The sequence below is a fragment of the Melozone crissalis genome, unplaced genomic scaffold (assembly GCF_028551555.1).
Source record: "Melozone crissalis strain CALT ecotype California unplaced genomic scaffold, PUWL_Pcris_2 ptg000009l_1, whole genome shotgun sequence".
In the NCBI taxonomy this organism is placed as follows: Eukaryota; Metazoa; Chordata; class Aves; order Passeriformes; family Passerellidae; genus Melozone; species Melozone crissalis.
In genome coordinates, this window is record NW_026535787.1 from 19949035 (window position 1) to 20010000 (window position 60966).

The window sequence follows — 60966 nt, forward strand, 5'->3', positions numbered from 1 at the left end:
CCATTTTATTACTATTAAAGTTTTAAAATTTTAAAACCAAGTGATTAGCGTTTTTCACAGTAGCTATTTTGGCAAGTCTATCACTTCATTAGTTTAAAACAAAAAAATCCCAAATACAGCTGTTTCCATACGCCCAAGCTGCTTAGATTGTACCATTTTATTTTAAATATTGTAAAGCCAATTCTGAAAGACCCTCAAAGGTTTTAAATACAAAAGCGTCAGACTAAAAACAGTGATTTTCTGAAGTCTGGATGTGAGAAAGCTGACAGTGACACATGTATGTGTCAAAGACGAATAAATACAAAAACGTAAAATTCAAAACACCAGCAATCTCATACTTTTTTTTTTTTTTATTAAGGATGTAAAAGATTCAAATGTCAGATATATAATGTCGGAATTGTTTTTAATGTCAAGTGATTCATGTTGCATATTCTTTCTATATTCCATTGATCAACCAGAACCTGGGATAATAACTGTAGATGATGGAGTAGTACATTTCATGTGCAACTGGACATGGATTTGAAGTGAATTTTGAAGAAAAACTCTTTCATATTGAAGTCTTAATAACTGTTTAGTTCAACTTGCACCAATCCTTCCACAAATTATTTTGCTTAATTCTGACGTTTCTAACAGTAATTAATATTAGTGTAATTCCTGCAGGGCATTGTCACTCAAGGAGAACTTAGTCCTATGATATAATATAGTAATTTGATAAAACTTGTTACAGACTTGAGAACCAGATAGAACCAGAAAGAGCTATAGTTTTCCCTTTGCACACATTTCATGCCATTCCATTACAGTTCATAGAATTTGTCTTGTTATTTACAAAGTAAGGTTGTGCTTTGAGCCTGCTTTCCTAAAAAATTGAAGAATATGTGATCATGCCACCTGCAGATGCCTTCCCTGCAGTCCTGGCTACCACCTTCAGAGACAATTGCAAGCCAGTTTGACAGGAGGTAGAAATTTCAGAAAGACTCCATTGCTAGAAGCTTTCACCGAGGTATTTGGAAGGGCAAAGATACCTAAATTAGTCAGGGAAAGGCTGTCTGTTTTGCAGAAGTACAAGTGACCCTATATCTCTTACCTTTTGTTTCATACAGCCCTGGCAAAGAGCCCAGTAAAAACATTTTTTTTGCAAAGGGAGGACATAAAATCAAAGGACACAAATCTCTGGGAGCGCTTACAAAATTATTTGAGTTTTCTTACTCTTTGAACTTCTAATTTTGCTTTACAAGGACAACAAAATTTAATTCCAACATTTTTATAAAAGGTTAATTTAAAAGAACAGTGGCTGAGCCCTGGAAAAGACATCAAAATACCACATTATTTTAATTAACAAATGTGATAAAATCAAGAGTAGTAGAGAGCATATTAAGGAGGATACACATCTTGGGAATATTAAGCTAGCTGAAGTGTTTACCAGAGAACTTAATCCAGTTTTGAGTACTGATTAGAGCAAATGTTAGGTTAATACAAAGCAGGCTTTGTTCTTAATTAATCTGGATAGAACACAGTCCTACCTAAAAGTTTGTGCCCACACTTTAGATAGTAGGTTAAAGAACGCATTATAAAAAGAAAAAAATTATTAACTTTGTGTCTTTTAGAAAAGTTGCAGTTTACATAATTTCCATTATTTTATCGATTAGTCTGAACAGGAGAGATCGTGCTGTTTTCAGTTCGGATAGTGGTAATTTTCTTCATAGTACCTGGTATGAGACTGTGTTTTGGATTTGTGACCAAAACTATATTGATAACACAAAGATGTTTTCATTACTGCTGAGAAGCACTTGCACAGTGACAAGTCCTTTTCTGCCTCTCACCCCATCCCAGCACTGAGTGGGCTGGGGGTGCCAAGGAGCTGCGTGGGGACACAGCCAGGACAACCCATCCCCAAATGGCCACAGGGATGTCCCACACTGTGTGGAGTCATGTTCTGCATGTAAAGCTGGGTGAGAAGAAGGAAGGGAGAGGATGTTCAAAGTGACAGCATTTGTCTTCTCAAGTCACCCTTATGCTTGATGGATCCGTGCTTTCCATGGAGATGTTTGAACATCTTCCTGCCTGTGGGAAATGCAGAATGAATTCCTTGCTTTGCTTTGCCTGCTCGCATTTTCTTTCCATTTTAAACTGTCTTTATCTCAGCCCACAAGTTATCTCACTTCTGCTCTTCCAATTCTCTTTCTCATCCCACTAGAGCGGAGTGAGTGAGCAGCTAGCCAGGCAGGTTTTGACCACAACATGTTCATAGAGATCTAGATCATAGAGACTTTTACTGCATCAAGTATCTTTTCTATTATATGCAGGCAAAAGTTGTTGGGGTTCTTTCAGTTTTTTTTTCCTGTGGCTGCCACAGTCATTAGCAAGGGAAAGAATAAAGAAAATAAAATGAGATATAGAAAGATTGAAAATTGTTACTCCTGGAGAAGGCTGTTCAGTATTGCCCGGGCAGGCTTTGACAACATCAGCCTCTCTGAATATAGCAAATATAATCTTCCTTGAAATTATGAGACAGAGACCACCTCCATGACTGGATCCTTCAGACGCTGTTTCTCCTGCCGTTCTGTATGACTTTGAGTACGTTGGAAAGGTCAAAACTTTTCGTAATTAATTCCATTAGGTCCTCGTCTTTTTCCACACCATTGATAAACTCTTCTAAAGTCAGTTCCCCTAAAAGAAAGTCAGATAGTCTTTAGAAGCTTAGAAATGCAGCAATCTCTCTAGTGAACAAAAGACCATTCACACCCGATTGAATCCCTTATGAAAGTTGCTGATAGGCAAATGCAGGTAGAGTATTTGCTAATGATTTCTCACTTTGCATCAGTCAGATCCTCACTCACTTGCTTTTCTGTTAAAACAGGTCAAACATAGCTTTCACTGAAGTCTGAAATAATTGTAAGTGCATATAAATGTGTGTAAAGGAGCTCTAAGGAAGCCTGTATCAGGGCTGAATGTGGATGTATTGGCCACTTCTCACTGAGCTAACTGGAGTTTCTATTAGAGCTGATTTTAAAAGAGATTAGTGTGTGATTTGCTAAGGATTAGTGGTCATAGTCCCCGTGTTGACTACTAGGATTATTTAGAACCATTATCAGATGTAGGGAAAAAAATCAGCAAAGTGGTGTGATATATAAATTCTTTCAAGGAACTGAAATGGCCATTTAGAGTGTGATTTTTCTGGGGTCATGCCAAAATCAGCTAATAACTTCGAAGTTTCAAGACAACAATAAAATCTCTTTTATTGAAGAGTAGGGATATTGTTTAATATTCCTCCTCTTTTCCTGCTCTTTTCCCTGTCAACAACAGTTCTAGGCATGTGTCTATTTGCATAGTACACCGACATGTCCATTGTTCTCTGTCTAGGGGTTATTCCAGTGATACTGTTTTACCTTAAGAGGAGAAATAAATCTTGGTTTAACAAGAAGAGCCAGATTGTTTCCTCTGAGAATATGGTTTAAAGTTTGTTAAATTCACAACAATGAATGATTTCTCTGTAAAATTAGAAATGACAACGGCCAGGCGAAGAGGAAAATAGCTGGATGAGTTAAGGCCCCAGGGAGCAGCAGTTTCAGTCATGTGTATGTCTGGTGAATGCTTAGTGTGCTGACTTTTGGCTGTTTTCAGGTTTAAGAAGTCCCTGTAGGTTTGGGGGGTTTTTTTGTTTGTTTTTTTTGTTGTTGTTTGTTCATTTGTTTGGTTTGGTTTTTTGTTTGTTTTGTTTTGTTTTGTTTTTGTGGTTTTGGGTTTTGCTTGCTTGTTTGTTTGGTTTTTTGGTTTTTTATGTCTTGTTTTTTGTCCATGGCAGCCTTGGAAACATCATCTGACATGAGAAAGGAAAACTATCAGCATTTAAAAAATGTGAAAAACACTTTTGAGCAATAGTCAGTAAAGTTTGCTTTCTGTTTAGTCACATATGTCCTTGCTACACTGGTGAAAGGCTCATATAAAGAGGAAAGTCCTCATTTGACAGAAGTCCTGGTTGTTAGGCTTCAATGAAAGTATTAAGACCCTCTCTAAGAGCTGGCATGCAGAGCCCTGAGGAAGTTTGTTCTTCTTTTTTCAACAACAGCCTATATAATCATTCCACAAGCAGACTCAGAACAAGCCATCTCTGTGCACTTGCATGCATCATCCTGCTTTGTCACTAATCCACTCGCTTCCTCTGAACTCTCCTCCTATCCCAGATGCTCCTCTTAGTTCCCCTCTACTTCAGTCTGTATTGCCTTTGACTCAGGTCTTTGGGTGCATGGGGTTCCTGGACTCATCACATGGACATGCTGCCCCATTTTCCTGCTTATTCAGGTCAGTTGGTCTTGGATTCCCTCCTCCTGATCCCAGGCTGTGCATTTTGATGTGCCAATAGCAGGCTTACAGACCACACTGCCGTTGCCAGATGAGGTTACACTGGCAGGCCCAGACTCACTTCTGCTGTGATGGGCCTCAGATTTCTGTAAGATAATGAAAATAAATTGCAAAACCAACAGGAGATGTGTTTTAAGAGTTGTTCCTTACAATCCATGGGATTATTTATTGTATATTAATGTAAGGAAGGACTTTGCAATTTATTTGTCTTTTTGCACTTTTTTTAAAATAAGCTACAGGAGGTAGCATAGTTGAAGCTAAATTTGGTAGAACTTGGCCTATTCCTCAGGTGGAGCTAGTCCTGTTGCTTTCCAGCAATTTAAAAACTAAGAAACTATGGAAAACTGTTTGAAATGGAACCACTATGAAGATAAGCCTCAGTATGTTATGTTTTGGATTTTCCTTGCTAAAATGTATGACACTAATGATGGTCTAGCTCAGATACAACTATTACTTGCCAGTAAACTTATGGTCAAAACAGTGAATAATCATAGAATTTGGGTTAGATTTTGACTGTGTTATTTTCACTCCTTTCATAATTTGTCTTCACCAAAGAGTGGGCCAAGGAGGTGGGTCAAAAAAATCCTCCACTAAGGCATCCTCCACATGCATCACAAGACCACTGTTTATACTCTGATTATATATTTCAAACAACTCTTTAAAAATGAGTAACTTCAATACACTAAATAAGTCCATAAAAATGCCTCTCTCTGCCAAACTGCCCAAAATTCCTGTCTGTGACCTGACTTTGCTCTTTTTAGCTTCCCTAATGTTCCAAATTTACCAATGATTACAGCAATTGCTGTAAAACATAGTTGCCAGTGGAAGGATTATCTTCATGATTAGAAGTATGAGGGAGGACATTCATCCGTAATAAATTTTCAATTAGAAACAACTCTGAAGAAGTGAAATGAAATCATAGTTTCCAAATGCAAGACCAATTGGCTTAATTTAGTATCTTGAGGAAAAACCAGGAACATGTATCTTAGCATGCATTGACAGTCAGCCTTCAAGGAACATCCAATCTGCTCACCAGTCTTTAGAACATGCAAAACCATTCATCCTATTTGGCTTTTTTTAAAGAATTTAAAACAGATTATGCCAACACAAATATATTACTCCCCCACTGCCAACTGAAACAAACAGGGCCAGGAGACTTCTTCCCCTTTTTAATGCATTTATTACAAGAGATCAGCTCAGGATTGAGCAGCTCGGCAGGGCTGCAGTCTCCCGTCTTCTCCCAGAGCGACTCAGAGGAGAAGGATATGCGCAGCCTTGCCTACCAGGGGCAGAGCTGGGGGTCAGACCCCCGTAGGAGCCTTTAAGGCCTGCTGATCCCTTGCAATAGTTGCTCCTCCTAACCAGTCGGCCTGGTCTCACCGCCGGGGTCGTCTCCCGTGGTCAGGGCGAGAGGGTCCGAAGGTGTTCCGCATCTCTGAAGGCTCAGCACTCGGCTCCTCACGTCCAGACATCACTCCAGTCTCTCAACTCTTATTTGGCTCGTTGTTTTAGGGGTTTCTCCGTGGGTTTGGAGTCGGGGGGTCTCACAAAGCATTCTGGTCCTTGGAGTCACTTTGCATAACCCCCCTCACCTTCTCAGGTGTCTTCTCACTGTTCGGGAAGGTTCCCACCCTTCACTGTGTCAGAGGAGGGCCATTACCTCGCCCCAGCCAGGGCTTTTACTAATACAAAAACAACCATTAACGACAACGACCCGTGATTACCATAACACAGGCAGCAGCCCAGCAGTAGTGGTAACTTTTTTCTCACAGAAAAAAATCAACTGAATTTTTGTTCATAACACCAATCACATTTCAATTTTGCTATGCAACCTGAGAACTGGCATTTTGGATGAACAGTGCAGGAGCTGTTTTTACTGCATGTAATTACTGCATGTAATTCCTTTGTCAGTTGACTTCACTGTGAAACTGAAGTAAAATAAGGGCAAAGAAGAGCAGATTCTGGCTTTCAGTTATCTAAACCAGTCATCCTTCAGCTGCATGTTCAAATCCCTTCTTGCAGAAGAGTCCCTGCCAATGCCAACAAAACCTAGATTCTTACCGTCATTGTTCACATCTATCTTCTGAAATATCATGTTTGTGAACTCTTCAGCACTCATGTTGGTGTAGCCATTAATAGCCTGGATTGCCTGAGGGCAGAAACACAGAAAGTTCTTTCAGAGTTTTTCCCATCAAGTTGTGAAACAATACACTGTCAGAAGCACTACTTGAAGTGCAACTCTTTAGTTCACAAACCCTTTTAAAAATCACTAAATAAATAGTTACTTCAAGTAAATCGTCAGTAATAAGGACTGGAAATTTAATTAACATAACACAGCCTAGAGATTACACACTGATTTGCATATTTCTGAGGGTCTGAAGAACCCTGGGGCACCTCTGCTCTGTAATTCACTTTCAATTCTACATCAGCATTTTTATCTGGCCCTAGAGAGTTCCATGCCTTCAGAGAGTGCCCTTTGCTCTGTGTGATTTAAATGCAGTATTGTTTTTCCCATGTGAAAGCACATGCAGAGAAAGCCTAAGTAATTTTTCTATTAAGACGTGTTTAATTTAGTAATCACAAATAAAGTCAGACCGGCCATCCTGAAGTTGGCAGTTAACTTGTCCTCCAGAGAAATTAAGAAAACCAAAAGAAACCCCTCTACTTTTTTTACTTTTGTTTGTTTGTTTGGTGGTTTTTTTTTGTTTTGGTTTGGTTTGGCTTTTTTGGGGTTTTTTTGTGGTAAAAGGACTCAATATTTGGAGTAAAGGTATAAATGTATGTTTTTGCAAAATTGTGTCCCGTTGACTGGGAAAATATGTGCATATATATAAACATGCATATACATTATATAATGGGCACACTATAGAATTTTTTTTCTGCACTTGAATTATCTTGAGGTGAACTGTGTTGTGTAAGATAAGTCACTGTATGTGCCACTTGCTTCTTTTGGTGTCTCTTTCCAAATATATTAGACCTCATATTTTAAAACAATCTATTAATCTATTCACTGATCTAGAATTCTTGACCAAATAAAATCATTAAAATGCCCCCTCCAAATGCCCCAACTTCCTGTTTGTTTCAAAAAGCAGCAATAATTTTACAAAAATAGTTACATAAACTTGTTTCTATTACTAATTCATACTTTAGGTACTTTTGGTGTTTTGTATGTCTGACCCACAGTCTTAAGTAGAAAGTTATATCCCTTCCACAGTTGAATTTATTGCAGTGCCAAGAGTAAAGCAGTGGTTCCTGAAGTGTTTTTTGTCACTGACTACCACAGAAGCCCCTTATATAGTAAATACTGGGCATTGAAGGGATGCATGGTTATCTGGAAGCAGTTTGGTAGTGGTATGTTGGTCCATAGTTTGCACAGCTGTAGAGAGAGATTTCATTTTAATAGCACTTCTGTATTTCTAAATTAATGTCTCAGATATTACACATCTTTTTGGACAAGCCCTTGTTTACTGATGCTTATTATAAGCTGGTCACCCCTTAATGGCTGTGAGCCTGTTTGTTCTTTTTTTCTTTTTGGGCCCACCATTTTTAATCTAGTCTAGGTCAATGATTTAAGCAGGTTTGAGTTAAAGTTCTTATACTGCAAAAGAGATGGAAACACACAAAAGTATAAACTGGTTTTAAAATCAGGTAAGTTAAAAAAAATATTCTTTACTTTGGAAGGATTTTAATTTTAATTCTCACTTTGGATAAAGCCCCAGACAAAACACCGTTGACACACTGGCTGTGGGTGAAAATTATTGGAGAATATTTGTGAAAGAAAGATTTCTTTAGTCTCAAAGGAGAAATCTGGAAGATTCAGCCTCTACTTCTATCTTTAGAAAGCTGCTCTTTAGGTGATCAGCTTTATTTGTTTGACCTGGTAGCTCCATCTGGCTCCAGCTCCTTTCAGTTTTGGCAGCAGCTATTTAAAGTCTCTTACAGTGACTGGCTTGGCACCAGCGGTAATGCAGAATCCAGGAAAAGTACATTCCTTGTTTGTTATGGCATTAAAACTCTATTTAGGTTCGATGCTCCCTGCAGCAAAACTTTGATCTGTAGTGAGTCCTGTACATTTAGGGCACAGTATTGAGTCATATATATTTTAAGGAGCCTTAACATACCTTTTGGATGACAGCAGCTAATGAAGAGGATAATGTTATTTCATTAGAGCAAGTTGAAAACTATGAAGATAATTTTAAAGAAAGAATTGTACTTCTTTGGTTTTATGGGTTTGAAGTGGACCCATTTTCTGGAAAATTTTGCAAGTATTTTTATCCAAATATTACTGCGCGATTTAATAGTAAAATTATATTTCCATGATTTAGTTTTGAAATAGAGGTAATGGTGTTTGTAGTAAACAAATCTAAAAGCCTTTCAAAAAATTAAAATATTGTAATATTTTATTGACATCTTTTTTTTTCTTTTCTTGCTGCAAGATCAGTTTGAGAAGCCAGTTTTCCACAACAGACTGGCATATGTACTTGTAACCATCTGTTTTCTTCATTATGCTGCTACTGTCTTGCCCTGCCTTATAGTACAGTTTATCACAGTAATGTCTCTACTGTTTCTACAACATTTCACTTTCAGTAAAGTACTTTATCTGTAGAACTATGGTTTAAAGTAAAAAGCTACTTAGATGTGTTCAATAAGGAGGAAACTAATGTCAGGAGTGTCACTAGAAGCCACTGTTAATTCTGGTTTTACAACCGTAAAACATTAGATAAAGTACTGACAATCCATTTATAGCACATGATGAACCACTGTTTCAGGGCAATGCACTGTATCAAATGCTCTTGCTATTGGTCATAACTTACTTACCCTGAATATGCTTAATAGCTCTTTTTTGTCAATGCATCCGTTTCCATCAGCATCATATAGCTTGAAATACCATTTCAATTTTTGGTCAATTTTCCCTCGTATAACCAAATTTATTGCAGCTATGAACTCCAAGAAGTCTATAAATCCGTCCTAAGAGAGAGAGGGAGAGGAAAAAACCACATCTATTTAATAACACTGGTTTTCTGTTCTTTCTGGCAATTGTACAGGAACAGGTCATCAAAGTCCCTACAATACACATTGATTTATGAAGCATCTTAATATAGAAATTTTCTGTGGTATCAAAAAGGATAAAAGGTGCTCAACTGGAAGAGCTATAGGAAGAGGTATTTTAGGAAGGACAGTTTTGTTCTCCCCTGAAATCCGGGTGCTGTGGAGGTGAGGGGCAAATCTGTTCTGAGCAATTGTTATTGACAGTTTGAGCAATTGTTACTGACAGTTTTTAAAAGGAAAAGAAACAGTTTTGTGACAGTCTGACATGTGGAAAAGAGGAGTTTAGGATATCTGGTTTGGTACTAATGAGATATCTGGAGTGGAGTTGTTTACATCTATACTGCAGAACTATGGATGATTTCCAGTGCTGTTCCAGGTGCTATGCATCTCAGGGATCACGTAATCAGTGTTTTAAAATTGTAACCAATATTCTGGCATGAACCCTAAGTACTGTGGTTTATCCAAAGAAAAATCAAGTCACTCTGATAAACATTTTACAAAGCCTTCAAGGCATAAACCAAACTCTAAATATTGAGGATTGGGGATATTCATAGGGAGACAGCATTTCAGATTGACTTCAGAATCATTTTCTTACTGCTTTGCTCAAGCTTCTGATAGAAGCCTGTCAAGGACAGGCCTCCATAGTCAGGTTCTTCTGTTTCTGTAGACATGTGGTTAGGATGGAAGAAGCAGTCGCTGAATTTGGATCCTACTTGCTCCAACTGTTTCTCATGTGCATACAAAAAGAATTAACAACTGGTAAATTTAGGGTTGTGATCAAAATCCAATTGGTCAGAATCCAATTGCTCAGAAAACCTTGGAAAGACTTGTCAGTTTCAGATGGCCTTTGACTGAAAAGAGAAGGTTTGGATGAGTATTCAGTAGGTTTAGCATGTTACTTAGTTTTATTGCCATATATCAACAGACATCTTGCCAGTTGAGGTTTACAGGCATTAATCAGGCAGGCATTAATCAGTCCCTCAGTATTGTACTACAGGAAAAGAAGATTGGTAAGGATGCACTGCAACTCATTGCCAAAATCAGAATCCTAAAGTAATTTAGGTTGGAGAAGACCCTCAAGGTCACTAGGTCCAACAGTTAATGCACAGCTACCAAGTACATCACTAAACTGTGTCCCTAAGTGCCACACCTTACATGTCTTTTGAAGACCTCCTATCAGTATATTTTTGTGACAAGGAACTGAACATGTGAGCATGCAAAGAATGACAACAAACAGGAATTTATAAGGGCTAGAATATACTAAAATTGAGAGCTCTTCTGATCAACCTTCCATTGAAAACAAACCAAAATGCCTAAACCATTGAGAGGAATGGCAGATTTGTCTTTACAAACAAGCTGTGGGTCTGCTGGTAAGTAAAACTAGCACTGGGAGATAAAAGAAACAGTGGGAAGGATTCCACTGATTGAAGAATGGAAAAAGATATTTTCTTTTACAAACAAACTTTAGGGTTGCTGATAAATTAAACTGGACATTGAAAGATGAAAGAAACAATGAGGAAGAAAAACCCCTAAATTCCATAAGAATTAAAAAATTAAAAGGGAGTGTTATACATTAGAGAGAAATCTTCGGTATCAGGTGTTTTGGGAAATCTGAGCCTCTCAAGTACCTCAGCCAATGGGAAAGAGAAAAGGGAAATGTGGCTGGATATTAGGGTAAAAAGTGAGGCTGCATCCTTCAAAAATTCGAGAGACCCCAGGGGAATGCCCCATGGCCTCTCCCTTTATTTGAATAAAGAAAAAAGGATTCCTCTGTCTCCTTTTTGGACACAAATCTCTGATGTTTGTGGATTAATTTTCCTAACAGCATCCCCACACATCTACACAATTGATTGTGGAAGTGAATGTAGGTTCTCAAAGATTTGGTATATTTTTTGAAATAGGAGCCCATCCTCTTTTTTTTTTTTCTTTTTTTCATTCTCCTCTTAGATTCCTCACATTTGTGCCCTCATGATACTGATCAGGGTCAGAGCTCCTGGGAGACCCTTGCAGTGTTTGTTTCGATTTCTGTGCAAGGCTGATCAGCAAAGTGGCACCTAAGAGATAAATTCAATGTATTCAAACACAATGGATTCAGCCTTCATGCAGAAATGGTGTGTGCATAAGCCATGCAGACTGACCATTGCTTCACAGACCCTCTGCAGGATCTCTAGCAGTTGCTTGTTTTACTGTAATTCCAATCACAAGCAAATGCAGCAAAGACACCATTCAACCACTGTTTAAGATTAAATAAAATTTGACAGTAACTGCATATAATTTTCAAACAAAATTAGGCCCAGTGTTAAAAGCAGATGCTTAACCAAGAATGTCACATCACGCACTACAAACTTAATCTTCTTTTTGGCACACTGGCTTTAATTTCTATTTTGCAAGTATTATTTCAAGAAGGATCTCATAAAGTATTTTACTGGAGGTCACAATGTATTTTGCTGATTGCATTTCCATCATCTGATTTGATATAAGAATTTGGTTAAATGCATTTTACATTGCTGCTTTTTTATTGCATTTCTTACTGCTTATTGCAACTACAGATTAATTTAAGGATTGCTGGATATCCATGAGCAGATCAATTTTCTTCTTACTCCCTTACATTTCACTTGGGATTTTGGAAAATATAATTTTGTTTGCTTTCTTTCTGCATCTTGGTGTCACTGTTGTTGCTCTGACAAAACATCAGGAATCTGGACAGTGTATTAACTATTCTAATGTGTTTGGGGATGTAATTCTGATCTGGTAGATTATATGGCCTGTCCCAAATAGGAAGGGACTGGAGGCCAGGATGAAAAAACTCCCACCTCTGAAAAACACGTGGAAGAAACTGTAGTTGTCAGGAAAGCCCTTGCCACTTTCTGCAGTCATGGGAACACTACTGGTGACATGGTAGCGAGCAGCCCTTTTCTATTTCTCAGGAATAAAAATACTGAGAAGACTTAGACATGTTTGTCTACTTGATGTGGAACCAAAAGCATTTCATAAAAGCATTGATGAGAAATGTAATGTTTTCCTTTCTACACCAAAAAACATACATTGTAGGTAAAAAAAAAGACATTTATGGGATAAAGAAGGCTACAGTGATCTTGTTGCACATATACAGATCTTTCTGAGATAAAGAGAAATATTGCACTTTTTACAGTAGCATCTCAAAATACTGCATTAAGCAGTGGAAAACATCATAACAGTAAGCTAAGAAGATCATCCTGTGGTTCTGTGAGTACAACAAATAATGCAATAAATGCGTTATGATGTTATTAAAAGAATACTGCTGCACTGATTTACCCATCTGCTGTTCTATAATCAATCTCAATACAAGTATCTAGGCAGGTCCTTATGTGTCTCTGGGCTCTGTAAAATACCTCTCTGCAGCATGCACAGCAATGTATCTCTTGACTGTTAGGAAGTCGTTAATTTACAAACAAACAGCTACTGTAAGAATAATAAAATAAATTTTTAAATAATGCCCAACATCATAATAAGCAGAGCTGACTACCAGTGGTGGAAGTTACAAATTATTTACTTTTGGTGTTTAACTCTGTAATTGTCAAATATTTGTAATATTTTTATTAAATTGAATTAATGCTGGTGAAACCTGCTTATTCATCAGGTTAGGATACAAGACAAATTTGGGTGTGTGAAGGTTTCTTTTCCATGTCTGCATGGTGCTGGCTCTGCCTTCCTTGCCTGCAGCACATTGCCAGGGGCACCTGTAGGGATGGTGCAGTCCTGCACCCTCCCCTGCCCAAATGAACAAATGGACAGGAAGGGGCACATGGAGTCATTTTACCCTTTTTACCCATTTTTTACCCATTTTACCCTTCTGCGTGTGGTATAAAATAGAGGAACAGAACTCTCCTCATGTGGTTCTGAGGAGTGGGCTGGAGACATACTAAAAGAATGGGTTCAGAACTTTGCCTCAAAGTTCTCCAGTATTTCTATACATATTAGGTTTAATAAATATGTAGACCTATTTTTAGTCTTTTAACAGTTTGACTGGCTGAACTAGAAGTTTAAGGACACTTTCGGGTCATGCATGTGTTTGTGCTCTTTGATACCGTGCTTTTGTAACTTGTTTTGCTTTTGCTGATGAGTGATTTTTTAAGCCTCTTGCAACAGATTGATTCGCACAACAAAGAGAGAAAGAGGCTCCAAAAAAGCAAGTAGAATGTATGAAATTGGTCCTCAGGGCACTATCATTTGTGAGTGCCTAAGGCCCAGAGCCCATTTCAGTTTTTCATTAGCTACTGGATCTCCTGAGGAAAAAGGAATTTAATTTCGTCCTTTTATGAGAGATTTTTGCTTCAGGCTGTCAGTTGAACCTTTACTGGAGGCTGCTCACCATTATTTGGTGAGGACACAGATGTGTGTCCCCGGGGCCAAAGCTGGGCGGGGCGAGACTGCCACATTATACAAGGGCCATTAATACTCCAGCCCTGGAGCTGTAGGAGGGCATTATTGGCTTCCAGAACAGCACTGCTAATCTTCACAGATCCCTAAAAAACTCTTAGGACTTCAAACTGTAGTAGAGATTAAAAATAATTGACTTGTCAGCTGTGAATACACAGCTGACCTGAAGCAGCACGGTTATCCAAGGCTGGGCCAGAGTGATCTGAACGTGGTGTTTTGGCTGCCTGGCTCTTCCCTGAGAGCGATTTGCTAGCATTGACAGGGATCCCCTACAGGGATAGTCAGCCACCTCATACCTCATGCTGTGGCCAGGCTTGTGGAAAGGGACAATTTCTGTCCCTGAAAACCCTATGGTGAGTGAGCTTATCATTTTACTTGAACCACCGTGGGCTCCACCAAGAGTTTATACACAATAAGCAGTGACTTGTTTCCAAAATTGGTTCCTCAAAAATCTCTAAACTCAATCTGACAGCAGGAGAATAGCTCAAATTGTTTATCAGGATTAATAAGTGTGCAAATATAAATGGTGCAGGTATTTCAAACCTAGGGCTTAGGTCATTAAGCCACCTTCTTTCCCAACCGCCTGTCTTTCAGAATAGTCCTTAAACCTCTTAAGGGAGAGGGAGGAGGCATGGGTCAAACAGCTCAGAATAACTGTGAAATTTATAGCTAATCCTATGTGCATCTTTCTTTCTTTCTGGGTCCAATTACAAATGTAGCACTGCTTTCTCTGACCTCAGAAACCTAAAGGAGGATTCATTTCACTCCATTTCTTCTTTCCCCCTTTCATGGAATCACAGAATTACAGAATCGTGTTGGTTGGAAAAGACCACAAAGATCATTGAGTCCAACCATCCTCAGTTTGTTTTTGCTTCTGAGTACTTTCATCTGTTCTTCAGAGGTTGCAGCTGCAATTATTGAAGAAATAAAGAGCTACTTGTAACTCTGTTACTTTGATACTTCCCTAGGATCTGATATTGCAGTTTGGGCTTGGCCAGACTCACAAGTTTTGTAAGTAAACAGAGGTGGCATTTGTCATGGGGCGGGGGAGACCTCAGCAAGCAAACACTATTAAATAAGGATGAACAACAAAGCAGGGAATTAGGAGCTGCAGATTGTTAAGCGGTTTTGTAATCAGTGCATTCTCATGATTATGTAAAGGGATGAGGCTGTATTGACCAGGCTGTTACACAAGGTTCTGCTTTGCCCAGATGAAGAGGACCTCCAAGGTTTGGGGACTTAAAAATTACCAGGACATTTGCATTGGAGGAGTTGGAAATACAGAGCCAGCTATATGTCCTGGTTCTCAGAATTGCAGGCTACCCTGGTAAAGCCTGGTGAAATCCAAAATGTTAAGATGACAAACAATTGCATTTCTTTAAAATTAACAACTACCCCCTAACTCCTTGCCATCATAGACAATTTTCTTTTAAGATTACTGGAGAAGACAAGGAAGTCACCAGGCTGGGGCCTCTGCCCAGGAAGGCTATACTGTAAAGACCTAGCCCTCTGCCATTCTCTCCTGGATGCTGGGGTTTGGCTCTCTGCACTCCTAATTTTGAGCCTTTGCCTGTGCTTTTAGGAACATCTTTTCCAAATTAAAGCAGTAGGCAAGACAGGAAAAAACTGAAAAATGCAGCTGTGACATCTTAATACATTTTCCAGGAAATTCCTTGCTGATAATCCTAGCAGATCTTTCTTGTTTGACAAATTCAAAAACGTAGCAGGACAAACCTCCAGAAAAAGTTGTCTTGGTTTGAAAGAAAGATGTCTCCCAAGGAAAGTGGGAGGAAATATGACGCCCCTCCCTCTTAATTACTATAACTTTGAAATTAAGGAGCTTTCAGGAAGAGGTGTGGGAAAAGGAATAACAGTTCTTTACTAGTGTGTATAACAGGGCAAACAACGACAAACAGAGCCAGAGTCCCAGGTGCAGCCATCTCTCGGCCCCAGGCACTTTCCCCTTCGGTGTAGTGATGCCCACAGCCGGCAGGGGCGCTGTTGGCTCCCAGCTGGGCAGGGCAGGTGCAATGATTCCCCCACAGCTGCAGGGGGCGCTGTGGCGCCAGCACAGTCACATCTTCCTCACGTGGTCTAAAATTAGACCATAACTCAAAACTCATAATGTTAAATCCTACAGTCAAGAATTCAACTGTACTTGCATTAAGCAAGTGATGATTTTATGATAATTAAGGCTTTTAGTTGGTAATGACAAATTATTACAGCAGAAGTTTGTATTATCACAGCAGTGCTGGCTTCAGATCCTCTGTACCTTCGACTCCAAAATCCCAGTGGGCTGAATCTCCCCAGGCACCTTCTGCCAAAGGCCCCAGGGCAAGCCACTGTTCCCAGCTGCAGAGTAGAGCACGTTCTTCACCTCTGGTCTCATCTTGACTGGGCCAAGGGCTACCGCATGAGCAATCTCCTGCTTGATCTGTGCAAAGGCCTGTTGCTGCTTGGGGCCCCAGTGGAAAGTGTTCTTCTTGCGGGTGACCAGGTAGAGAGGGCTCACGATCTGACTGTACTCAGGAATGTGCATTCTTCAAATGGCTATGGTGCCTAGGCAAGCTTGCATTTCCTTTTTGGTGGTCGGCAGAGACATTGGGGTGATCTTATTGATGATATCGGTGAGAATCTGATGCCATCCAGTTTGCCACTTCACTCCCAGAAACTGGATCTCTTGAGCAGGTCACTTAACTTTACTCTTTTTGGTGGCAAAGCTGGCTTCTAGCAGAATCTGGATGATCCTTTCTCCTTTCTCAAATACTTCCACTGCCGTGTTCCTCCACACAATGATGTCATTGATGTATTGCAGATGTACCAGAGCCTAAGCCTTTTCCAGTGTGCTCTGGATCAGTCCATGGCAGAAGGTAGGACTGTGTTTCTACCCCTAGGGCAGTCGGTTCCAGGTGTACTGCACTCCCCTCCAGATGAAAGCCAACTGAGGCCTGCATTCTGTTGTCAGAGGAATGGAGAAAAACGTGTCAGCAATGTCTATAGTGGCATACCACTTCGCTGCCTTGGACTCCAGCTTGTACTGGAGTTCCAGCATGCACAGCAGCACTCAGCGGTGGAGGCACTTCATTAAAGCCACGATAGTCCACAGTCAATCTCCATTCTCTGTCAGACTTGTGCACAGGCCAAGTGGGGCTGTTGAAGGGTGAGTGGGTTTTGCTGACCAACCCTTGGCTCTCCAGCTCATGGATCATTTTGTGGATGGGGAATCACAGCATCTCAATTCATCTGGTACTGACAGCAGTGCACTGTCAAGGTAGCAGTTGGTACTAGTTCTTCCTCCACTTTCAGAAGTCCAACTGTAGAAGGATTCTCTGATAGTCCAGGCAAGGTGTTCAACTGCCTAATGTTCTCTGCCTCTACAGCAGCTCTGCCAAAAGCCCATCTGAGTCCCTTTGGGTCTCTGTAATAGTCATTCTGGAGGAAGTCTATGCCCAGAATACACGGGGCCTCTGGGCCAGTCACAATAGGATGTTTCTTCCACTCTTTCCTAGTCAGGTTCACCTTGGCTTCCAACAGGATCAATTGCTGTGATCCCCCCGTCACCCCGGCAATGGAAACAGGTTCTGCCCCCACATGTCCCGATGGTATCAGGGTACACTGCACACCAGTATCAACTAAGGCATTGTATTTTTGTGGTTCTGATGTGCCAGACCATCAGATCCACACCATCCAGAAGATCCAGTTTTCCCATGCTGCTCCCTGGATAGAGGCAGGGCCCCTCTAACCCTGGTTATTATTTTCTTCCTGGGCATACATGATAGAGGTACTTTCAAGGGGATCCAACAGATCATCCTCCCTTCCCTTATACCTGGAAGCTTGGTCATGGGAGACTGAGGCTGCCTTCACTTTGGTAGAACTCTGTCAGTAAGTGTTTTTCCTCTTTGAATTCACGCACCCCTGCTGCCAGGACAGAAGGGGGTTTCCCATCCCACCTTCCCATGTCTTCCCCATGGTCACACAGGAAGAACCTCAGCTCATGGGGAGTACTCCCTCTCCCTAGCTGGGGCACATCAGGCTCTGATACTGGGGACTGTGACTCACACTGGTACCACACTGTTCTTCCTCACCTCCCTAATGTCTTTAAGGCCCTAAATCAAAGCAGAGACATGAGCCTGCATTGGGCCATTGACCATACTCTCTAACACCTGAGCCTGTTGGCAGTGGAACCCACTGCCTCTTGGTTGTCCATGGCATTAACTGTTGCAATGAAGATGCTGTGTTGAGATGGCCCTAGCTCTTCCGGGGCCCACAACATTTGCCCTGTGCACCTGACCTTGTCAGGATCATTACCATGCTGTCCATCCCTTCCATGCATCCTCCACCTTGGCCATTTCTCTCGTCTCTCTGTTAACAGCAGACCTTTCATTAGGGGTAGAAATGAGCCAAGACACAGACTCTCATTTAACAGTGTGAAAAGGGTCCTCGTTTATTTTTCTTTAGTGCTTAGCCATCCTGACTCTGACTACAGCATGTTCCTGCTGTTGGCTTTTCTGGCTGACTGCTGGCTATATCCTGCTGGAAAATGACTGCAAGTATTTCCTTGCTACCTCTGACTACAGGCTTTTACCTAGCTCAGTTATGACCACAGGCTCCAGCTCTATGAGACCCAGACTAAACTCATAACAAATCTTTTGCAGTAGCAACTCTCTTCCTTATTTCATTCTTCATTGTGTCTCTCTGGATCATTACTTCTTCTTCAGAGCACCTCTACCTTCTCAAGGTCTTCTTCTTCTATACTTCCCCCTAATCAGAGAGGCCCAGCCCTTTTATCACACTTTATTAGTCACAGCTGTGACCCATTAAGGGCAAGACTGTTCTTCTTCTTTTGGTAATTAGTACAATTGTGAGTTATCAGGGGCAAGGTCACTTGTAATTCCTTCTTCTACACCTACAAGGTACCAGTCGTTAGTCTGTCTCTTACCAACAGATGAGACAAAATTCCATAAGAGAAAGAAACAAAAGGAAAAATCCTAACCCCCAACAAAAGTACATTGAAGACATACATGTTTTCTAGTGGCAAAGATGTTCTATTTGGCAGATTTGGGTGATTCTATATAATGCTCTGTGAATCTCAAGGAACGTATGAAAGCTCTTAAAAGTTACATGCATATACTATCATTGTCTAAATTACTTGTATTATAATAGTAGACTGTTACTATAATAACTGGTTAATTCTTAATTAATGTATAAATAAATAGGAAAAAAAAAGACAATTATGCCTTAAAAGAAATCTTAAAATTTCTCTGAATAATAGAAGCACTTTCCTGAACAGTTTCCCATTAAAATTAATTTCCCCTTTATCTTCATAATAATTTTTAAAGTAATGCTTAAAAATAATTATGATTAATTGTCCAAAGTCAATCTCCATTGCCTATTCACATAACATGACAAAATTACAGTGTTACCTGATAATGGCATGCTCCAAATGCTTCTTAAACTCAGTGACAGCTGCAGAATACATGCTAATTTGTTTTCACTTAAATGAATATTTCAAGGAAACCCTAACCTAATCCAAACCAGTTACAAATCAAGGCTGTATGATGCAAGGAAAAGTCAATGGACTATTAATCTGTAACACTTACCTACTTGAATATTTTAAAATTTAGATTTTAAAGAGAAACATTTATTGCAAACTCAGATTAATCTTTTGGAAATGGAAAAAAACCCCAATAAACCAAGAACAGAACAAAGAAGGCCACTGAATTCTGCAGTGCTGTACAGAGATCTGAGACAGGCATTTCTTTAATGTCCCATGTAAAGAATTGGTCTCCCATGCTGGATGGTGCTGTGTCACTACTGGGGAGTTACCTCTGGTCTAAAACTTTTAGCTCATAACTTAAAACTCATGATGTTAAATCCTTCAGTCAAGAATTCAACTGTACTTGCATTAAGCAAATGATGATTTAATGATGTAGACTTTTAGCTGGTAACGACACCTTATTCTAGCATAAGTTTGTACTATCACAGCAGTGTGCCCCGTGACAAACCAATAGAAAACAAACGTAAGATTATAAAATTGCACCAATAACTGTGTGAAGTATTTACAATATTACAGAATGCTTTTTTTTTTGGAACCAATATATAAAATTGAATGTAAAAATTTTGGGAGACGGTTTAGCAGGAGAATACAGGCATTCTTTACTATAGTCTGTAAATAAATAAAGTAGTATTTGGAAATCGGTGAAATACTCATAGAACATGGAATTTTTTATCAGGGCACTGCACCTTTCAAAGGCACTTCAGCATACTGAGAAAAATTAGGTAACTATACTGCCCTGAACACAGTAAAGCATAATTTAACTTCCTAATTTACAGTAATCATGCTAGTTACTTTACATTTGAGATAATTTTATGCAAGATTACTCCAAATTAAGGAAAAGCAAATGATTTGGCTTTGTTGCTTTTGTTGCATTGTGTCTGAAACCAATGGGAACAGGATTTTTACATGTCACCTTCAAGAAGTCCAAATATATAATGAAGTAAAAGCTGTAGATATTTGTTACTTCTGACAGAAGAATTTTTCTGTCTAAGACATACCTAGAGTCTTATTTTCTTCTAGCCCTTGGTTTAGAAGCTGATTAGGTTTTTCACATACAGGCTTTTATTGCTGACTACAATGTGATAGCAATGACATAAAACAAAATAAAACAAAAATATGATTTCTAGGGTTTTCTTGTTGTGGAAACTTTTATGAGAGTGACACAATCTTCAAAATCAGAAAAAGCAAGAGTTAGACTTCTCTGGGCAAAGTGGAAGTGCTGGGCCAATACGAGAACCATGGAAAAGGAATAACACAAAGCATCCTGCCTCAATATAATATCAGTTTATATGGTTAATGGCCCCATAGTGTCATGCAGGTGTTGCTGCTGCAACTTTGTTGATTTACCTAAGCTGGTTGGTTAGAGTAGGACAAGAAAAGGGTCCAAGGAGTCATTTCAGGCTGAAAACGTCCCTAAATTTATGTGTGTTGCTGAACTTATGTTTGCTCAATTATTCAGAGACTCGTGACACAAAAGAGGAACGTAGTTCAGGAAAGTTTAGGAAAATGTTTCTTTGATTATCATCCTTACTTTCTATTAACTATTGCACCCAGTTTTGTTGTGTCAGTTCTGGTAATGCCTGCGAACATGTAAGGATGTAGCAAAGGGGCTAAGATATGACAGTTCACATCACAGCTGCCATTCCACAACAGCCATTGCTGTTCTGAGCACACAGCAGAGCAAGACAGTCTGGGAAGGGAAGCCCAACTGAAAATTGTATTTTCCAGGAAAGGACAGTTAGCAAAGTTATCCTGAGCCATTGTAGTTAATCCCACAAGAAGTGGAAATGCTTAATATTTAGGTTCCTGGTAGTTTTTGAAGCATTGCTCTCTAGCACCCATATTTTTAATCCTTTAAGAGCTCTTCATGCTTTCTGTGATCATGTGGAAAGCAGCTGACACATCATGCTTGGTAACAATTGCTCAGTTTGGCCCTGCAATCTTTAACAAAATAATATCTTCACTAGAATCTCTAGACTAGCTGCTTCATAGAGAGGAAAATAACATTCTTCTCTCTCTCACAATTCTCAAGTTGGAAAAAGTGGAAGGAAAAAAACAGCTGAAAGTCAAATGAAGAATAAATTACAATAAGCAGCAAAAGACCTCTGAAAATTATGACACCTGTCTGTGGACATTTGTATGCTTTTCATGGAATATGAGGTGCAACCACTGCTTTAATAGAGAATTTCATGGCCAAATGACTCTCATTTCCTTCTATTACAATACTAAAGATGTTGTACTTGGCTAACCATATTCATGTCCCTATAAGCAAAGGAAGATAACATCTATTTATATCCAGAACACAAAATCAGATGCTGAAAAGTCTACATGATAATTTGAATTATAAAGACACAGCAGGACAGTGGGGAAGGAGCTAGGATGAGAGAAAAAGGAAAGGTGGTCTGCCTCCCAACACTTCTTAGCTTTGTTCAAAGTATAAGGAGTGAAGGGAAACAGTTATGATTCAGGAAAAAAAAAGGAGAAAAGGAAAATAAGGATTTAACTTGAGATTTAGTTTACATTGCTATGTAGTCATCCCTACACACAACAAAGTTCTATTGAAGTAAGATATTTTTGCATTTCTTATTATCTGTTCTACATCAAACATCCTTCTTCTCTATTTTAAATGGATTCATTTTAAAATCTTTTTTTATAATTCTAATCTGCATACTGATGTCAGATGAACTCTATCAGAGAACTACTTTACATTTTAAATGAAAAACACAAAGTAGAAAAATGATTAAGGATTGACATCAGCTGGTGGTTCCTTATCTAAAGATTTCTAAAACTGCTGTGGAGTGTCCGTTTTTTGCATCTACCAACTTTATCTCGGCATAAGAAGTAGCAGAAAATAGTGTTCTCTGACGTGGTCTGTCCAACGCTTTATAAAGTTTAACAAAAAGTCCTTGAACTTGTATAATTTTACCTCAGTGCCACATACCTCTTAATCTTCTTTACTCTTCATAGTAATTCTACCTTTTAAAATCCAATTTTCTTACAAAGCAACATACACTTATTCCTGTAGCTAGCTTCAATAATGCCCAAAGAAGCAGTAAGAGAACTACAACAGCAGCATCCCATTTTCAGTCCATTGCTTCACTTGTTAAATGGCTATGCAAATTTTGTCCTTCAGAGGTCATAAGAACTCAATCAATCAATCAATCAATCAATCACAGTGTTCAATTTTTATTTTTCGTGGTGGCAAAACCTATCTGCAAGCTAATGGGAAATGAATGGCAGTGATCTGGGTTTCTGATTTAAAGAAAGAAGATATTTCAGAACAAGTGTTGCATAGTAGCAGTGCTGACTGTAGAATTTGTCCTTATTTCTGCCTAAGAGCAAATAACACTTGCAATGTATTATGGATACACCACACATTATTTTTCTATATGTTTTCTCCTTTAACACCAGTGAAACATCGTTTTGATGGATATAATAGCACTGAAATATATTCTCACTGAACCCCAAATATACATCAGTATACTTGGCAACTACTGAGATATTTTAGGTGAACATTACTGTTTCCTCTCTAAAATTCATCATTAGGATTCATGAACTAGGACTGCCAGTTATGAGTGGATGACACACAAGGGAAGGAAAAAAAGTAGGAAGAATTAAATGTGTTTGTATGTGCTTGCACATTTATCATTTTTGTATTACAAATAGCTTAAGGGCAAAGAAGGCTGAAATAATTTTTCTCTAAGAAGGGACTCTTCACATCTAAGAAAGGAAATACTTAAAAAAATTAATTTGGTTGCACTTGTATTTTAATAAACAAATTATTTTTGAAAGTTTTCATTGGAAAGCTGTGACAAAAGATAATCCTAACGCTTATTATCCTGCCAATGTCATTATATAAATAATGCTTACAAGTATTAATGTATGAGTCATCAAACAAAATGTTTGCTGAAATGCTACCATCTGCACTCCTTGTGAGAATCTCAAGGAAACTGAATTTTGCAATTACAGTTCTGGATGTTCAGCGCCTTTATTTTTCAATGCTGTTAAGAACGATGAAGAACAGCTTTCAAACTTCATTAGCATATTTATTTGTTTGCTTGTTTTTATATTTAATTATAAGCAAAGCATTCCACAAAGGGTGAGGAAGGCCAGAAAAAACTGTCACATGATATTCCCCCCCTAAAAATCTATAGATATATTTTACAAAAAATTAAAAAGATACCTGTGTTCCTGGTGCATAGGGTCATTTAGTTCTGAAACCACTGGTGGTCTGCACAAGAGACACACTAGTGCTTTTTTAATATGCTCTTGAGAAGAAAGGTTTTCAGACACAGCCTTTGCCACTAACCTCGCACAGAAACAAGCCCCACCTGGAAATGGCCTTTGTGCATTGAGCAGGGGCACTCTGGTGAGCCAGAGTCACAAAGACCTGTGCAGTGCTGATAGCTGTACCTGCACCTCACGCATGGACCTGTACCTCACAGGTGTGTCTGTACCTCATGGGTGTGCCTGTACCTCACAGGTGTGCCTGCATCTCATAGGTGTGCCTGTACCTCACAGATTTACCTGTACCTCACAGGTGTGCCTGTACCTCACAGGTGTGCCTGCATCTCACAGGTGTGCCTGTACCTCACAGATTTACCTGTACCTCACAGGTGTGCCTGTACCTCATGGGTGTGCCTGTACCTCACAGGTGTGCCTGCATCTCACAGGTGTACCTGTACCTCACAGATTTACCTGTACCTCACAGGTGTGCCTGTACCTCATGGGTGTGCCTGCATCTCACGGGTGTGCCTGTACCTCACAGGTGTGCCTGTACCTCACGGGTGTGCCTGTACCTCACAGGTGTACCTGCATCTCACGAGTGTGCCTGCATCTCACAGGTGTACCTGTACCTCACAGATGTACCTGTACACACATTAGCATGGGAGATAACTGAGCCCAAGGAGCCAAACAGCCACAGCACCTTTGCCTCACTGGCATGAAACGATTTGCCTGCTGCTGAGACCAGAGGAGACCACAGTCTTCCAAATGGCATTAAATTACTCTGTGAAGATGTCCCCTTCCCTGTCATTTGTCCACTGGCCATTAATTTCTGTGAGTGAGGAGCTGAGCTACTTTTTTATCTCTAACCTAGAGAAAGGCAGGGAATTATAAGATTTGGCTTGCAACTATTCCTGTTGGTATTTGTATGGATGACTTGAATGTAATGAGTTTTGAATGGGCTTTCAATCTATCATAAATTGTCAAAAAAAATCTTACCATGCTGCTGTTATTCCTTTTAAACTATTTTGAGTTTACTGGAAATTTAGGGTTTTTGCTGGAAATCCTAAGAGATTGAAGAGTGTCTGTAACAGGCTTCAGCTGGAAGCAGCAAAGCTGATGAGAAGGTGAAATTCACTACTGTAGTTCCATCCTACAGTATGCCACACCTTACATGCTAGCGGTTTTAAACTGGCACACATGAAACACAGAGGAGAAAATCTGTGCACCTTTCAAGAGTGTTTTTTACCACCTTGATCTATGTTTTTTACTATCTTGATCTATGTTAAATACCTTCAGACATGGATGTCCTCAGATTAACTCAAGGCATTAGGCTGCTATAATTGGAATTGTAGATTAATCACAGGACTAACTCTTTAGCAGAGCTTTCTGAGCAGATTCCTATTTTGAGAAAACGGAAGCCTACATGTGAAAAATGCATTTTATGCTGAGAAGACTGCAGTAAATGACTCAAGTTTTCCATATTGGGTTTCTCTATATTTAGATCAACTGTAAACTAGTCCCTAAACTATATGATTTTTATAATCTTCAGCAATAGAAGTCATGACAATTTTAAACTGTAAAAGTCCACTATTAAACCATGGTTAGAGCAGGAAAAAAATCAGGTCATATATCTATAAAAAGTCTATAAAAGCTGGGGGAAGCATGGGAGGCGGTTCAAGTTTGCCAACCACCTATTTATAACAGCACTTTTGTATGAAGAATACTTTTAAGACAAAGGAAATAATTTCTATCAAGAAGTTTTGTATACTCCGCCAGTCACTGGGAAAGTGACCCCTTGATTAGGAAGCAAAAACCAGAAAAGAATGTTATTGGGATGTTAGGAGACACAGGACAGATTATGGATTTTGGACCTGGTTAACACAAGAGATTTGATAACAGGGTGATTTGGCAAAAGCAAAAAGAACTTTGAAAATTGGACCTAGATCTCAAGAAGATTCAATCTGATAGGTTTACTGGAGAAAGAAAATCTCATTAAACTCTGCAAGCAAGAGATGTTGTTAGATGCATACATTTGTGCATGTGATTTTAACCTAATCACTGTAGTACACATTACTAGTCTCCCTGAAATAGTATATAAGCTTTTGTATCCCACAATAAAATCAAACTCTGATCACCGTCAGAATTCCGGTCACCGAGTCAGTCTCCCCGTGTCTCTCCATCGCCGACAGAATGTGGCAGAAAAGGGACCAAAATTTTGATCTTTACACCACAGAAGCTGTTAAAGTACCAAAGGAACTGAATGCAAGCAAAAATGACCAAATTATTTCTGAATTTGTGCATCATGCACTTACATCCAATAACTTCTGTGTCTTGAAGATGAATGATTCTCATCTGTTTATATATATATATATATAGCACAGTGCCTAAATGTTCTGACATAAAGTCACAGACCCTTTATTTGTACAATAATAGCTGCCATTTCAGAGCCCACATTGTGATACCCCCAGTCAGCCACCCATTGACCGCTCTTCACGCACCTATACTTAACTAAAAACTTTTCAGGATGAAATCCTACATTTTTGCCAAAAATCCTAGGGCAGAGAAAAATCTGTAGAAAGCTTATAGGATAAAAAGCAAGTATATGGAATAAAGAGATCCTCTTATTTTACCTCATCAACAACATACAACATTCCTTTCTTCCTGCCCTAAGAAGCTGGCTGTTGCCACATTTTCCTCAGCGTTATCACATAAAAAACATCACGGCTGTGTATTTGAAAAGCATTTGATTGATGCTTCTTGTTTCTAAAAGTATTCCTTAAACCTAGTGGCGATTCATCATGGTAATAAATAACAAATTTATGAAAACAGAATGCTTTTAACAATGCTAGAGAAGTAATACAATCATTATACTGAATAGAAATTAAAATACAGCAAATCTGTAAAGCTCTGTAAAAAATTGCCATGGGCACAGGATATAAATCTTGCATCTTAAATTGCTCCTTTTCATTTTTTTCTTAATAAAAATATCTGTTGGTCTCAAATATGCCAGTTTTAGTTTCGTTTGCCTGACATCCTTCCCTAGCAAGGTGAATCCTCTCAATATCTAACATGCCTTTACAAATACTCACAGGCTATAGATCAGCGTAGATTTCTGAGCTTTGTTGCACTTTAGCTTGATTCCCAGCTGCTTTACTGTTTAATACCTATTTCTCTACTCTGTTTTCTGGGGGTTTATTTCCTCATTTTTCTTTTTGCTTGGAGACTGATCTACAGGTTGGGATGTCCTTGCTCTACAACTCCACATTATGTGGAAAGCTGAAATTTTTAGAAAAACTAGTTATGAAACACCTGAAAAGAAAGAATATCTATAGGGACTGGTAGAGATGCTACACTAAGACACCATCTGGACACACATGACCTTCTCTGGTGAAGGGACTGCATTCCGACCCACCCAATTTGTGTAATCAAACAGGACACCCCTCAGTGGTCTGGTATATGTGACCCCAAGAATTACAAAACACAGACAAGGGAGAAGACAGCAGGGGGGAATGCTTTCTCCTGTGGTGACTATACAGCCGTACCCCACAGTCCCCCAGGGATGTGCTCCTGAAGGGTGTGATGGTCAGCAACAGGATGGGTGATGAACTAGTTTTCCTGCGAGACTGAATTCCTGGTCATTACTCTGGTCATTACCCCATTCTTTAGCCCATATTGATCATGGCACATCTGAGGAAGACAAGGATGAAGACAAAAGTTCAGAAAGCTGTAGCAAGAAAGTTGGCTGTAAAAGAGGGAGTTCAGTGACACAGATGAGGCAGCTGAGATCTTTCAGGACAGCGATCCTGCCGTGCTCAAAAGGCAGTGTGTTCTCCAGCTGTCAGTCCTGGTGCAGTTTTCATGCCTCTGTTTTTGACACCATACATACCTCCTGTATACATTTAAAATGCGTGTTACGTCCCCCCAAGCATCTGTCCTCCCTCTACTTCTCCTAAAAGCAGTTGTTTTAGTGTCTGGCAGTTTATTTAACAACTTTGTGTACAAGGGATGACAGCCTGTGCAAGAGTGACTCTGTAACACCAAACTGAGTAGCAGCAATTAGCAGATTATTCCTATTTTAGGCATCTTTGGCCACTGCCACAGCAAAGGGTGAGCAAGTGCTCTTTCTCTAACTTGCTTTGATTCCACTCTCCTCACTTTTACGTTAATCTAGATATCCCAACAAATATGAAGGTTTCACAGTACTGCAGAACATGTGCCCCAGGCCACTCAGCATCACAATGAGTGGAGGGCTCAAGGTGGCCAGCTCCAGGACCTTACAAACATGAGGCAGTGCTCAAGACAGGCCCAGAAAGGGGTGCTACACAGAAGTACCAGATGACCGTGTCTTCAGCCTTGTCTGTACTACTAAGGAAAATTTACCTTGTCTGTCTGGGAGCCAGCTACATTGCAGAGAGCTGATTGCAATCATAAGCAGTTATTGCAGCAGAAAAGAGGGTAAATTAGCAGTATAGCCTGGAGAAACTTCTGAACCTCTTCAGAACCTCTTGTAGTCACAAGACCAAACATTGAGTGTGAACTCCTCATCTGAGTTGTTTTCACCTCTGCCACAAGTTCAATATAGTACTCTGAGAAAATCCATTTAAATCTGTTTATATACACTGCACTTCAGTTATGTGCAGACCATGTTTCCCCTTTGTCTAACATTGTTGTAAGAACTTATTAACTTTGAGCACACCAATGTTTTCATATCCTTATATACAAGCACAGGATAAGCAATAAATGCAAAAATAATTTGTATTTGTAATTTCCAGTGATCTGGAAATTACCTCTCTTCTTAAGAATGGTTTCCTGAAATTTTTTAAGTGTCCCCAGAAAGTACTAACGAAGTCCTAATCCAAATCCTCAAAGCAAAGTCTCACTTTTTCTCTTCTAGTGCACCTTAATGGCAAACCTGTCCACAAGAGCAGTTTTGGGAGGATAGCACAAAAAAGAGCCTGCTGACTACAACTCACAAACAAAGCAATAGTATGAGATAAAAAAAAAAAAAAAACCAAAAAGAAAAGAAGGTTTACCTGGTTCAGATCAAAGATATCAAACACTCGTTTAATGTATAGGTCTCCCTGTGGATCCAGCCCCTGAAGATCCAAAAGTTTCTTGAATTCATGCAGACTAAGCAGCCCAGATGGACATTCTCTCATAAATTTGCTGTAATAATGGTGCATCTGTGCAGGGGGATCTGGTACAGATTCTTGGGCGCCCATGTTGTTACACAGTAAGCGTCCCTTTTTGTCTGTTCACATTTGTATCTCCCAGGTTCAAAGTCTTGCTCATGACCACAGCTCAGGTTAATATGGCTTTTAAATGGCTACGTTAAACATCTTACAGCATAAGTTTCTATTTTTATGTAGTGCCTATCTCTACTCATGAGATTACCTTTAATGCCCAAGTCTAAAATAGATGGGATTTCAAATTGTGGCAAAGAGCACCATGGTCAAATTATAGTTCACCATGCTTCCATTGACTACAAACATGCCTGTTATTAAAAAAATAAAGAGGATATTATAAAAGTGATTTTGAATTATGTGCAAGCCATTAACAACACACAAGAGTCTAATTCTAGAATAGTTGTAAGGAATATCTATAATTTTTGCTGCAAATAAGGATGGAAAAGTTGAGAGTGCAAACAGCAATACCTGTAATTACATCCTCTTTGCTGTAAGTGGATTAAGCCTTTCTAAAAATTGAGCCCTTTGGATTCCTCCTTGATGTACCTTTTATCATAAGTATGCTGTGTGGGATCTTGTATTTGTGTACAAATCATATCCTATTTCTTCCCTCTCAGCATGGGATTCCAGACGTGGTTTTGGTCAGCAGCCTTGTAACAGAATTTGAGTGGAAGAGGAATGTTTTACAGTAACTTCCTTAACAGGAATCAACTTAGTCTGGTAAGAAAATTAATAATAGGTTTGCTCTTGCTCAGTGCTGTAGTCCTGCTTTTTATTTTACAGCTTTAAGGAGCTGAATTCCTTCTTCCTCCATAGGCTCAGGGAAGGGGTTAGGTATCAGTAATACTTCTGTACTGATTAGCTTTTATACAAGGAGATGAGCAGCTCAGAGGCGTTACTATAGGACAAAGAAGTGAGGAGCTATAATTAACAGTGTAAATATACAGGATGTTAGTGATACAGAAACAAGACACTGCCACTCATCCTTTTCATTTATAATCAGGGGAGTTTAAGAGCACAGTCCACAGTGAGGTGGTGAATGCCCATGAAAAATGGCAACCATCCTCCAGTCTGAATTCAGTCAGAGAACAATCAATATTACAGGATCAGGTCAGTTTTTGAGAAGGACTCCCATACTCCTAATGGTCTGTGCTTCAGCTCTCTCCACAAGGACATCAACAAGTTTATTATCATATACTTCAAAATATGGCATTTGAGTGAGAAACCTTGGACACTTCTCAGGTGCCAATGAACCTCTGAAGACCGAACAGAAAGATACAGACATTGCTATCATTTTAGCCCAAACTGGTTCAATAGGCAAAAAAACATAGGGCAAAGTGGATAGTCAGTGTGTTGCCTTTCCTGCAGAGACCACATCCCAGCCCTGGACCTGCTGTGTGATCCCAGTGAGTGAGAGAGAATGGGAACACATCCTGTGTAGGCATTTCATCTGCAGGTGTGTGCTGGATACAACACTGAGAGTGAATGAAGGGGATGCAAGGACAAGGGAGGTGAAAGGAAAGCAGACCAACCTCTTGGGGATGGACAGTCTGATGACAATTCTGAACTTTCTTCTTCAGCCATTCTGCCCTGCTCTTAAAGAAATGACCAGTGATTGTGTCAAACAGCAAAGACAGGTATCGTGTTTTAACCTCAAGCAGCAACTGAGTGCTGTAGGAAGCTGTGCTCTCACTCTCACCCCACCCTGCTTCTGGTGGGATGGAGAGAAGAGTAGGAAAAAACCTGGTAGAACTAGTGAGTTTAGATAGGAATAGTTTAATAATTGAAATAAAATAATATAGTAACTAATAATAATAATGCAGGAGAGGAATAAAACCCAAGACAAACCAGTGGTGTACACTGCATTACTCACCACCCTGTAAGAGATGCCCAGTCCATCCCTGAGCAGCAATTGGCCCCTCCCAGCTCCCCTTAGTTTATATATTTAGCATGATGTTCCATGGTATGGAGTATCACCCAAACTTTGGCCAGTTTGGGTCAGCTGTCTTGGCTGTGATCCCTCCCAGCTTCTTATGCACCTCCTCAATGGCAGAGCATGAGACAGGGAAAATTCCTTGACTTAGGATAAACACTACACAGCAACAACCAAAGCATCAGTGTGTTATCAATATTACTCCTACTAAATCAAAAATACAGTATTGTACCAGACACTAGGAAGAAAATTAACTCTATCCCAGATGAAACCAAGACAACAGAGTGTCAGGAACAAGACAAGCAGGCTGAAAATAAGAAGTATCCATCAATAAGTCACCCAGTGCTAGTCATCCTTCCTCTTTTCTCTCTTTCTCCTGGGCAATAACAGTTCCCTTCCATATCTTCACATGATCTTGTACAGACACTGGTCACTGGATTTCATTCTAGGCACAGGAAACTTGGGAGTTGCTCACACATACTGATCCCTCTACCCTTCCTCCTCTCTTCTCCTCCTGAAAAAAATCATACATTACTTCTGTTTGTTGCTTCCAAATAGCAAGTCTTGGGGAAGTGTGCCCACGGTGATTGAGGCACATGAGAGACTGCTGCACTGCCTTAAAGAAAGGCCTTAGAAGTACAACTTTGTGTTAGTCTAGCAAAAGACTTACAAGAGAATGCTAAGTCAAGGTTGAGAATGCTTTTAAAGTAATACCTTTTTTCAGAATATCTTTAGCTTAATAGGAATAACTAAAATACCTGTAAAGACAGCAAAAATCCCTGGGTAAAAAGTAATCTGATTTACTGTTCAGTCTCACAGCATCCCTCACCTCTAGCAGGGGACTAGAACGGTATAATTTGGTTGATATAACATCTGACATAAAAAGAAAGGTGAGTTTTATGGGGCACAAAAAGACAAAAATTTATAACCCTCTGCATAGTCTGACGGCACTTAATGAGCTACAGACAAAGCATGTGCTGACACAGTAGAAATTCTATAGAAATCATCTGTTCCAGAAGCCAAGGGCATTGGAGCATTTCTATTTATAAATAAAAATAGAAAATTGATAACAGTGTGGAGCCAAACAGAATAAATTAATATAGCAAAGACATATCAAGGAATGCTGAAACAATGGGTGTAGAGACTACTTTGTGTATAGAAAACACAGTGAAACAATTCCTGATGAGCTGTCTGTACCAAACAAAGCTGATTCTTAAAGGTGAAGATCAAATTACAGAATCTATTGAGATGCCAAGAACCTTTCTGAAACCTGTACAATATCCTGGGAATAAAAAAACCATATAAACAGACAAAAGTGGGACTACACATTTACACTGAAAATGCTAGTTCCAAAATAAAGATTTTTGGTTCAAGGACAATCAATGCAACAACATAGGCACACAGAAAATGCACAATGCAGGTAAAGCAAAACTGTCTCTGTAGGGAACCATGAGAAAAAAAGATCAGATTCCTTAGTTCTGCTCTGAAAATGGTTTACAAGTTCTTAGTTTTAGAAGGGATCATGTAATTTAGATTTCTTTACAAGTGAAAAAAGGTAGTTTTTTGACAAAGTTGAAGATAGAGATTGAGCCTTTAAAAATAAAAACCCACATCAGAATGAGAGAAATGGCAGACTTGTCTTTACAAATAAGCTGTGGGTCTGCTGGTAGGTAAAACTAGCAATGGGAGATAAAAGATACAATAGGAAGGATTCCACTGATTGATGAATGGAAAAAAAGATACTTGCTTTTACAAATAAACTTTAGGGTTGCTGATAAATTAAATTGGACATTGAAAGATGAAAGAAACAATGGGGGAAACCCCTAAATTCCATACGAATTAAAAATTAAAAGGGAGGGTTATACATTACAGAGAAATCTTCGGTATCAGGTGTTTTGGGAAGTCTGAGCCTCTCAAGTACCTCAGCCAATGAGAAAGAGAAAAGGGAAACATGGCTGGGAAATTAAGATAAAAAGGAGCCTGCGTCCACCAAAAATTCGAGAGACCCCAGGGGAATGCCCCATGACTTCTGCCTTTATTTGAATATAGTAAAAGGACTCCTCTGTCTCGTTTTTGGACATAAACCTCTGATGTTTGTGGATTAATTTTCCTAACAACAACAAAACGAAACTTCCCAGCAGGGTGATCAAGAACTAACTTGAAATATAAAAAAAGCAGAGAACTAAAATAATAAAGATGACCTTCTCTTTCTCTTGGGTATTGTGAAAACAGTGGTACCTTGGCAGTAGGCAGCCCGTACTACATCCCTGTGCTGTGGAGCAAGGAGGACACACATCTTTCCCCTCTGATGGATGCAGCTGAACACCACCTCTTTGAAGTGTAATAGAACAAAGAGAACTGCTATTGTGTGAAGTGGCAAACGCCAAGATTTATATGTATTTGAATAAAAAGCTTATTTACAGATTTTTGTCTAAATTCATGTCATCTTTGCCAATTAACTTCTTGCATCTGCTCCAGCTCAATCGGCCCCACTTTCTGTTTCCTTCCTTGGCAATTTCTATGTGGTGTTTTCTCTGAAAAAAGCCACATCTCTCACTTGTGTGATTCAGCTTGTGCTTCTATACTTTGCTCCATTTCTCTCTTTCTCCATCCCTCTCTTTCCAGCACTCCATTGCTATCAAGTATCTGGATCCTACCAGTGCTGGGTGCATGTGGAGATCTGCCACTGCTCATTTCAGCAGCAGAGGGGCTCTGTGTGGGCAGGACCAGAGGAAGCACCATTGCAGGCATTCCCATGTCCCTGACTTCAGAGCATGGTTTTCTTCCCCCTATCCTGCCATGTCCCTCTAGTACCTTCCAACTCCCCATAGGCATGTGGCCACTCATCATCTGTAGCCAACTTCAGAGTCCCTTTATGTCTCTTAAGGTAGATGCAACCTACCTCCCAGCTCAAGCAGATCTGGTTGAGGTGTTTTCAGAGACTACCTAGATAGCCCAAATGGACAAGACATAAAATTTTGGAAAGAGAAGGCTATCCTCCCAGAAGAGCTGAAATGACCTATCCTAGTCAGAAAATTTACCTCTGAAGGCTTTCACTGTTAAGGGTTTTTTCTTTTTTCGTTGTTTGCTTTTTTTGATTTTTAAGACCCAAACAGTTAGGACACAACCATCATCATCTTCTCCCTATGGACTACTCCACAGTTTTCTAACGATTTGAATCAGTGTTTAGCTTCTAAAAGCTTCTTCTGTATTTCTTCTATGCATGATACAAGGAGGATGACCAAGCTGACCTTTTTTCTTTTATCTTCATCAGAATGTAGCTTGCTTTTAAGGGCTGTACTTCTCTCCTTTATAAACCAGAAAGATTTTGCCCCAATGAGACAAATTTCTAGTAGGACATAACCCCCTAGCCTGAGGTAAGAGGACTCACAAATTCTTACTAACTCAGGAGTGGGGATGGGGAAAAGAGAGGTCATTGCTGCTGTCGTGTTTAAACCCTGGCACCATTGTGGGACACACAATTGCTGAATTATTCTCTAATTAAGAACACTGGTCATGCACTGGCCCAGCTTTGCTAGTTCACAGCCACATTACTTGTATGCTTCCTACCACAGTTGCACAAGCAATTAACTCCTTGAGTTTTTGTATAGCTTTAAAACTGATAAAGAAGGCAGTGACCATTAAAGCAATACATCTGTAAAGCAATACATCAGCCTATTAGATCTGATTTCTTTTTGTAGTACTGCTTCATTATTCCCGACATGGAGATTAGGATTATAGCTCAGTGAAACATATCTTGGTGATGAGAAAGTCAACTGTGCTTATCTTAGTTGTGCAGAGCCCAGTCTAAGAGGGGTTTTTTGGTCATTAAACCAGTTACAGATGTAATTTTGTGGGTGTTGTTAGCCACACATGCTACAGTGTGCCTGTACCTATAAATAACCAGCCAACCCTTTTCACAGAACCATTTGTAGTGCCATTCCTTTAGTTTCAATGATTATGGGAAGTGCTCTGAGATACCAATTTTACATTTTCCATTTTTTAGTTCTTAAGTTACAATGAAGACCCACTGCTGAAGCTGTTATTTTCATCAAAGTTTCTAGCTGCTGAAGAGGTCCATCCTCCTTTGTCAGGAGAATAAGTCAGGAATACTTTCTTTTAATAGCTATTGTGAATTCATTGGTTTTCCTAAACTCACTTGTAAAGAATTCTTTCCAGGGAACTGCAAGTGGGTCTAACAATACCTGCTATTGCTAACCTGCTGCTTTTCAGTGGTCTTATTAGAAATTCAGCGAAAGAGTCCTCACATCCAGGGAAAATCTGAGAGGCCAATGAAATGTCCTGGCTCCAACTGGGACAACTAAGAAGAAAAAAATCATGGAACTTTTCCATGCTGATGAACTAGATGGGAGATCTCCAGAAATCTTCATGTTAATGGTAATAGATCCAAATACACTCTCACCCCCAACAATGTTTTGATGCCACAGGCTATATAGTGAAGGCTTTCAATTTAGACAAATTGGATTTTTCCAGTTAATAACGCTACACATAGATCCTAAAACACCTCTAAATCCTGGTTTCCTGTTTTTATCTGCCTACACAGCACGGCTATTTGCAAGAAATTTGAATTTTATATTTAAATTTCTTTCTTTATAGCAATAGAATCCCCTGAGTTAAGCATTTTGTAAAAAGGAAAGCCAAGCCAATAGAATCATCAGCAAACATCTAATTCAAAGACGAGGCTGTATTCCCTAATTAGGGGCCGTTGTTTTGATTGGAGACGTTTTCCTTCCTGCTGCCTGAAGCCTTTTCCCGGAGTGAGCAGATGCTGAGCCGCTGGCATCTCCTAGTGGCCCGGGCTCGCAAGACAAGCGCTCGTGTTCTTGCTGAAGAGCGCCCTGGTATTTCTGGGCTCAGTAATCCCTGTTCCAGCGCTTTCCTGGGACACTGGAGAGGCTTTGTGGAGAGACACCTCCAGGGGTTGGATCCTGAGGCTGCCACTGCCAGCCCTCTCTCACTGCAGTGAGCAAACAACCACATTTATTCCTGTGTGTTGTTTCTGTCCAACTATCAGCTCTCTTTCTGATGGAGGATGAATCTCTGGTGAAGATTTTAACAATCTTTTCAACACTTTTTCTCCATAGCTGGCATTTCAGTTCCACAAGGGTTTCAATTAATGCACAAAGAAGGAGTGAGGCACTATTTCCTCCTTCCACTCCTTGAACATTTATTCCCAATCTCTTTATACTTGTGCCTTGATTTTGTAAATTTTACTTTTTTTTACATTTCACTTGTTTCTTCCCTCCCCTCAAAAACTGTTATCTACTTATTCCTGTTTATTCCTGGGTTTTTTTTGACTGCACTTATAAATTCTTTCCATTTATCTTCTTGAAGTAAAAAAATCTTTCTGATCTATGCAAAAATTGGAGTCTGCCTTCCTTCCACCACCTAGCTTTAAAAGCTGTTTTTTATAAGAGGTGAATAGGGAAGTAAAACAGCTGCATAAGTCTTTTACAAGCTTTCTAAATAAGAATAAAAATGTAATGATACAATAAAGAAGAAAACCAGAAAAGGTTCATTGTAACTGTCTGAAAATGCAGCTCTGAACAGAATTTACTTTAGAAATAATAGGAAAAATAATTTTGAAAAAGGAGCGTGAAGACAAAAATATTCACACAACCTACCAGTAGTGAAAGGGGAAAACCTGAGGGTTTTAAGGCTCTCATCCATCCCCACCTACAAGGAAACAAACTCGTTTAGGAGATTTTTTAAGAGCTTGTCAATAGGTGGGTCCTTCTCTTTGCCAAGGAGTGACCTTGGCATGTTCTCAGGTGCTTCTGCTGGGACTCTCCTGAAGACAAAACATTTATGCTTATGTTGTATAAGAGCTTGTGTCAGGTTTGCAGCCTTGGTACTCTTGCTAGACTTGAAATAGACAATACACCATCGTTAGCATCAGGAAAAAATGTTCAGATCTCACAGAAATGTCTCACAGAAAACATCAGGTTATTTAAATACAAACATGGGTGAAGTTCACATGACAGCACCTGAAGAAAGGGTATAAATCAAAGCTAGTGAAATTTGGGAAGGGAACTTATTATAGAAAACAGATTCTTCATGGCTGTCCAATTAAAAGTACATACTTTGATTTAACATCCCATCTAAACCAAGCATGGTATACGTACTTTTCCTAATACAATCCTAAGGTTAAAAACAACTAGCAACATGTCTTTATGTATATAATTCTGAAACAGCAAGGGCATGGAGAGACACTAAAAAGTAATCATATTACTTCATTTGTATAATCCACTTAACACACATGTTCTGTTCACAGGCTTAGTGATGGGTTTTCAGTTAATTAAGTGATAGAACTTTGAATATTTAAAGCATAGCACTTTTGTTATCATAGAAACTGGAAGCTGACAGAGTCATCTTCAGCAATTTCAGGTTCAGGGAGAAGCTTGCCTGCACATAAGTTTGTTATTTGCTTGGAATCTCACTTCCTCAAATCTAAATGCATGCATGCTGCAAGAAATTTCATCTCAAATTCTTTTCCTCATCCACTAATGTCATAGATCTGACAGTGATTTTTACCACCATGACAGCAGAGAAAATTTGATCCTTGATGAGAGAAAATTAATATGCAGAATTCAGGGCAGAGTGTGTTTGTTTGGAGGGGACAGGGTGAAGAAAGCAAAAGAAAACTAATGGTGCAATTTTCAATGTCAAAAAAAAATGGCATTATGGCTTTTTACATCTGTATGTGTTACGCCACTTCGGAACCTTGATTTACGTGTAGGATTTTTTTATAAAGTGATTAAAAAAATAATCTGTTAAGCAAGACTTAGTTTCCACTGACTCAGGGAAGCTGTTTTTCCCTTGATGTAAGAGGCAGGGCAGAGAGACTTGGTTCATCTAACTTGGAAAGAGCTGAGTCATCTCGAAGATTCTTTGTCTGTGCTAAGCATGGAAAGGAGTCTTGAGCTGGACTTCTGCATTAAGACCAGAATCCAGAAGACAAATTCTTTTCCATTGTACTCTGCCTGAGCCATGCTCTCTTTAGAAATGTTGATGCAGTCGGAATGACCAAAAATACTATGAGGATACTGTTACTGAGAAAGCCATGCCAAGCCATGGAACTCACACATGCATTTCTCTGGGCAAGCTGGAATGAGCAGAGCTCATTCTGCTTGTTATGTGAAGCAGTCCCCTAAGCCAGCCTGAAGCCCCACAGAATGACTTCACAGAAAACATAAATTACAGCAGATAAATATACACATGATGTCTAACTAAACAGATGCAGTGTAAATGCCAAAGAAGAAACTTATGGAATCCTGGCACGTTGTTTGAGAGATCCTGGTTCTCGTTTGCCACATGGTTTTCAATGAGGCTTTCACAAAACTTTATTCAAGGCAAGAGAAGAATAAAACTGAGCTACAACTTATCTAGATGCTATGTGTTGTATCTGAATAATGTAGGTATACTGCCATTTAATAAAAAATAGACCTCTTAATTAGTATTTAAAGGAAGAACATAAAACATTCTAATAAAATATTCTGGTTCACTTGATTAATTTTCCTAAGTGTTTAAGCCTTTCAAACTCCTAAATTATACAAATAGATTGGGCAGGGATTAAAATTTGCCAGCCGTTTTTCTGGGAATGGAAGCCCCATTCTTCATCTTATTTCCATCTCCAAATGGATATAGACTATACAATCTTATTTAACTGACAATTCTAAATGTGCCATTCCTGTTCTGTCTTCTAAATAACTTTCCCTGGTCCTATTGCTGCAGCTGAGCAACAGCTCAATTAAGAAAGCACACAATAAAATCTATTCCTCAGATTAGTAGTAGCTAGTAGAGGACTGTTACAGCATCTTGCAGAACAGGAAATGAACATCAGATATTTAGTGGGAGCACATTATTATATAATGAGGTTTTAAGCCTAGCAAAAGGAGTTTTACAGTGGATTTTATGAAGCCCTAAAGGCCAAATCATTGTTAAATTTCATTAAAATAGGGGGAGGAGTTCCAAACTGATAAAAACCGGAAGCACCTTTTTCTGTCTAACATGGCATATTAATTAAAAAAAAAACCCTTCTGGGAATAGCAAAACAAAAGGCTTGACCCATACAAACTATGTTTTTTGTCTCCTGAAACACCAAACGCTGGTACCCCAGCTCCATCCTGTATTTTCTCTAGGCAAAAGAAAACAAGTGCCTGATCATTTTGTCAGCCAACTGTTGCCTTAAACAATGAATAAAAGCTTAATTCTGCATGAATGAGGCATTCATTCTGGGTGTGTCCCTGCTACCCAGCTGCCAAATTTTATGAAAACATTAGGAAATTATTAACTGAAATGCCTACTCTTTGAAATTTGGTGGAAATATACCAATTGATTAAAAAGTTCTGGGGATACCAGAGAAAGGGATGAGAGATTGATTGGTAGCAGGAGTCTAACTGATCTGTATATAACCTGAGAAGTTTAAGGCATACATCTTAATATTCCTCAGATGACTTGAGCAAACTGCCCCATGGGTAATAAGCTGGTTGTAGTGGGAGAAAGGCATGTAGGAACTTCTAAAATACCAACAACACCAAGAAGATGTTCCCCCATAAAATAAAAAGCCAAAATCCCCAACACCCAAAGCTCCCCACACTTTTCAAGATCACTGAAGTGTCAAGGGCTTTTTGCAGTGCAAAAATGCTTAAACATTAATGCCTAAACAAACTGGAAATGCTCAAACAACCTAAACTGGAAAAGCTCTTAGGTGAGCTCAGACACTGTCCATGTGTGCTGTCCAGGAACGTTAGCATTCATAAAGCTTTTCTGGAAAACTTTAATGCATCAAATTTTTAATTCAAAAGAGCACAGCAAATTAACAATTTCTGCCAGTCAGGCAAACTGGAAGTTTGCTCATCATCTGTAATTAGCACATTTATTGAGGTAGATGATACTACTTAATCAAATTTCAGTATGTTTAACCATCTGGTAACTGGCAGTGGGAAGACCATTTTATAGGAAGAGTCCTTGAGGATTATGGAAGAATTACATAATTCCAAAAAAGCAAGCTGAATTGGGAGTGGAGATGTGTATGGAAACACAAGAAAACCATGTAATAGAGGAACTGTTGCATGTAAAAACACACACGGTACCTTATACTCTCAGCATTTTCTGGAATAAGTATAATTAATTACATAATTCTGTATCTCTGAACTCATTGAGATAAAAAATGTGGGTAGAGAACATTAATGCTTTATTTTTTTTTTAATATTTTTAAACCAAGATGGGGCGATATGTTCTATTAGCTGAAAGCTTAGTTTGTATTATTGACAATTCAGCCTAAACCTAATTTCTGTTACTCCTTCAGGGATTACAGATGACTCTTCGCTCCTTTTGTCACATTTGGTAGAAAGTGTTACTGCGGCTTAAGGGGAAAATAACTCTGGGTGAGTCTCGTGGCCAGGAGGAACCTGTACGAAGGCTGCCATGGAATAACATAAGACAGCAATGCATCTAACAGCTGCTGGACAGATCCTCAGCAGGACCTAGGATGTTAAGCATTAAAACTGGGATGATGGATCAAAACCAAACAGATGTGCCTTTGGAAAAGGGGGATTGACTGATAGCGAATTAGGCCACAGAAGGTGTTCAGAATGAATCCCGCGACAGAAGGAATCTTGTTGTGTCTATGTTGCATAAACTGAAAACATTAATACCTATGGATCCAGCTGAACACTCTCTGCCTTAGAAAGATTTTTCAAGCAGCTATATAAATAAAAAATTCAATTATTAATGCACACTGAAAATAACTATAAAAATCTGGTTTTCAAAGATGAGAAACCATTAGCATGTATTAGAATGACTGTATGAAACTTTCAAATTGGCTAAATGTACTGGGAACAAAGCATTCAACATTGTTTGCCAGCCATTCTTGGTTATCTGCTTGGAGTTTTCTATTGAATCGCTTCCATTACCTCTGAGCAGGGAGCGTGCAGCTCGCTGAGACACGTGCATCAAATGATACAGCCACAAGAAAGCCCAGAAGTCAAGAATGAATTCTTACCTTATTCATGTCAAATGTGTGAAATACTTGTTCAACATAGTTGTTAGCTTCAGGAGTAAGTCCATGTAGATCTAGGACATGTTTAAATTCATGCAGGCAAAGCTGTCCAGATGGGCATTCCTTCATAAACTTTGTGTACCAGTGATGAATTTCCATAGCATTAATGTCATCTGCTGATCCAGCAGCACCCATTGCATCAAACATACCAGGTAATCTTTTTTAGTATTAATTCATCCAAATGTTGATTCTTCCTTCCCAACAATGATCATTCAAGCACCAACTCTGCCTTTGAGAGCTACTTTAAACCTCTTACAGATCACTACCAAGATAGACTAAGTAAATATAGCACCCTAGAAAGATTACTGGCACCCGGTTTTAGTACCCTGTGGTTTTAGCAGCTAATTAGAGTCTTTGTGCACAGTCAGTCTGCAGAGCCTCAGATGAACTGATTATACCAGTTCTCATCTTGTACTGGCATCTGTGGTGCTAAAGGTGTTTAAACTGGATGAATATTGAAAAAGCAACACGCAGGAACTTTGAGGGTAGTTTCTAAACCTTCGTTTTTACAATTTGTAAAGTTTTAACAAAAACTTAGAACCATTTTAATACTTGTATACATTTTGTGCAGCTGACTTTTCATTTTTATTATTTCTGTATATATGATGATCCAAATCTTACCTTACAGGTCAAAACTGCAACACAATTTGACTTGGATAACCTGAAAAAACTGAAAGTAGCTGTACACTAAGCACAAAAAACTTGTTGCCTTTAGACAGCAGTTCTACTAGCAACTGAGTCTCCTGTAAGCCAATGTTGTCTTGAAAATTGCTTCCCCACTGCCATTGCTCTTTCAATCCCATCCTTTCCCTTCCCTTACGCCAGCAGAAGAGTTTGTAGTTGCACTTGGGGACAAGTCTTAGAACCATGGAAAAGCTTGCAATAAGATTGAATACCAATAAATATAGTTAGCTTTAGAAAACATTGCCTACATTTTTGCATTGCCTGGTGTCACAATAGTGGGTTTTACAAGAGAACAGAAAAAGTGAATGTGGAAAAGGGTGGCCAGCAGTATGGGGGGTGCAGGACTGCTGCTTCTGCTGCTTCAAAATTGTTTGTGGAAACTTTAGTGTCATAATGGCTGTGCTGTATTGCAGTACATAGCAATGTACAGCTTTACAGCATTTAAGCCCTACAGCAGATACTATGGCATACAGTAGTTTTAAACTAAACTGGTGGAAGGTAAAAATACAGCTGTTACACCTAAGGCTGCTGCCCAGGTGGTGGTCTCAGCAGTGGCCCTGCAGTGATGTCTCACCCGAGTACTGAGCACCACTCGAGCAGCTTTGCTCTGGAGAGCAGGGCACAGTCCCATGGCCCTCAAGCGCAGTGCAGCTGCATGAGATCAATCTTCCTCTGGCCAAGGCTCCTGCTTGCTCAGCTGCAAAAACAGTGTCACCAGTCAGGAGAGACAAATTTGGTCTCAAGACAGTGAAGGAACTGAATGCTGCTGTTGGACATATCCTGAGTGCTGGTTTTCAGGTGCCAGGAGTGATGAGCATTGTGGGGGTGCCTCCATGGGGTGGGCACTGGTGGCAGAGCCAGCTGGGCAGGCTGCCTCTGATACACAAGGTTTAGGGCCACGCCATGCACGTTCATGTGGTCCTCCAGTACTTTTAGGCAAATAAAGAGCTGCGATGTTCTACTCATGTAAGATCAGAACTGCAAGATATTTTTCAGAAACAGGTACCAGCCTTCAGTGTAAAAGGGCAACAAGCTGGGCTATTGCTGGAACAGACTTTCAGTACAAATTTGCTCCTATGTTGCATAAGCCAGAGTCTGCAGCTAGTCAGGGAAATGCTGCTGAGGAGGGAGAAAAAAGTGCACATGGATGCCTGGAAGACTTCAACAGAGACATATACTGTAGTTATTATTAAAATGTGATTTTTTTCCTAATCTCTGCTCATTCCTTGCATCACTTCTAGTAGTCTCCCCAGAGCAAAAATAGCTGCCCACTAACATCCTGTCAGTTATAAGATCAAGACCTTCAATACTGAGAAGCAGCAGGGATTTTCTTTATGAAATACTGAATAAAACCAGAATCTGAAACACGTGAAGTGGTATTTAGAAATATGTCACTTCAAAATATCCCTAGCAGGCAAAGAATGCCATATTATAACAATAATCTAAATTAATAATCTAAATATTAATACTTTATAATCTAAATAATAAAGAACAGCAAGCAAAAGAAAGGTAGCTTAAAATAGCAATCTTCAGTCTTTTATTGTTTTTAATAAAATTTAAATTTTCAATAGTTAGGAATTGGAAATGCCAAACAGAATTTCCCAAGTGTATATTTACCAAATTTCTTGTTCAATGAAAAAGGAAGTTTTAAAAAACTCAAATGTTACTCAATATTCTTTTGCCCCACTCCCCTGCCCTCCCAAAATAACAGCAGTGTTCAAAGGAAAAAAAATCAAAGCTTTGAACCACAGGTTTCAGAAGCCATAGACAATTATTTTGTACATATTCATTTTCACACTTTCTTCTGAAAAAAGCAACAGCATAAATGGGAATATTAAGAAATAAGCCATCTCAGTCCTTGAATATGTGCATATTTCCTTCAGATGGCACAGAAGACTTCTGAACTCTGTTGTTATTGTCCTTCTGGATGACAAGGTAAAAATGTCAGAAAAATCTACATTTTATTTAAATAACTCCTTATGATAATCATCAAGATATTCTAAATTATCTATTTGATGAATCTGAAAAATACCCATCAAATTTTAATGTGGAATGTTTGAAAAAATAAGCATATGAACAAGCATTACATGCTTATCAGCAAAGGTCATTATTTAAAAAGAATGAAAAGAAAACATGAGAAGACTTCAAGAAGCAGTGCAATAAACCAGACTAAAATGGAAACATGGAAGCCAGAATTAGGTGCATGTTTGGCCATGTTCCTGCTAGAATAGCTTTACTGAGGGATTATAGTGATGAAGTGCACACAGATTAGAAGGGCTATGCTGGCAACACTGTTCTTTTTAGCCATTTAATATCCTCACTTTCACTCTGAGGAAAAGTTACTTCTCTATTTAAAGCCCAATTTTCTCAGACCTATTGCATGTCCACATCCATGTTAGCCGGGGAGTACATTTTTCACGTGTACTACCCTCCAACAAAAGCCCAGAAGTGGAATGAGGGAGATCTACTCTCTTTGTAGATCTGCAAGCAATGTAATACAAAAGGGAGGAAAGGCAGATGGAAAAGAAAAGCAACACCTATCAAAGGGCTGAATGCAAGGCACTTCAAGAAAGAATGAAAAAAAATATATATTAAATTCTGCCAGAAATGTGAGGCCTGAAAAGAAAAAATTGAACTTATGATTACAGTAAAAACCAAAATTTAGTTCCAATTACTTAAACCCAGTATCAGTGGTTACACACATGGAAACCCATTGCCTATTGAGCAGTGGCTCTTTCAAATAGGCATGTGCTTATTTGCCTTTGAATATGATTGTCAAGAACCACCTGGAAATGTCACCTGGAACCTCCAGATGGCACTTAGACCTTCATATGTGATGATGGGGACTCAAGGCTACTAACACAGGTTATGAAGTAAAAAGCCTTAAGGATGTGATAGGCTGTATCTAGGAAATTTCAAGTTTTCTACGGATGATGCTATAAAATATAGGGGAAAGTTAAATGAAGCATTTGACACTTAAGAATTGCAGACGATGAGAACAACAATATCAGTACACAGAAATCCACATCTATTATAGGGAGAAGCTTCAAGAGACTAAACTCTGACCCCAGCTTTTCCCCAAAGCAAAATTCACACTAAGTCTCTCTCATTGCTATATATTAGCACTATCAGTCTCTGCAAGCCACAGGAATAAAACTATTCCTTTGAGTCCAATAATTTGGACTTAAAGATACATAGGAAGGATACATATGTAGGAAGACAGCACCATTTAAAAGTTTTATCTGACCCCCTTACTACAGTGACAGGCAATGATCTCATCTGTAGACATAAAACCCACAGGTCCCCGAAATGAAAATCTTATTTTCCTTTAACCTCAAGGCAGCCTTTCTGGACTTCTTTCAAACATTCCTGCAAAACAATTTGAGAAAGAATTCGATTTCTTAAAAAAAAATAAAAGAAAAAAAAAAGAAGAATGTTATTGCAATTATAATTTAGAACTGATTAGCACAAGGTGGTATGGGGGCTAAAAGTAAATATGAGTTTAAAAAACCCAGCTAATTTCAGGCAGGAAAAGCCCATTTAACTCATTTGTTGAATCTTTTCATTGAATGCGTGGCCATAGGCTGCTGGAAGCAGAGAGGGTGACTGAGGGGTGCCTGTTCCCTTGGCATGTCTCCGGGCTTTTGCCCGAGACAGGAGAGCAGACACAGGAGAGCTGACCTGAGTATCTTAGACCTGTCTAGGGAAGTGTGGCTATTTTTATACCAGACATGACCCAGAGAGTGTTTAATTGGCTTACCTTTATCCAGCTGGTGGTCAGACTGACTGACTGACTAAAGATCAATCATTCAGGAAAAATAATGGTGTTCTGAAATATGTCTTAGATGGATGTCTGGGTACAATGCAGGCAAACCTGCATTGTACTCAGGTTTATTTGTAAATAAACAGGTTTATTTGCAAATTGTATATTTACCATAAAAGCATTAATGTAAATTACATTTTCTCTGCAGCTTCTCTTTGCATCTTCCTATAATTTTTTCACACAGGTTTAATGCTTCTTTATTAGGACATTTTCTGATTTAATTTGCTTGTAAGCTTCATAGTGTGCTTGTATGTGAAAATACACAAGTCTGAATACACAATAATAAAGCTGTATGCCTTGTTAGTGTTTTAGGTCCTGTATGTGTTTTCTTACATGACAAAAGTACTTATGCAGAAATCTGTCTGCTATCAAAGTCATGAAGCATAAAGGGGCAGCAAGGTTCTACTGATATCAACTAGTAAGAGAACAAATTGTTGTGATAGCCTACTCTGAGATGACTAGATGGCAATTAGACTTTAATTCTTCCTCTTCTCTTTTTATAATTAATAATAATTTCTTGTGGTTCTCAAACTTCATCAGATGCCTTTTAAAATTGGTTTTGTAAGTTGGTTCTGAATTGTTGTTAAGGTTGCTTAAGTAATATTCTAATGCTACTAAAGCCCTTTACAAAGTATTAAGGTGACAGCATAATCTTTCTGGGACTCTTACACAACACACACTACTCTGTATTAAAAAAAAAAAAAAGAAAAAAAACAAAAACCAACCATCCCCTTTCCTCTACCTAAGTAGAAAAAAAGAGATAGGATAAAAAAACTTTTCTTCTTCAGAAGGAAATGAATATCTTAAAATTCACCAAAAGGAATTAATGAAACAATTTAACAAATAATATTTGGTAAGTGATTATATAAACTCAATTTGAAGAACATATATAACATGCTTGCACCACCTTTAAATGAATTCTGACATTTAATAAATTACAATTTGACTTGATAGCAATTTGCATGTAATCTGTCAGTCCCTCCCTGGGATAGAGTCTGGGATTATCTAAGTGGCAAAATTAGTGCAAGGTGAAGAGGCAGAGGAACTCATGGCACACAAAACACCAGATTCTCTCATAAACCTCATGGACTCAGTGGAAAACACGAGCATGTTCAAATCCAGTGCAGCAGGAGATGCCTCCCTATGAAAACTCCAGAGATGGATATCTGTGTGCATCTGTGCTTATAACCAAACATGCTACTAACTCTGGAAGCCCAGAATCAGCCACATTTTGCTTCTTTTGTTAAATAACAAGAAATATTTCAAAATTAAATGTAATTTAATGTAATTTACCCTGTGAAGGGACTTCAGTAATTCTGCCATCTTTCCCCTCAGACTATTAAGTTTTCCTTCAAAAGCTACGTTGGCAGTTCACAGCTTTGCTGCAGTTTGCAAGCAGAGTCTGCTTTGTGGATATGGTGATGGATAGAATTTTTCTCTTTCATTTTTAAACAGTATGAGATCTTTTAAATCTAAACAGACCATTTCGTTTTATATCTGGAATATAGGCAACCCAAAAGTCCCTTTAAAATATATTTCTAGTGAGAACTACTGAGAACTCCTATAAATATTCTTCAGCATGTAGAGAATGACAAGCAGGTAACTCAGCATGGTTAACAATCCCCAGTAGAGCACATGCAAGGAGTGGCCTGTAAGGTCCTTCCGTGGTTCATGCATGCTCAGCAGCAACTGATGTAGAATGGACTTGTGCGATTCCAGTAACTTATTTTGCACCATACCCAAAACCTTTGGCCATGATGCCAATTTTTTACGTTAGTGAGTTCAGACTGAAAGAACCTGGTAACTTTTGTTAGTCCTGTATTTTTCTGTCAGAAGGACCCTGAAGAGTTGAGAGCAAAGTATAATAATGGGATAGGACAAAGAAAACAAAAAGGAAAATAATATATTTTTATCTTACTATTAGCTTTTGTTATTACATCCTGAGAGGAAATGCACAAAAAATAAAATCAGCATGGAATTTAATTTAAAAAAAGAGATGCATGAAGGTCTTTCAATATTTCATAGCTTATGTTCCTCAAGAGGAATTTCATCACTACTGTGCTATGCAGCTCTGACTGTGCTCTAAAGTTGTCTCATGCTGCCACAGCCATCTCAAGGTAGTTCCTGGCTGCTGCAATTCTTGACAAGCTTTAAGATATGAAAAAATACCAGCAGGCACAACATTTATTCGAGTGTTCTTTTAACTGAGTATTGACAAAGAGTACTGCCTTGTGTTTTAATCTGAGAAACTGATAAAAATACACATTAGAGAATTTCCACTGAGAAGCTGGGCTCTATGAGTAAGAAGGCACAACTCCAGTGTATTCAGAGGAGGAATGCATGTGCCTAATGAGCGTAATCAGCACTTGCAATTAAAATAAAGGCAAGGAAATCGGTTAGCATTTAGAATGCAAAGATCATTGTTTCCAGACATTTTTGCTGATCTATTACAGACTTATTTTTTTCATTTTTAAAGTGTTTTTATCATCATGGAACAGGTAATAATATCAGCATTCACTATTAAGAGCAAATCAATTGAACTCTAAGCTGTGAAAAATTTGGCTCAAACTTGCAATCACAATTTGAAAAGAAACTGGGGGGGGGGGGTGTGGGAACCAGACTGGGGTTCTGAAGCTGTCTGAAAGTTTAATTTCATGAAAAGAAATGTACTTTTTAGCTTAAGAAGTGGGCATTTCATATTCTGTTTATGAAACTAGGTAGGTTCCCCTCGACTGTTAAACTAAGACCCTTTAACAGACCCTTTAATAGACCCTTTAATAGACCCTTTAGTTTTTCTTCTATCACAGTTCTTAAAAACCACCATGCTGATATGATTTGTCTAAAACAGAAGATACACCTCTTAGAGCAATTCCTCTCAGTGTGAAGAGTTACTGAAAATTAGTCCTTGCTTTGCATTAATGAGTTTGAAACCAATTTTCCAGGCTGTTAGCAAAGAAATTAATGTATTCAACCTCCGCCCCAAATAAGAAAAAAAAAATCACAAAAAACAGTTAAGTAAAATAAATTCTGTCTTCATTACTCTTTTGCTAGTTTTGACTACCAAAATAATTTGCATCAATAACTGAAAGCTAAAGCCATGCTCAGGTTTTCTGAATTAGGCTTGACCTGTTTGTCTACTTCACATAATTTAAGAAACCTCCTTGAAGTATTAAATATAGTTTTGTTAATAAATTCAAGAATACAAATAAAATCATACTCTTTTTCTTGGAAAGAGCGTCCACAAAGCATTGTAACACCCATTCAGTAGCATGTCTTTAAAGAAATTTTTTTACCTGGATATAGCATGATTTTAACTGTTTGGGAGGAATCTTATTTAGAAAGAAAAATAATTAGCATTTACATTCACAAGGTATTATGTGTGTATAAAAGGAATAAAAAAAATTTGTAAAGAAGAAACAACTGAACTAACAGAGGGAGAACAGTAATTAAATTCAGGAGGGTATAGAAACCCTAGCTGAGCAAATTAACTCTTTATCATCAGCAGGTGAATAATGATAGTTGATTTGTTCTCTTATGCCTTAAAGATGACCTTGGAATAGTTAAAAATAGTAAGTCTGCAGCACTGCTGTAAAGGTCTCTGAAAAAAAATTCCTGGGTCTTTGATGGGGAAGCAGTTCAAACTTTGCATGCAAATATCTGATCTTTACTTTTCACCTTAAAGGTATTTGAAAGCTTTTAATTCTAAATTGAATTAGCAGTTTGCAGAAGTTGTAGGAAAGCGATTTATTAATGGGAACAGAGTGAGCTGCAGCTTCTCTGAATGGTGTTGCAGTGCTGTCTTCTGAGTTCATTGTCCATCTGCACAGTTGAAGAAACAACTGGGTGGCAATTTGTCCACAGAGGCAAAACATGACAACTAAGCACATGTAACTTGGAGTGGTAAAAATAGTCCAGCTGAGTAGCTGTACTTAGCCAGAGTGACTCCTCAAGTGTAACAATTTCTGCTGTGATTGTGGTGGGCTGTCTGTGGGGGTTGTCTGTGGCCAGCTGACAGATGCCACCCAACTGCTCTCATTCAACCTACTCAGCAGGATGGGGGAGAAAAGAAAATGTAAATTTTCTCAAAATGCTTTGAGAAACAATAAGCATTTTCTCAAAATGCTTTGAGAAAAAGCTCAAGGGTCAAGTTAAAGAGAGGGAGTTTGCTTACCAATTACTCTCATGAGGAAAACAGACTTGACTTGGAGAAAATTAATTTAGTTTCTGCTCCATTAAAATAAAGTACCAAACAGAGAAAGAAAGACAAAACAAAACCTTCCCCAAAGTCCCTCTTTTTGACATGTTCAACTTCACTCTCTCCTTCCTGATGCCTCTACTCCCTCCTTCCAAGTAGTGCAGGGAATGGGGACTGTGGTAAGTCCATAGCAGCTCCTCTTTGCCTCTCCTTCCTCTGCATTCTTTTCCTTTCCTGCAGGGTGGCTCCTTCCCACGGGCTACAGCTCTTCAGGATCAACCTGTTCCAGCATGGGGTTTCCATGGACCATGGCTCCTTCAGGGCATGTCCACCTGCCACAATGTGGTCCTTTCCAGGGCTGCAGTGTGGATGCCTGCTCCAGTGTGGATGCCTGCAGGGAGAATCTCTGCTTGGACACCTGGAACATCTTCTCCTCTTCTGACTTTGGTGCTTGCAGGACTATTTTTCGCACCCTCCCCTCTCTCCTCACTCCCTGTGCAGCATTTGGCCCTTTCTCACATGGCACTGCCATTGTGGCTGCAGAGTTCAGCTGTGCCTTGTGGTCAGCCCACAAGGAATGAGCTGCAACAGGCTATGCTCAGCAAGGGGCATCCCCAGCCCTCCTCACCAAGGCCACTCTGCAGCCCCCCAGCACCCTGTGCATTGCCTCAGCCACAATGTTAGTGCAGCTGAGGATGGGGACAAAAGCAGACCCTGTCTGCATGGAAAGACAGGAGAAACCACTCGCTTCCCTTACAGAACTCACTGGAAAAATTGTGACAATGCCACAGTCAGGGTCACCATGGTTTCCCATGAAAGAGGAGCTTTACATTCTGAGTTAATACAATCAAGCAGCTGTTGGTTCCCAGACTGTAAATATACATGTAAGATCCTCTCCAGGTATACAGGAAAACTGCTCTGTTAACAGTTCTCTCTATGTTTGGAAAAAACCAACAGCAGATCTCTGAAAAGTTCAATGACAATAAAAGCAAATACACATCAGTGATGACAATTTCCAAAGCACCAAGGCCAGGAAAGCCACGGTCATGGTCACTCAGTCAGAGCATCTTACTAAGAACTTTGTAATGCAGCTATGCTCTCATACAGTGGAGGGAAACAAACTCTGCAACAAATGAAAACCAATGCTTTTATATTCCACAAGGCTTTAACTTCTTTTAACTTGGTCAGGGCTTTTATGGAGAAAGATTAAAATCATGCATACAAAGTGCTTACAAGACTTCAGTGCACACCATTCCACCAGAAGACGTAGCAGAAAATGTTCTTAATGGGCAGTTTCTAATTTAGTACACTTTTAAGTAGCTGAAAACTTCTCAATTTTATGATAATTAATTCTGTTTTTTTTTCAACCAGCTGTATAAAGTGAAACCAAACCATCTGGGCACTATAGTGTATAATTTGCTGTGATTAAAATTAAAGAACTGGACAGCAGGCCAACTCTTTTTGCTATGCCATGTGTCTTCACACTGGATCTGTACTATCTGACACCATCAATGTGTCTTCCACACAGTGCCAGTAGTGCAGAAAGCTTTTTTATTTTAATTTTACTTCAATGATGAAAAGAGTCCATGTTTTAAAAAACAATCCCTTTATTTCAGATAAGAAGTTGCAGCACAGAAAGAGATTTGAGCTGCAGTAAAACCATGCTGATGCCGGAGTGTGTGCAGATCTGACATGTGACTTAGTCACTTGTTATCTTGGGGACGAGGTCCCCTCCCACAGCTCTGTCTCCATCTGTGGAAGGGGTGATGAAGAGCTGCCTTCTGCTGCGGGGCTGCAGCAGCTCCCACTGGACATTTTAGGGGGTATTTACTCAAGGCTCTGCTTGCATAGTAGTTGTGAGTTCAGCAAGGAGAGTAGGAGGAACAGCAGAGAAAAGGGGTGAAGGAGGAACTTCCTTCAGACAGAATACTCATGTTGGCTAATCTGCATTGCCTAATAACTCTGATTGAATTACTGAATGCCTTAAGAGGGATGCAAAGCAGTCAATTATGTCATTTCAATAAATGAAGTGCAACCAAAATGACAAATAGAGGCTAAACACACCTAGAAACTGTACTGCAAGCTTGTGTGAGACCTTACCTTACACACTGAATTATTATGCCACTGCACTCAGAGAGCAGGGGAAATCACCTTTGTGCAAACTTAGTGTTACCTGCAATGAGTCTGACACTGGTAGCACTTCAGATGCCTTTGCTTCTGGCCTAAAGGTTGTTGTTTCTTCCCACAGAATTGTGTTGAAAGGCTTGGTTTAGTGCATTTTCCCCTATTGGCAGAAAAGTCACCTTAGGGAACCACTGCAGTTTCTGGCAATTTTATTGGGCATCTTCTCAGTTTCAGGCACTTAATAATGATAAGCCTGCTGTATCATGCTTGTAACACACATTTGAAGAGTCTGCTTAATGCATGACAGAGAATCTGACAGTTCAATTGCAGCGTGCTCTCACTTTTCTACAAACTGCATTTACTGAATAACAAAACACAGCAGTTTTTCTTCTGTCAAAATTACTAAAATGTTTTTGAGTGACTTCAACATTTTTTCTAATTAAGAAACTGTTTTTCTTCCTCAGAAAATAACTTAGAGTCATTATATTAACAATCTTAATTAAATAGCTGGCCACAGCAGCTATATTCACTGGAAGAGAAATGTCACTATTTTACTGATTACTACATTTAAAACTTCTTCATGTCTTCACTTTTTTATTTCACAAGCTGATAATCTTTAAATAAGAAGTTAGTATACTGCTCCTTTTTTTCAAAGAGTAAATAGGCTGAATATATCTAAAACTCTTACTGCTTCTGTCCTCAGAACCTAACTTAACACTTGGCTTTTTACTACAGACCAGAGAGTCTCATGAGACAAATCTGCCAAGTGAGTCAGTTTGGTATTTATGCCTATGTAAAACATGTAGTGCATCACAAGCCAAATTAAAAATGCAGTAAAAAGTGAAAGAGAGTGACAAAGACAATTTAGATAGCACTGCTGCCACAATGCACCCATTTTAAATTGTAAGTGCAATGTTTCAAAGCTATACTCTCAAATCTTCATTCCTCCACCAAATCTGGTAGAAATGCAACATATGCCAAAAACTTACATATTAAATTTACACAATTTCCCGAGCGCTGAGTTCAGCACTAAACCAAATATTTCCTCCCTCATCCAAGGACAAACTACTTGTAGTTTATTCAACTCACTATCCAGAAAAAGGAACAATCTTTTGTCCCTTAAACACCAGTCCTGAATACCCACAGGAGGGATGACTGTTACTGGCTTCAGAGACATACATAAGAGGCAGTAAGAGATGAAAATCCTCACTTCACCCCGCTAAATCCACCGTTACATTATAGAGATAGTGACAGGAAAAGTGCCAAATACCTGCCACTTTCATCCTGCTGAAGCACTGAAACAGGGATTAGAGTTATATAATGTTGTAAAATAGGAATTCAGCGTGCGAAGGGAGGAATCTCTCAGCTCCCTTCCTTATTAAAATCACTGCTCACACGGATGAACAGCACTGCTCCTATAGAAACAAACAACAGCGAAGCCCTCAAAACTAACTCTGACCCAAGCATAGCGTTACAAAATCACAGAGTGATCACTGAGTGCCTGAGAATTTCTAGTTAAGAGTAAAATTGTAGGGCACATGTCCTAGACTGGTAGAAACTTGGTCAGAGGTTTAGTATGTTCTGGGTATTTTTCAGTGCTCAAATTTGCCCACAAGGCCCTCAAACAGACTGGAAAATTATTGAAAACAATCTGTACACAGGGTGAGCACAGCAGGATTTCTAAAATATTTGCATAGGCAAGCTTGTCTTGGATGAGAGACTGGCATTCCCAGTGTTCTCCTAGACATGCACAAGGAGGACCCCAACATCCCATGAATGCTGTCATGGCACCAGCTTCTGTATGGTGCAGACTTCTTCAGTATACTAAATAAGCAGAGAGAAGAAAAACTTGAAGTTAGATGCAGCAGTTCGGCTTTAGAGAATCTCCCAGGCTAGCCAGCCAGCAACCGCTGGCAGCACTAGCCCGATAGCCGGGCTTCGGGGCAGCGCCTCAGGCGAACACCCAGCGCTATGGCGGATGCGGACGAGGCCCAAAGTAGGCTGCAGAAGACAAGAATAAAAGAGCACTCTCCCTTTGGGGCAAGTCCAGGCTTTAATGGCGATCTCAGGAAGCCAGCAAGTGAAAAGAGAGAGACAGTGGTTACATGAACTTATAAAGGGTAGAGAGTACAGGGGTGGAACCAGGTCGAGAGCAAATGGGAATCCAGGGGGGTGTGGGGTACATAGGATTGACATACAGGAAAGACCAATGAAAACAACTCGAGGGTGGGGCCCCGGCCCCTGAACCAATCACTCTGAGCCCTACACAGAAGCTTCTGGAGAAAAAGGCGGTGGCAGGGAGTGACTGGCAGGGCACCGGGCCGGGGTTGAAGACGGGATACATTGGGGTACCGGGGAAATCCGAGAGGGGTTCAAAATGGATACAATGGTTGTGATAACAACTGGGGTGACTGGCAGTAACTGGGAGGGAGGGAGAACCAGGGCAGAACCATTTTAACACAGAGGGGGAACGGAACAAACCAACACAACACAACAGTCAGAGGTTCTCTTCCTCAGCAGCTCTTACGGCTTCTTAGCTGTTGACATGCTACAGCTACCGCAGTTGGTGTCAAAACAAAACTTGAAATCAGGGACACCATGCCGTCCTTATTTTTGAGTTAGGGCTCTGGAATCAGGTGAAACCTCCACTGGGCTGAGAATACTCTTCCCAGGGCTCTGTGCTGGGGAACTCTGGTTTTCTCCGACCCTGCAGCACAATCCTAAAGCAGCTTGGTCCAGAAAGCAGGGAGCAAGGGATGACTATCCCAGCCACTTCAGCCAGGCAGAACAAAATTAGGCATAACAACCAAGTGAAAGCAAAGAGCTGACAGAAAACTTGCTAAATTCAAGTAGGTTTGAGCCGTTCCAAACGATGGTGGTACTAATACTTCTCCGGAAGAGAAAGGGTTGGAAGAGTTGGGAAGAAGTGGGGTGAAAATAGCTCAGGTATTAAATGTTTGCTTCTGTTTTGGGAACAAGAGTATATATTCCTCGGAAAAGCATGGAATCCTTGACAGCCTAGCTGTGCAGGGTAGAGTGTAAAACACACAGTGCAAGCTGGATAAATGTAGATTAAATAGTTTGTTTTGCTCAAAGGAGTTCAGTATCAGTCAGGGATGAGCAGAAGTCATCCTTCAACATATTCTTTCATCCAGCAGGAGACAGGTGCTTTTCTAGCAGGGAGACAAGTGAATTAGAGTTGTAAATTTTACTAAAGGGCAAATAAGAAGTGGAGTGAAACTTTAGAAATGAATTAACTTAAACATGCAAAATCAAACAATTAACAAAATTCATCATTGCCTATTCATGAATAGGCACTTTTCCACAAAAATAAAGTTAAACAGACAAAAACTTTCAAAAAACACCTAGTGTTCTGTATTTTGGATTTTAAAAAAGTGCTGGATATTTTATACTAAAACATCTAGTATTTCAGTACCACCCTAATATTCTGACTGTTGCCATTTTCAGAAATATTACATTATTTGAGAAATAAGCTTAATCGAAAATGTTGGTGGGCTTCCTTTCACTGATCTTTAAAAGAAGCGCATGAAAAAAATCAAAGCAACAATTCCCAGTTTTGATATGTACTGTAAAGTGCAGAAATTGATGCTGCACACTGCAGCAGTTCAAAATACCATAAAGATAAATAATTGAGGTACTACAGGAAAATTATTTGTCCAGATACTACCTCATTGTGATATAATACTATTTTAGCACCTGCATTAGTGTTACTGAAGTGCCTTTTCCATTTATCTTACCTCTGCACAGCCACAGTCTACACGGCTTTACACTCGGATGATGGATATTCAAAAAAGAACAAGATAGTTGGCTGAATGCTACATTGATTTAACAACTGTGACAAGAGTAGGGTCAGACATCTAACAGTCTGGCCTAGGGAGCCTTATTATAGCAAATTTATGAGAGCAGATGTTGCTCCAAGCCTTGCAAGACTGCGTGTTGCGTTTGGCACACTGGAGTTAAGCAGCTACATTTTCTTGCAGCTGCATAAAGTAGCAATTATATTGTTCTAACTATGTGCTAAAAACGTACCACTGAAACTAAGCATGTTTAAGGGATCTGAGGCCTTGGACAAGTCCTAGATTTTAATACACTAGGTGTGTAGTAGGGTCTTAGAAATACCCTTTTTTTCTTTTTTGCAAAAAAAGTTTAGAAAATAGGTGTTTAATCACTGTTTTTAAACTCTTCTTTCTGAAAATAGTTGAAGCTCTTTTCCATTAACAATGTCAGATTTATTGTCTTAACCCAATACTTATAAAATAAATTACCAGCAAATGAAGAAGAATAAGAATAAACAAGAATTCTATAGATATCATTTATATCAAAAAGCATTTATTTACAGAAAAAAATGTGGCTTGTAGAATTATTGTTAGTTTTTCAAAATTGACTGCACTTTTGATTTAAATTTTTAAAAGAATAAAATAATCATTTCAGTGGGTATAGAAGGCAAAATCCCATGCATAAGACTCAATTAAAATAACACTCAAATCTAGGAAAAGCCTCATTCAAAAATAAGTCTTCATACTCCTCTTGAAGCAAAGTTTATAAAATGCTATGTACAATAAATTCAGGTTTTCTTTGTGTTAACCTACCTTACTTTTGATTAAAAATAAGGTTGTAGCTAACAAGAGTCAGATGCTACTGGTTCATCAAGTGCAACTGCATCCTACTTCACCTTTGCTTCCATTTTCATCAAAAGCAGGGCCACTGATGTTAATGGGTTTAAAATGGTGGAGCTGAGCTATAAATACTTGTGTATTCGTTATTTCCCATTTCAATCAATACCATTTCAAACACCAGCTCATTGTTATCATAAAACAGATTATGACACTGTCTTTATCTTGAACCACAAATTTTTCTCACTTTTTCTCTTCCTAGTCTCTCCTTGAGCTCCTGGGGGATGGACATGGTGAGGGTGTGAGAGAGTGGCTGGTGGATACCCAGTTGCTGGCCACAATATAGAACAAAGAAATATATATATATATATATATGTAAGTACACACACAGCATTTTACTAGATCTTGTGAAAAAAATTAAACATTTTGCAAGTGCTTTGACTGACTTATCTTAAATATATCTGTCTGCTGATGGTTACTAAATAACATCATAAGCAGATATAGAGAAGTCTAAGAGATGTGGTTGAACTAATGAGGGTGTTCACAGCTGCTGTGAAAATCTGAGGGAAGCAGCTTGAACCTCCCAGTGCCAGGCCAGTCTCTTTGCTCATTCTGCCCTTGGACATGCAAAGTCCAAAAGGAAGAAGTAGAAACAAGACTCGTTTTGCAGCGAAAGCAGTCAGTGGAGTGCAGGCTGTCTACTGGAGACAGAAACTGAAAACCCTGTTTGATCTGAGATACCTATGGTGTACAATTCCCCATCATTTCTGTAGAGTGCAGAACTGCTTCAACTGCCCTGTTTAATTCCCTACCGAAAAGTGAGTGGGTAATTTCACACTTGCTCTTGGATATTAGGTTTATTATACAAAACTTTATCTTAGAGAACTGTTACAAATTTCAGAAGAAAAGGGATTTGTAACAGGGCTAGTGGCAGGCCTTTATTATAGAGGTGATAGGAGTTACCATCTGAGAATAGCAGATTCTTTTTCACAGCGTAATTGGCATTGATTATCTTCTGTCCATGTGCACTGCTGCTTATCAGTAGAGATGCCCCAGAAAGTCGGTTTTATGTGGTGTCTTTGTACAGTACTGAAACTTCTTTTGCCATAAGAGAAAGTTGATTATCAACACAATGAAATCAGACTGGTTACAAAAGTTAATCATGGAGCTAGATGTCTGGTGTAGAAGTCAAGCAAAGTCAAGAATTATTAGTTCGCAAACTTCTAACTTAAAGAAAAAAACAAAACAAACAAAAAAACAAAAACCCCCACCAAACAAACAAACAAAACCCTAAAAACCCCAAAAACCTAACCAAAAAAGCACTCTCCCCCCCACCAAAAAATCCCAAACACAACAACAGAAAACCAAATCCAACACCAAAACTCACCTCAAATCCCCCAGAATTAAAGAAAAGAAAACTGGGAGCTCCTGAAGAGCAGGGTGCTGTCAGGGGATGAAAAGGGCCCAGCATGAGGAAGAGCAATTACTGCTCTTGTTTCTCTCTAGTGGCCACAGTGAGTTTTCAATCCAGTTTCGAGAAGGCTTAGCTGTGCCATTGAGTGTGTTGATGCAGCTACTGCCAACCAGGCCCAACAGATGATTAAAGGGATGAGGAAAGGAAGCAATGTCATGCTTTCCAAGGAAGGAAAGGATCAGGACAGATGTAACTTACTCCAGTTCTTAACAACACATTCATACAAATAGAAAGCAGTGCTGAAGCTATTACTGTACACCACTCAGGCATGCTGAGAAGTGTTAAAAGTAATAAGCTACCTATCTGAACACATAAAAATGAGGTAAAGCATGGTATAATGATTATCAGACATTTCAGCTAGTTCTGAAACAGGAATAATACGTATTCTGCAAACTATCCATCAAAGGTATCCTACATTATTCAATGTGACAGATTAAATGGCTGATCTCAGTGCATGTGAAATTGCCAAATATCCAGGAACTTAAGAAAACCCAGGCCAGTTTTCACAGAGTCTGGGCTTAATAGTCGTAAAAATTACTCCCTTATTTTATTATGCCAAAATGCCAGAGTTTGCGTGGCTTAAAACATAAAAATGAGAGAAAGACTCTGTACAGAGAACCAGGCAAGGAATGGCAAATGACAGTGCAAGAGGTGTAACAAACTGAGACAGTGATAAAGGGCTAAAAGAAACTCCCATGGAATCACAAAATATAAGCATTGTGGGGATGGCATACCTGGGGAGAATGATGCAGTAATTTTGAGAAGTTCATGTTTAAAGCATAGCCATTTGGGGTGAGTTTATAGCTATTCATCATTTATAGGACAACCAGAATAGTATTTAAGCAGGAATTAAAGACAGATTAAGATTGAATGATGCAGGGTGGGTAACACTGGTGTTATGGTGAATGCTTGCTCAATTAAAAAAAAACCAATTAGTGTAATACAAAAAAGTGTCCTCAAGATGTCTTTGTGCTCTCCACAGCACCAAGTACTGTGTATAGACTCAACTTTTGTTTCCACATCAGGAGAATAGGCCATCTATTACAGAAAGGATACAGCTGGTGGGAAATTTAATTGGTAACATTTGGTATGATCTGCAAGAATTGGGCCGGATGATACTAATTTATGCTGCAATTCTATCATGCATGCTCCCCCTTAAAAATTAGTTTATTTGCATATAGTCAAGTATTCAATTGAAGGAAAAACATGGAACAAAATGTAAACAAAAGTAGCACAACAATGGTTCATCTTGACCAAAAGGACTGCAACCTAAACAGTTTCCTGTGATATCACCCCAAAATGGATAAATTCCAAGGTCTGATAATAGGTGTAACACAGCCTTGGAGCCTTGCTCAGTGCCAAACTTTGTATCCCTTATGAGAAACAGTTGTGTGATATAAGCACTCAGAGATTTACTGACATTTAGCTTAATGGAATTATTTTGCTTTCCATCAACTCAGGAATGTTCTGCTCTTAACTGCTAATTCCTAATGCAAACCTGCTATCCATATATACTGCTATTACTCCTTGATTTGAAAGTTCTTCTCTTTCTCCACCAAAATTGCCAGAAATTGGTGCAGATTTCTTTTGTTCAATTAAAAAATGACATTAGGGTTTTTTTTTTTTTAATACTCCTTGCGCTCTAAAAATCCCAATACTACAACAAATCAATGAATATAACCTGCTAATACTATCTAAGCTTTACCTGATTTAACTTCTTCTTATGCTTTGCCCTCTTGATTCTGGAAAATTCAATTCTGAGTATTTTCAAAGAATTACTTTTGCAGTATTTCTTCATGATTTTGGATATTGGCCTTTGGCTATCAAAATTTCCATTTCTGAAAGTTAATATGTATTAAATGTCTTTCACCCTCATATACTATATCAATACTTTTTTTTTTCACCTTTTTTTTTTTTTAATTTGGAAAGGAGGGTAAAGAGAGAGAGATGAAAAGATAAACCTGCTATTTAGAGGGTTTTACATTTTTCTAAGTTGTTTATATTTGTGTAACTACTTGTAAGAAAATATTAATTGAAGTTATATATCAGATTTGTCAGTTGACTTTCACTGCATCACCAACCTTATGTTTTCAAGAACAAGTCAGCACTTTAAGATAGATGATCCACAAGTAATTAAGGCAAATGATATCCCAAGCCAGGGATTTAGAGTGCTCGGTCACCATATTAAGAGTATTACGGCTTTAAGACATTGAAAGTCCATCCATGTTACTTTTCCTGCCACAGCACAGCCTTTTGTCATGGTTTACAAGAACCATGATAAATTAATATTTTTGCACAAATGCTTTCAACCTGCAGTGGTAGTACAGCACAATAAAACACCAGTTTAAAAGATGTTTCTTTAAGCAGCAGGAGGTTTAGCATCACCCCTGTGTTCAATTTTGTTGCAATTTGTTACCATGGAACAGCTCTGGCATTTTAAAGAAATTCCTCACACAGATAGTTTCTGGACCACTGTTTTTCATATCAATTTTAGCTGCATCTGTGGTTCACAAAATGGGTGATTTCCTTGAGATTGGGAAGAGGTACCTGCAAAATTACATAGCAGCCAAGCTAGGCTGGAGGTATTTTTACCTTGAAAACATGCATGTTGAATGCCTTCACAATCTGAAATCAATCTCTGGGATGTCTCCTTCTCTGTGTCACATTGCAGAATATGTTTCCTTTTGAAAAAGCCTTGAAATTGTTAGAAGACATTCCACATGTGACTTGCACTTCTGTGCCTGGGGTGCATGGAAGAGATCTTAAATCACATTTCTGGAAAATGAATGAACATAACTCTATGCTAAAAAATCCCAGTTCACAGTTCTGGTTTAAGTGGATAGCTTTCAGGAGAGAGGCAGCTCTTTAAAGCAACATTTTCAGGTGCAACACCCTGCTTGAAGTTTTTGTAGAAAAATGTGAGTGAAACTGGATGCTTTTACATTTCACTGATTAACTGCTATAGGAAAAAAAAATAGTTTTCTATTAACAGCTTATTGGCTGGCAAGCCATTCTCTTTTTCCTAGCACTTGGGTTAATGACAGGTTAATCTTGTTAAGACAGATCTGACACACCTCTTTTTCAGGAAATCAGAAAACCAATAAAAGCCTAATCAGTTCACATGTGGCCACATAATGCCTCTCTACTACTTGCTGCTAATATGACCAGGCATTATTTTATCAGGTTAAACCAATATTTCATGTAATCTTCAGCTGGAG

At 39.1% G+C, this 60966-nt stretch overlaps 1 protein-coding gene across 1 annotated transcript; it reads right to left on the reverse strand.

The window, feature by feature from the left end:
• Positions 1–2536: 2536 nt before the first annotated feature.
• Positions 2537–40961, reverse strand: GUCA1C (guanylate cyclase activator 1C). Its single transcript, XM_054270444.1, has 4 exons — positions 40758–40961; positions 9178–9327; positions 6421–6508; positions 2537–2667 (listed from the first exon to the last, which is right to left on the reverse strand). Exons 1-4 carry the CDS (start codon positions 40959–40961, stop codon positions 2537–2539), a joined length of 573 nt encoding a protein of 190 aa, XP_054126419.1.
• Positions 40962–60966: the final 20005 nt, after the last annotated feature.

What these genes read in the sequence shown, in the direction of transcription:
- GUCA1C (XM_054270444.1), bottom strand. Translation starts at nt 40,961, where the DNA reads ATGTTTGATGCAATGGGTGCTGCTGGATCAGCAGATGACATTAATGCT. An exon ending in AGCTATTAAGCATATTCAGG is followed by an intron (nt 6,509 to 9,177) that starts GTAAGTAAGTTA and finishes TTCTGCCCTCAG; the next exon opens with GCAATCCAGGCTATTAATGG. An exon ending in GATAGATGTGAACAATGACG is followed by an intron (nt 2,668 to 6,420) that starts GTAAGAATCTAG and finishes ACTTTCTTTTAG; the next exon opens with GGGAACTGACTTTAGAAGAG.